This window comes from Echiichthys vipera (genome assembly GCF_963691815.1).
Source record: "Echiichthys vipera genome assembly, chromosome: 11".
NCBI lineage: Eukaryota > Metazoa > Chordata > Actinopteri > Perciformes > Trachinidae > Echiichthys > Echiichthys vipera.
The window spans coordinates 8,954,818-9,012,751 of NC_139836.1; the positions used below are offsets into that span (position 1 = coordinate 8,954,818).

At 39.4% G+C, this 57,934-nt stretch overlaps 1 protein-coding gene across 1 annotated transcript; it reads left to right on the forward strand.

The window, feature by feature from the left end:
* Positions 1-6,516: 6,516 nt before the first annotated feature.
* On the forward strand, positions 6,517-46,850 carry LOC310953695 (gamma-aminobutyric acid receptor subunit pi; the record flags this gene model as incomplete). Its single annotated transcript, XM_083922804.1, has 9 exons — positions 6,517-6,569; positions 31,160-31,272; positions 35,250-35,317; positions 37,682-37,899; positions 40,984-41,066; positions 44,946-45,083; positions 45,256-45,408; positions 46,067-46,257; positions 46,488-46,850. The coding sequence occupies 9 exons, from the start codon at positions 6,517-6,519 to the stop codon at positions 46,848-46,850; spliced, it is 1,380 nt and encodes a 459-aa protein (XP_083778930.1).
* Between the last annotated feature and the right edge of the window lie 11,084 nt (positions 46,851-57,934).

Sequence of the window (57,934 nt, forward strand, 5' to 3'; positions counted from 1 at the left end):
GGAAAGATGAAACTAATGACTAATACATGCAATTGAAGTATTTAAAGTACAAAATAGCACCTCTTGATTAATTTATACTGGAGCAGAAAAAAAAAAAATCTAAATATTTTAAAACTCTGTATATTTACGCTCTTAAAATGCTGAAAATACGTTTCCACTAATTCTGTTTTATCACTGAGTGGGTTTGAGCTTATACAGTACTGTCTCCAGTGCATCAATTCAAAACTAACAGGTCCTTCATTGAGCTTATGTCACTCTGAAGTGGTGCATTCTGGGGTTTTTAATAGAGCACACTCGGTCATTGTCTCAGTCTTCTGTGATTGACAGGTCAGCGAAGAGACGGATGCAGTGGAAATATGATGATTGACCTTTTTATTGCTAATGTACAGCCTTGCAGAAATATTGCTTAAGCAGCAACAGTTTATATAATTGAACCTGGTGGTAAGTCCCTTATTACTCATTCAGATCACTTTACTGGAATACTGCACACAGCACGTACTATTGGACTGTTTGCTCACAATTTTTTTTCAATGTTAAGATCTTAATAGGGAAAATAAAGTCAATTTAAATTCATTGTGTACTAATGCCAAAGAAAGTCAAGGGACTGCTTAATTTTCTAACAGCTGAAGACACATCACCAAGAAACAACTGATTGGACAATATGGTCCTGAGTCTTGTCCATTTCATGGTTTTGCTGCTCATTGACTTTGGCTTTTGTGGTTTCAGTATTTTGTGCTTTATTTTGAAACTTTGGTATAATCTGTATCTTCAGTCAAGTATCTTTCTTGGAACTATATTGGTCTGTGTCCATATAGTATTTTTCTCTGTCAGTAAAGTGCTGAAAGGTTTGATGACACAGATAACAGCAACTTTACAATTCAAATGGTAATAAAAGCCTGTGTTTCTATTATCTGGTAACTACCCTTTCATACTGGTGAAAATTCCCTTTAAAGTGTATGCATGTGACCACTGTTCTGTCTGTCTCCATTGCTTTCTGATTGGTAACACATCATGAGCAATAACCTATCAACACTACGGATTTCTACTGTGCGACAGGCAAATAAAACAGTTCTGGTAAGAGCTGCTGTGTGTTGAACGAAGGCAGCAGATATCTCTGTAGAACTGTCTACTCTGAAGTTGCAAAAATACCCAGTGTTTCTGCTGGTAACATTTTGCGTAATATAATAAAATAAACTATGACAGGAAAATAGTTGTCACTGGATGTTCAGTTCTAGGAGAACGAGCACTGCACGGAGAGGAAGAGGGAGTGAGACCTGGATGCGTGCGAGAGATGTGGTCCTTGACCAGATTATCCAAAGCCGGTTTTCTCCTATGAACTCTGGACAATGTCAGGAGAATTAGGTCTAGAGATAGTCTACAGTTTCTCTTTCACATATGCAGCACATAACTGGAGGCCTGGCCTCTCTCGGAGTAGGGCAATCTTGTATCAGGAGAGACTTCAGAGATTTGGTCCAAAGTATACTGAAGTTCATGGACTTGAGGCAACAAATTAGTCGTCTAATAAAGTTTGCTGCTTCTGGTTTGTGTGCTCCAGCATACAGTACTTTGGACCAAATCTCTGAAGTCTCTCCTGAAAACATTAATGCACTTCTTGAGGGACGCTCATGTCATTAACTGCAGGCTGTAACAAAGTTGGCATCAAGGTAAAAACAGAAAATTGCTCAGTATGTATAACTCCCAATTTCTAGCTGTGTGCAATATTTTTGGTTGATGTGTGCTGCTTGCTTTGCTACCAAAATTGTAGCTTGTGTAGAGCTGTATCACTCACACATGAATTAATATCAGGAAAGCTATTTCTGACTACAACCCAATTTCTGCGTGTAAAATAAAAATAGAAACAGAATGTGATGATTTACAAAAACACAACATTTTCAAATGTTGAAATAGAAATGTTATTGTTTTTTGAAAAGTATATGCCATTTTTTATTTAATGCCAGCAACACATTTCAAAGAAGTTGTGACAGTGGCCAATTGTTGTGAAATTCCTAGAGAAAACAACTGTTGAATAAGTGACATGATTCTGAAGTAAAGATGGGGATGGGTTCACCACTCTGTGAAAGACTTCACTGGCAAATAATGAAACGATTTAACAATAATGTTTTTGAATGTAACATTGCAAATTGGGGATTTTATCATCTACAGTACATATAATAAAAATATCAATATATCATATTATTAAAAATGTATGTATGTATATATGGATTGCTGAAGGAGGTTCACAAACATTTGCATTCACCTTGCCATGTAGCTGTACAAGAGGCCCAACTCCTGCTGCAGAAAACATCCCCCAAACCGTGACAATACTTCCTCTAAATTTAACTGACTTCTTTACACAACTTAGGTTTAGTCTTTCCCCAGTCCTATGCCAAACATAATGTTTCCCACAAGGCACAAATCAATTGACATCTTCTCATCATGGAAATGCACTCTGGACCAGTTCTTCTTTGTCCACACAACATGCTCCTCAGCAAACGCAAGTCTCGCCTTTTTATTATTTCTGCTGATGAGAGGTTTTGTCACTGCATAGTGGGCTTTCAGTCCAAAAAGTCAACGAAAATGACAAGACACTGTATGCCCTGACAGATCCTTGCCCTGTTTAGCATGTTCGCATAATCCTGTCCTCTCGTCTTACGTGGACCGACCTTTTTGAGGGACAATGACTGGGAGGATCACCTGGCTGTCAAGCACTTCTTATTGGAGGGCAAGTTTGAGTTCTTGGCCCTGCTCTTGGTTCCCCATCGTGCACCTATTGACTTTGAAGCAGTGTCCTTCACTCACTCACTCATCACTCATCTTCAACCACTTAGCCGGGGTCGGATCGCGTGGGCAGCAGCTCTAGCAGGGGACCCCAAACTTCCCTTTCCAGGGCCACATTAACCAGCTCTAACTGGGGGATCCCGAGGCATTCCCAGGCCAGTGTGGAGGTTTCTCCACCTAGTCCTGGGTCTTCCCAAGGTCTCCTTCCAGCTGGACATGCCTGAAACACCTCCCTAGGGAGGCGGCCAGGGGGCATCCTTACTAGAACCACCTCAACTGGCTCCTTTCAACGCAAAAACCGCCCCCGCTGCTCCGATTCTCCGGCCAAACTCATGTTCTATCGTCCCCTCAGTGGTAATCAAGATCCCGAGGTACTTGTACTCCTTTACTTGGGGTAAGGACTAATTCCCTACCTGAAATAAGCAATTCACCAGTTTCCTGCTGAGAGCTTTGGTCTCAGATTTAGAGGTGCTGATCCTCATCCCAGCCGTTTCACACTCGGCTGAGAACCGATCCAGTGAGTGCTGAGGGTCACTGACCGACGATGCCATCAGGACCACATCATCTGCAAAAAGCAGAGACGAGATCCTCAGCCCATCGGACTGCAACCCCTCGCCACCACCACTACGCCTCGATATCCTGTCCATGAAAATCACAAACAGGATTGGTGACAAAGCGCACCCATGGCGGAGGCCAACCCCCAACTGTAACAAATTCGACTTACTGCCGAAGAGCTGGACACAGCTCTCGCTTTGGGTGTACAGAGATTGGATGGCCCACAGAAGTGACCCCCTCACCCCATACTCCTGCAGCACCTCCCACAGTATCTCTCGGGGGACCCGGTCATATGCCCTCTCCAGATTCACAAAGCACATGTAGACTGGATGGGCATACTCCCAGGCCCCCTCCTGGATCCTTGCAAGAGTGAAGAGCTGGTCCGTTGTTCTGCGTCCAGGACGGAACCCGCATTGTTCCTCTTTAATCTGAGGTTCAACTATATGACAAACCCACCTTTCCAGCACCTTGGACTACACTTTACCAGGGAGGCTGAGAAGTGAGATACCCCTGTAATTGGCACACACCCTCTAGTCCCCCTTTTTAAATAGGGGAAACACCAACCTCAGTCTGCCACTCCCTTGGCACTGTCCTGGACATCCACGCAATGTTGAAGAGACGTGTCAACCAGGACAGCCCCTCCCAGCGTTTCAGGACGAATCTCATCAATCCCTGGGGCTTTGCGACTGTGGAGTTGTTTGACTACCTTAGTGACTTCCGCCAGAGATATTGACAATGATTCCCCATCAGCCTCTAGCTCTGCCTCTACAAAAGAGGGCGTGTTAGTCGGATTGAGCAGTTCCTCAAAGTGCTCCTTCCACCGCCCGATTACCCTATATCTGGCAGCATAAACAATCCGGGACTAGCACAGAAGTCTAATAACAGACGACCGCTCGGATTTAGATCAGGGAGGTCGTTCCTCCCAATCACGCCTCTCCAGGTGTCTCTATCATTGCCCACAGAACTATGGAGTCCCCTACTGGAGCCCCATGCAGGACTCCATTCAGGGTCTCCAAGAAGCTGAACACTCTGAACTGCTGTTTGTAACCAGGAGAGCTGCCAGATATAGGGTGTGTCCAACAATTAAGTAAATTGTCACCAAGTGCTAGATTAACACCAATAACTGGGAGGGATCTGAAAGAGTTCTAATTTTACTCACTTTATTTTTCACAAGATAAAGGTTTTTGTTGAAGTGCCTTAATTATTTAAAAAAGACTTGCTAGAACAGCAGCGGTATAGCCACAGTAAATACTCTATTAAATTTTGAATAACAAAAGATAACAGTGTTTCCGAATAAAGCAAGAATTAATACTTTGTTCTCTAATTTTGTATTAGTAAAGCAAGCCTCCGTAGTAAAAGAGTCTGGATGCTAAACTGGCCTTCCTGCAGTACCGACTTCTCACCTTGTCAAAATGTTTGGTGCATTAGGTAACGTAAACTATGACAAAGGAGACCTTGAGCGGCTGAAATCCTACATCAAGCAAGAATGGGAAAACATTCCTCTTTAAAAATGGCAGCAGTTGGTCTCCTCAGTACCCTTTGTTGTTCAAAGTAGAGGTGATGAAACAGAGATATAATGACTGAATAATGACAAAGAAAAAAAAACTGTTTTGAAGCATGTTGCTGGCATCAAATTTAAAATGGGCATATCGTTTTCAAAAAACAATTACATATTTCAGTTTTAACATTTGAAATGTTGTGTTTGTGCTGTTTTCAATAAAATATGGGGTTTCAATGTTTTGCAAATCATCACATTCTGTTTCTTTTTACATTTTTCACAGTGTCCCAACTTTAATGAGGTTGTACATATATGTTAAATCAAAATGCATATTTTATTTTGTTACCGTACAGAGCAGCTTAGACTGCTTACACTACCATGATTACATAATGAGATTGTAGGCGTGTTGGTAAAGTCTATTGTCAGTTGTCGACTGAACCGAGTAGTGTCTATGCCATGTCATAACTGCTCCAGAACCACACACTTTGCATTATGCAACCACAGCTGCAGCCAAAGAATAAGAAGGGTTACTGTAGGGTAAGGGTTTTACTGTATTTCAAGCCTACACCACTGTAAAGTTACTTTTAACACCACAGCCACAGAAGTTTTCTTTCAACATTACATTAAATATTTCCTAAGCCCAGCTTGCCATCCACATTAGTCGGGTCTCAGTGGTTAAGTCATTCTGGTCTCTGAAGGTTTTCTGTCTGCTTTCATCTAGAGAGAGAGGGAGAGAGAGAAAAAAAGATAACTCTCTTTGAAGGAAACTCCAATATGCTTTATTACTTTTCACCCAAAGTCTGGAGTTTACAGTGCCAGACTTGAAGCTGGTGTGATGTAAGTCACAAGAAGTGACCAGACCCCGACACTATTCAGTACTTAGGCTTGCAATTGTTTGATTAAGAAATACGTATAGAAAAATTGTTCTACATTTTAGTAGCTGTTTTCTCATAAATAAAAAAATCCAATCAATGTCTGACGAATAAGGTCTGGACAATGTCCAAAGTTGTCTTTCACACATTTAGCACACAGCAGAGTAAGGTCCGTGTCAGATGTGGCTACCCACTGTAAAGTGCCTGGTCAGTACGTGCAGCAGGAAGGACATGATGTGGATTACACTGCCGTCTGGTAGCGGGATGGTAAATTTGTCATAAACAACCGGGTCTTTCATATATATTATTTCTCCCAATTTCATGCATTCCGCATGATAGAAATGTCACAAACACACGCACAATGAATCCTTGGGTAATGTTTAGATAATTTCAGGGTTGCAGTACATGTGTAAACGGAGCTAGTGTCTGGGAAAGAATGTGTGAACGATAAACAAGAGGCACTGAAAAACCATGGTTACCTGGATGATGGGTATCATCTCAGTAAAACAAATATTTGTGGAACTGTGGACTGTTAAGACTGAAAATAGGAATGGGGGCACAGGCCATCTGAGATGTTTGCCAGCTGATTCAGTTTGAAATGTGCTCTAAGAGAAAGGATGTAGGAGTCACTGGATCAGCACAAGTACTATCTAGCTTCCTTGCTGAGATGCATCAAACAATCTTGGTTTCAAAGGGAACAAAATCTGAATCTACTATCATCTCTTGCGAAGCTCTCTAAATTGTGTGTTTTTGTCATTTGTTTGCTTTTATGACAGACAAATTCCACCTGGCATCTCCACTCCTTCGGCAGCCATGGCTCTCTTTGTATCTGGAGGGACCGTGTTCACCATCCTCCTCATTAGCAGGTAAGAGTGCTTACAGAAATATACAACCACTGGGAGCTGCAGCCACAAAGCTATCTTAAAAGGCAGGGAACATAATCAAGTCCTGTCAGATTGTAATTTGTAACAGCAACAATGTTTTGTATATGCTTAGCTGAGGAGATATAGAGATACTCAGTTGTACAATTTTGTTGAAACCATCAATACTCAATAACAACTCCTCATGCATCAGACAAGAAGCGTTGAAATTCCATCGCCATGTCCATGGTCCTGCTGAGCAGAACCGATGAAGCAGGATCCAGCACCACATGTATCAGTAATTCTGTACAATTGGTGTTATAATCCCTGCAGAGGTCATAAACAGAGAATAATGGGATGTTTTGGTGCACATTTGTCTCTAACCGTGAAGAGAAGCCTCTCCTCTTCTTACAGTGTATTTTCAAAGCACAGAATGCACTTTGCACATTTTAGACAAGGCAAACCCTCTGGGTCTCTTTGAATCCTGCAGCACTTCTTTGCACAATCAGCTTTGGGATTAATGTGCTGCAGCAGATTGCCTACCACACTAATATGTCACCAAATGCATGCTTTTAGTGTAAACACCACATGCCAGACTTGCACCATTCCAGCATGAATATATATTCATTTCACAAATCTGTGAGCTTTCAAAGATTTCCTGCAGATTACTTTTGTGACAATCATTGTGTGTTAGAGTGAATTTTCCACTGTATGTGTAAATTAAGTATGTAAAAACAAAAGTGCAATCTTCAAATGATATTCCCTCAACATACCGTATATCCATATTAAAAAGTTGAGTTAGTTTATGCTTGTTATTTTAAATTTAGACAACATGTTTCATGATATGATTTCTGATTTATAAATTATCATATTGAATTATCACCCCTAGTTCCCGTTGTATTACAGTGGGTCTCGGTTCTGTGTATCAATTTCACATATACCAATTCTCACAGACTTGCTATCAGCACTAAAGATATCTCAAGCCAGTGATTATAAATTGGGTCGAGTTAGACTGGTTAGATTAGCGTGCAGCTTTGCCTTGGGGTGCTCAGCTGCTCTGGCTGCAATTGAACAGTGTGGCATTTTGAAATTCAAGTTAAGTCTCATGATAAGTGATCGCTTTGATTTATGGATTGCGGCACATCAGCAGGTTTGTATGCATGAAAAGACTTTGATGCAAATATATTTCCATAAGATCTTTACATTATTACCAGCAATACACCAATTTAATGAATCAAAATCTCTTTTTTTATCTGGTAGGCTTTATTTAGAGCTTGATAAACATAAACTAATCCTGTGTAAATTAATGACTGAAATTCAATTATTGCCAAATGTGACAAAAAAAATGCAGTATTGATATGACCTCCGTGACATAAAGACCTTGGAAAGTTGATTTACCATGGCCTGCAGCCCATCAGCAAACCCTGTCAGCATGAGGTGCTCAGCTCTGAAGCCTTGATAGCTTCGGTGATTTAGTGATTAAGAAACACAGTTGGCCCTCAGCCAGTGGAATACTAATGTGCTACAACCATTTTCACCAACATACATGGCCACATTATTGACTCTTCGGCTTCATGAAGACCACCCTTGACCTTTACAATGCTGAATCTGCCGGGACCCTCACCCCACAGCAAAAGAAAGCTCATAAAGGGTCATGAAAGTCTCAATTTCATCCAACAGAAAAGGCTGACGGGGACATGAATGGCCTGCTTGAACTCTGTAGAAAGATTGATGTTGTGCTTCATGTTGAGAATACAGTATACCACCAATCTAGCTGAATTCAATAATGATATGTCAGGAAATGCTTGAGTGTCAATCCAGCCTCATGTTCCTGTGGAGATCAGTGAAATCTCTGGCAGTACTTGAGTTTTGTTTTTATTCCCTGAGTCAGAAGAACAAAGCAAGAAATTGAGGAGGATTACAGCTGAGCTAATTATTTCAAACAAAGAAATATTTTAAAAACGGAATTTTTTTCATCTGAAGCATTCAGCCTTATACAGTATTTACTGATCAGACCACACAAATGCTTCTTCAACACAGGGTACTGACAACGATTTAGCTTTTCATTTACTTTTTGTTCAAATTAATTATCTATACTCATATGCAAATATCTTTTTACTGACACGCTGTCTCTCAACTCCAGGTTCATTCTTGTTTCTCAGGTTGCTTATCAGACTGTAAATACAACTGCCGCTCGCAAGAGGCCGTCTTGGCCCTAATATCCGCTGGCTACACCGTAAACCCTGAAATATCAGCTGTTGCCCCCAGAGGCTTATCTGCCATCAGGCAAGTAGCCGATGGGTTGGGGGATTGAAGTAAACCTAACCTAATTGTCAGTATAAAATGCAACTACAGTTCAATTCCTGGCAAACATTAGCAGGCTGTTCATTTGATACTGGTGAGTCGACCTTCAAGCTTAATTGCAGTAACTGGCAGATTTTATCAGCAGTAGCTTGCAAGTAAATCAAGCTAATGTTAGCTTCAATAATTAGGTGAATGTGCCCTCTCCAGCTGACTCGTATTAAAACATAAACCTTCAAAAAGGATTCTTAAATGAGCATTTGATGGATACATGTATGGTATAACGGGGATGAGGCAGATGCTTCTCCCAAGCAAAAACTTAAGATCCTCACCAGTTCATAATTTCAAACTATATTTTTTCACTTACAAGAGAAAAGCCTTTTAGGACAAAGAGTAACCAATTTGTTTGGCCCAATTTTTATGAACTTTTCCAACCGGACCATCCAGGACCTGCTTCCATAAAGTGGGGGAAATACCACACAATGGATGTGCTAGTCATGAACAGGGCTTTTTTTACGTAACCTGTAACCTCACAAACTAACGTAGTTAGCTACTCCTTGGCCTTGGATTTGATGCACATTTACTCCTGTAGTTTGGTAGTAAGCTAGTTAGCTGGACATGCTAATGTTGGAGCAAACAAGTGCTCAGAAAGCAAAAAATAATAATAAAATAAATAGACATCCTTTTTCCCCATCCATCAAATTGTTTAAATGCAAGTGTAAATTTTACTAGTGTGTAATGCACACTGCTCCAGGGTGTTGATAAATCCAAAGCTTGACATGCTTGCTGTTATGGTTGCTAAGCTATAATTAATCATTCACTGTTTTTGGAGGAGGGGTTAGGCCTAATTATTATAAGCCATGATGAAGACAAACAAAAAGAAAATATTCCATATAGCCCTCCTTTGATTAACATTGATCTGATTAACTCTAAATGTCTCAATTAAAACAACCACATATAAAGGACATGTAGTAATTTTGTAAGCAAACGTAGATGCGTTCCTCTGCAAGTCATTTAGCAACCCACATTTACAAACCAAGGCAGCAGCATCAAAGCTGTCAAGCTTCATTTAATCTCTCTCAATAGAGGCTTAATAATATAAAGTAACACCATAGTACTGTATATACTGTAAGAAGCGATGGTTTCTCGGCACTGGTTACAGAAAGCATGGATACAATTTTACTGAAGCATATTACAGGCAGATTAAAGGCTTACATATGCTTTTCTTGCCTTTACTGGAGGGGATGACTTACTCCTGTATAGAAATCCCTGAAATTCATGTCTGCTTTTTTATTGATTGTCACTGGAGAGATTAGTGCAGCCCTATATTCTCAGATAATTACATGACTGAATTATCTCAAACCACCACAGAAGGGAACATGAGAAATAATTGGCCTTATAGAATATTGTACTAGTGAACTTTATTAGTGTTTTAGCGTAACTTAAGATTGCTTTATCATGTACATGACGATTTGTTAAGGGTGCTGATTAAAAGGAAATTCTAGTTGAGCTGAGTTTGGGGGAAATTAGTTATTTTCACTATTCAGTATCAGACATTCTATTTTGATGCAGTTTGAAGGTACGATGCGTTGCTAATTAATATATATATATAAAAAAGAGATTGAACTTCAAGTGCTTTGGCACATGTTGGAAGAGTGATCTTGAATTTGACCCATCTGAAAAGTTGATGCTTGAGGCTGCTCGTCACTTGTCAAGGGTTACCAAAATATAATACCACTAATATTTTAGAGCTGATGCCATGGCCCATTTAAAGCTTGAGTGAAGGACAAAAAGCATATGATGTCAGACTTTAGCTTTTATACTCAATGGCTTAAAATGCACCTACAGTTGTTAAGCCTTTTGTCAGAAGGTGGCTTATGTTATTATATCTATCAGTTTGTCAGTGATTTTACTAAAAGCTTACAGGTTTTTTTGTTAGAAGACCTACATCTACTGACAGGGATCTGAGAAGAGAGAATCATATCACAAAGACTTTTTTTTCCTCAAAAGTGTTATTTAACCACATTATAAATGTCCCTTGTAGTGGACATACGGTTATGCCTCAATCACTGTTGTTTCCTGAAGTGTGGAATATGGTTGAAAATGACCAATAAGAAAACTGTCCCCCACAAAGCACATGAGTTAAAATGTGTATTTTCAGAGGCTAACAAATAATATAGTTCTAAAATTTAAGTACAATATGTTTGAGACTCTTAAATAAATAAAAAAACAACACCACTATGAAGAACAGAAAACACCTACATTTGATCTCCCTTACTGCCATAAAACATGTTTGATGCAGTTTCACCCATTAAGAAAATATGTTCTTTTGGTTACACCCCTATGTTTTTGACAACACAAAAAGCCCTTTACAAAATACATCAGGATTCAAATAGACTGCATGTATGGTGATTGAAATAAAGGCCTCAGTGTCATGTCCCCACAAAGGACAATTATGAATTGCTGTATCTTAGAATATTTCAAACAAATCATGGTGCCAATTTTTGTCAGTCAAATAATGAGGCAATTGATATTCTTTTAAATTATCTTTACTACAGCGGCTGATACTACCGTCTCGCCAAGGCCTATTTGAATTCCATCTTTTTTCATCTTCTGCAGTGGAGCGAACTGACAACCAGTTTGTCATGTTCATTAAGTTTAGTTGTAGGTCCCCTATCTGGGAAATATCTTCCCTCTGTTAGGTTTTTCTGCTATTTCCATTTTTTTTATGGTACCACTGTCACTTATATTTCCCTCAGCAAGTCATTTCCTCACCTAGGTATTTTTTTTTTCATGAGATAAACTTGTTTGCTCATAACAAATTACTGGGCAACAATACAAACACCACTATGATTTGTGAAAGAATATGAAAGTGTATATTGTTGGGCATTTCTTGTCAGGGTTAAGCATCCTTCTAAGCTGAGTCTTCTTTAACAAATCAAATTTGCATGAGAGCTAGATTTCACATCCCGCTGCAGATGACAAATGTAACAGATGTTCCAGTTTATGAAGTGTAGCATTTTTGGGCACATCATTTGAAGTCCAAAGTTTTAACCATTGAAGTCCTTTGAAAAATCTGAATTTAATTAGCAAAACTAGAACATGCATGTATTTGCTCTGATATTCCTGTTAATTTCATTTCCTCATGGCCACTGGCACCTTGTCCATCACAATATCCCCAGGAATTATGTTCACAATTCAGCACCTCACAATGCTGGAAATGGAGGATGATAGTGAAATTTGCCAATGAAAATGTTGAAATTTAAAAAGAATAGAATATTGATGTCGGATTGAGCTGTTTTTCACTATATACGTTGGAGATCAAAATTTGAGAACAAGTATTAATTCTTGATTTATTCTGAAATATTTTTATTTTTTTATTGTTGATAATTTGATAAAAATATCCGCTGTGGCTATACCACCGCTGTACTAGCATGTTTTTAAATATCCAAGGCACTTTATTTTGTGAAAAAAGCAGTGAGAAAATTATAGAACACTTTCAGATACCTCCCACTTATTGGTGTTGATCTGGCACTTGACTTACAGTTGACTTAGTTGCTGGACACACCCTATTTATCTGCAGCTCTCCTGGTTACTTTACAGATGGCAAGCGGCTCTAAAGTGACTGAAACCCTGAGACAGCAGTTTGTTCAGATGAAGGCCAAAGAGAAGAGGTGACACTGTCAAATTCCTCATGTGCCTGTATGTCTGTATCGAACACCAAGGCACCCTCCGGGGTTTAAATTTGATTCACTGCGATTTCAGCTAAATCCAATGTAAAGCCATCTGTGGCAGTATTAGATGCTCAGCATAACTGCTTCACTTCAGGTGATGTATTATAAAGTATGTAGGGAGGAGTTTGGGATGGATGGATGGACGATGGTTCCTAAGTTACATAAGAAACTGCTTATTTTAACAAAAAAACATGCTCCATATGTGACAAGTTGAGAATGAGTTGTTGTTATAATTATGTATATACAGTATAACTTGTATGACTGTCTTTCACTAATTGTATTTCATATTGACACAAACATTCATTTTACATATACCTTGATTTATTTCCCCCTTCACTTCCCCTTTGACTCATCTTTCAGCATAACAGAAATGCTAAGTAATTGGAACACAAGGAATTATGAGGTGACCTATCATTTTGCATCCTCCAGCTACACATTTGTGACTGATTCAGCAATACAGGAAAGGGTACAAATCTTCCAAAGTTCAGAAATGATTAGGTTTTCCTGAAAGTCTCAATCCTGTGGTTAGAAACCTTCATCACTGATGCTTAACTGGAAAAGGTCAACACTTCATTTCTTAGCTAGCATTGTCACTTAAAGTCTGCAAGCTACCATGCAAGTGCCTGAATGTGAACTGTTTCTGTAAATGTTTTTAAGTGAATCAGTATCCAAAGTGCAAATTTAATGTAGTAAGTCCATACAGTATGTACAGTATCTGTGCAGGAGCTCCTCCAAAGCTCCAATTTCATATTACATCACTACAAAGCCTGAGCTAGGGAAAAGGCCCGTATTACCATGGTAACGTTTTGTATTGCCATTTTAATTAATACTAACTGAGATCTTGTTTTGGCCTTACTTTGAGTTCTTAAAATCCCAGAGCTTGTGTAAAGGAAAATTTAATAAAGAAAGCACATGCTCGCCTTAAGCAGGATGTTACTTGAAAGCTACTTTCAAACTGGTTATGTGTTTGCTTGTATCATACATCACAGCTTTACTGGCTTCACTTACTGATGATCCCAAGATAAAGTTCAAGAGTAATTGAAGAGAATTGAATCATTATCTGAGAGCACAGAAAGTTCAAGCTGTGGATTTAAAAAAAAAAAAACCTACATGCTCTTGGTCTCCCATGCAAAAGTAAGTTGTTACATTAATTTCAGCTCTAGTACCTGCAGTATTTATCAGGTATATAAATAGAAATCAAGACATAAAAACAAGCAGTCAAACTTCAGTTTAGGATAATTATTGATCATTACCAGCTAGCTTAACATTTTCCCTAGTTTCTGACTGCATACTACAGAAATCTGGACCTCACAGTGAAAACGCAGGCTTTGAACAACACCAGGTAATTCCTGAATATAGACTTAGCCATAGTGAACATTAGCAAGCCAGCTAAGAATGCACATCATGTAAATAAGACAACTTTTACATTTCCAGAGATCCCTCATCTGAAGTAGAGGAAAGCTGCCACCAACACTCCTTCAGCCCCTGATCCATCCCAATTGCCCCATGGTCCTCATGAGAAGGAGAGCAAGAGATTGTTAAGAGCTATCTTGCAGTTCAAATGGTATGTGACTGTAGGGAAATGGCCATTTAAAATACAGTTTGAAAAGAAAATTGTCTTGCTGGCAAATTTGAGGGCATAGGTTTCAAGGAGTATAACATCAATAAGCTATAAGCTGTAAGTGGGTGATTTCAATATAACTGGCCCACAGAAACTTATATTGAACAATTGACCTCTGAGAAAAAAAGCACTAGTGAGAACATAAAACCATTTGGAAAGTCTCTTTAATGTTTCATATTAAGAGGCTGTAGAGCTGGGAAACATATTGGGGGCATACACTTCCGCTCCAAGCAAACAAACCAGTCTGTCCAATGCAAAGAAACCAAACTGACATCAGCCATCCATCCAAGGTAACTCCCATTAAGATTTAGTGAATGTAGAAACTTTTCAATACAATATTTTAATCACATCACTGTGACACATTAGCAAGTAATTATTTACTATCCTACACCATTGAGAATAAACTTTAGTGTGTGTAGACAAAATGTCCTCCAAAAAAACCCACCAAAGAACTCTTGATAAGATCTGAGAAGACTCTATCTGTAAACCGGTGGCGATTGCTATAAGACTGCAAGGGAAGCTCAGCTTCCCATAAAATGTCACCAAAAACAATAAAAAGGTGGTTAAATATGTACTGCTGTCTGTACATTTCATTGACTAAATACGCACTAGAAAAACTTTATTTTTTGTTCAGAATCAGCTACTTATCATAGGTAACCTTTATTCATGCCCACAGCGCCACAACACTTTACACAGTTGGACACTTAGCTTCTACCAACTTCAATGGGGAAGCGTAAAGCGGGTTGTTCCACTGCAGCAAAACTAGACGGTCATTGGATAAATGCTGGGCTTTGTCCCGCCCATCGGATGCTCAGTGTCTCACGGGTCAATGGGGCAGTGGGCTGGCCCGGATGCTCTTCCTCTTCTTCTTCAATCCTTTTTTGATTGACAGCTAAATTAGCAAATCAGTGATCTTGAAGAATACATATCCATCGAAGCATTTACCAAGTTTTTCATTCTGTTGTTCTGAACTGATCCGGAGACTTTACCGATCCCCAGTGACTTTGTCTTTTTGGCAACTATTCTGTCACTTCAAGGTTTCCTGCCTCAATGAGCAGCGGCAGCTGCAAAGTTTCTCCCCCCGTCACTCACACTCACAGGCGGTCACACTTCACAGTAGCCTGTTGCAGCAGCTCCAGCTGGGCCAAGGCCATTTAAGCAGCCTAGCTCTGCCGGCCATTGAGAGGACACTGGTCAAGTCCCTGGAAAAGACGCCTAGTTGGTACGACAAGGTCACAGTTCATTTTCTTGAAAAGGAACGAAGGGTAGAATTTACATATAAATAAACAAACACATTTATGATGTAGGCCGGAAAAATGATCTTCCCCTCCTTGAAAGACCAACATCTGCCACTGCTACAAACGCAGGAGCTTCTCAACAGTAAAATAAACAATGAAGGGTAGACAAAGTTCGAAATTTCTCATCTTTAAAAGGCCAGTATCTTAACAACAAAACATATTGTCTCCACAATATCATTGTACAGTACCTCTGACAACCTTTATTAACTTTCAACCTGATAGCATCACACATTTGAGTCTTCCCTCTAGTTTCTAGGCTGCAGGTTTGTCTTAGAACCAAAACTTATTGTTAACTCATGCATTGGCTTTGGCTCTTTAGTTTCTCTGGCTGATTTTTTGTGAGTAGCTCCATGAAGGAAACCATTGTTTTTCAGATTATTCATCAGTAATAACCTCTAGGTGTGTTGGAAAAGGTTTTGATGAATGCAGTTGCCCTCTAACAGGAAAACAAAAAAGTCAGATCTGACGTTATACTAATGATCCACACTTTCCAGCTCATTTACCAAAATTAAATGTCCCAGGTGTTTTGGTGAGCTCTTGCATTCAGAGTGAAAAATTAATCTTGCAACATTGTCACAGAGCATGTTTCCACTTTCAAGCCAATGTCCTCCCTTCAAGGTTTCTTTTGCAGAATATAAATGCTTCAGCTAGGTTTGTGTGTGTGCTCTATGCGGTGTGGGGACCTAACGCAGCATGTAACTGTGATGATAGCTCTTCCTCTATAATGAATAAATCCAAACTAAAAAAAAAAACAACCTATATTAAACAAAATTATGCATTTCAAATCCCTGCCTTAAAAATGAATCTTCACAATGATAGTAGGTTGGTGGCTTTTTTAAGAATATAATTAGACTTTTAATATACTTGCCCTGCAGATATCTCATTCTCCATACCTACCTTAATGTAAAAAACTCTATTAAGTGCTGCTTGACTATTCCTGGAGTACCCTGGGGCTATGATTTAATGTGCTTTCTAATGGATGTAGCAAAAGCTGCTGCCAACTATTCAGACAGCAGCTCAACTCATTGTTGACAGCTGTTAATTAGATAGCTGTGGCTGATGGAGGTGTTTTAACCTGGGCAGCTGTGAGGATATATAAACTTAAATGTGTAGTTGATCTTCAAATGTTTCTGGATTGCCATAAGTTATTTAAAAACTACCATCCTCCACAAAACGACCCCATAGATCATTGTTACTTGCACCTAACAAAGTCACAAAGTCGGGTGACAAAGAATGAAGACTGACAAAGTCCACATAGAGAGGTCAGGGTGGATGGATGTGAACAAACATGGGAGGGGATGTCATGACAACTGATACTTTACCAAGTCAATGCCAAAATTCAGAAAACTTCACTATAGTAACTCTGACTTTACTGTACATCTACGGCAACGGGTTCATCCGGAACTACCAACCGCAAGTGAGTCCGTTTCTCTCGGCTGTTGTTCTTCAGAGCCTAAGGTTAGCTACGATAACTGACATTAGCTAACATTAGTTTTTATTTACAGGCAACATAACGGACATCAGCATAATGTAAGTTAAATAAACTTTAACAATCTTGGTTCTATATGAAAAACAACAGCAGTGAGAAATAGACTGGCTGTTTGGGAGTTCCAGGGGAAGTCATGGAAGACATTGCCGTATGCTAGCTGTGTAGTTATGCCAGGCTTCACAGTGGGCTGTGGGTCCAAAAGACTGCCATACCCTCAAATCCCTCCCTTCCACACTAAACTTAAAAAAAGTTAGAAAATTATATTTAATTCTGTTTTTGAGAATCATGGAATTTCACTTTTATTTGTATCAACTACTAAATGTCAGTGTTAATGTACAATGTTAACCACATATTTGGGTAAGAGGATGGGGTAGTCTCCTGTTGCCTGTAGGGTTGCTAATCTATGAAACACTGCTGTAGGATGTTGGCAGAGGGTAGAAAGAAACAACCTATATAGTCATGTAGGTTGGAGGACTTGTTAGTGATGTCAGCCCTTTAAAAGCCTCATGAGCTTGGAAATACACTTTTGTTATTGCATGGTTTAGTCCAGCATGCAGTGCTAGCGTGTTGTGCATCAAGCATTTTATGCAGCAGCCTATTATCTTTCTATTTTTTTTTTAAATAATGATCTGTATCGAAACACAAATGCAAATTCAGTCAATAAACATTCAAAGTTTTATTTTCATATGGTTGGACAAGAATGTCACATGGAACCTCACTGTTGTCAGTAGAGTAACATTGTTGTTTACTTCATGATTGCAAAGAATTGAGCTTGAATTTGCATGTTATGTGTTGACACCTTTGGTATAGGCATCCATTAAAAATGCTTGTTACTCTGTTTCATCTGGCGTTGAAAAGAAAACTGTTAATTATGCTGCTGATGGGATTTTTCTGGATGGTTAAATTTTTCTTTATAACTAATGAGTTCTTTCCTCAGTAATGACTTAACTCGGCATGTAATGGGCAGGGGGAAAATGCTAAGATTACTTATAAATTACCCACAGAGGCATAAAATGTTTCTTTCCCTGAAAATCAAACTTGTTGATTGCAGTCTTGGCAGGATAACGTCTACAGATGCTGTCAACCTGACAGTAAGCTTCAGAGTAATATTTCAGTCCAATTAATTTATTTTGCTAATATCAGATTGTGCTCATATTTCAGATTTAGTTGAAAGAATGAAATTTGTTTTAAAGAGCATTAGTTTTGAAAACAACTCCATGACAAACCTTAGATTCAAATCAATGTTGATATATCCTTACAATGTAAGATGATACAGTTGGCATTTAGGCCTAAAAAAACATGATTTTACTGATCATGTTGTTCATGTATTGTATATTGTGCTTTTCATGATTAATACTCATTACTCTTAGTAATCCTGCACTTTTTCTGAAACCAGAACAATTTCTTTGTTTGCTTTGTTGTTTGCTTGTAACCTGTGTAGTGTGTCATCATGGATGACATATAACGCAGCACTTGGGACGCCTCATAACATCCTGAAAAACGGCTGATGGAAATGTCATTAGTTGTGTGGGTATTTGGGCCATAAACCATAGTATTGGGCAAATTAAAGAAAAATAACTTGATGGTAGCGCCTGAGAAAACATTAGGATATCTTCTAAAATGATTACACGTAATCCTGAGGGGAATGGGAATGTGTTCAGTAGTTGAAAAAATCACTCCTGCTGGTGGCACTACAGGAACCAGTCAGGGGTCACAGGAGTAATTAGGAACATACATTTAGAAACATTAAGTTAATTTCACAAATTCCAAAAAATATCTCAAAATATCCCCAAAAAGTTTTTAAGCTTGGCAGGGTTGCCAGAGTTGATGTATTGATGGGAAAAAATGTGACAAAGTGCCATGGAACAAGACTTAGTGAAATAATCATGACGTGCGTGTAACTTAGACGTCACTCAAGCTTCCACTGAAGAGATGAAATCATCAGATCTGTGGAGATTGATGAGGAGACTGTAACCTTCCTCAAATAAATACCTAAAAAACTAAATGTATGCCATATTTTCTTTCTACATTGTTTTGTTCTCTTTTACGGACCTGACTCCGCCATGGATATGCTGAGCAAATACGAATAATGCAAATAAATCCATCTGAGAACTCTCGGTTGGAGGTCTTTTGGGAAGAGGCAGAGATACTGGTTGCTGATTGGATAAATAATCTGTCTATTACCACCTATGTTGGTGATAGACAGGCCAAATCAACCAATCAGATCAACGAAGGATCCCAGAGAAAAAAGCGTTAACAAGTGGCTTGCTCAATTGCTGCTCTCATCTCATCCGTGGAAGCCACTATTGTTTACACTAAACAGAGGCCTCAAAACCAATGCTGATTGGTTCGGTCGCTTGGGCAACCTTCTCCAAATGTTCTCTGTCGCAGGTTACCAGACTGGTCTGCAAGTAAAATACAATGGAGCTCATGAGATCGGGATGGTCTTGCGAGGCTATTCTTTTACATGTAGAACTGACTGGTGCGCCAACAGCTGTTAATCTCAATTAACCAACACCTAATCTTGCATAGCCAGACCTCTCTCCATTGCGCTGTATCAGCGCTGGAGTTTGGTCTGGCTACACTGCTTATGGTTTCTGGTAAGGGGAAAAAAATGCTCTAAACCATTCATAATCGTCTTGTGCAGTGCTTAACCCGATAGAGGAGATATCAGAAGGGGAGGAGAATGCCTCTGGCCTCGGCCTCTGACATTTGGCCCATGACTGATGTGTCGGGTGTTGCAGCACTGTATTTGCTTAACAGTGGGGGATGGAAATGCATTGTAATGAATTGTAGTACTGCAGTGATGTCATGGCCTACAAATCATATTCTACACTTCTTTGTTTGGTACATCGCCATCATCATTTTAATATATTTTTGAATGAAAATGAGAATAATGATGCAAATATCACAATTGTAGGATCACTAAAAATAAATAAAATTGGATACTTGTCTGGACCAAAGATGAAATGACTGAATTAGAATGAAACATTTCTTTACATTAGCTGTGGTTGCACTGGTATCCATTCAAGCATTTCTATAGACTTTCTTAATATTTGCACTAAAGGAGAACGTGGACCATGGATACTTTGCTTGGCTACTCATGAATCCTTTCTCAAACTCTGCCATTCTGTCGGTGTGACACTAATTAAACCAGACAAAATTCACTCTTCCAAACCAGTCAGTAAGGCACAAGCTCAGTCAGTGCTCACACAGTGTTATTACCTATATATTTTATTGCTCTTGGAAGTCTGAGTTACTTATCTGTTAAACCATTTTCCTAAGCGACATTCAAATTTGCATCAGTGTTTTTCAGTCAGAGAAAATTACATTATCTTGCAGCCCTAGCCATTATTTTCTTTAGGATTTATGGAAATTAGTTAAGGACTTCCTGCTTACCTACATGACAACCAGCGATCCACCAGAGATGAGGCACTAAGGAGACTCTGCACACACATTCAGTCAATTACTCATAGCTGATTCTGTGCTGCAAATGCATATAGAGAGGTGAGCAAAAGTTTGGATCTAACATCAGACTGAAAGCAGGCTGGCCACAGCCTGCTGGATTTGTCTCACAGCATGCTCACAAACGCTGTGTTTAATCACTCTGGAAAACCCACTGAAGAACATTTTGTTACATCCTCCTTGTCAAATCATGCACCGCTTGTTGTTTAGACAGCCATATGCGTCTTCTATCTTTGTGCATTTTGATCTTGTAGTTTCTCTTTTGTCAAGTTGCAGTGTATGTGATTTATTCTTACTGTTCACAAAAAATACATTTTCATACACATGAACTTTCAACCCTGTTCTCACTCCTGCTGAGAACATAAGACCCTTTGGAAGATATCCTTTTGTTTCATAATAAGAGGCTATAGAGCTTGGGAACATAGGACCCTGGGGACATAGCGCTCCAAGCTAACGAACCAGTCTGTCCAATGCAAAGAAACGAAACCGATCAGCCATCCATCCAAGGTAACTCCTGTTAAGATAGCAAATGCGATGTAATAGTTACTGAATGTAGAAACTTGTCATTACTAATTTTTAACACATCCCTGTGACACATTATCAAGTAATTATTTACTATCCTACAACATTGGGTATAAACTTTAGTGTGTATAGACAAAATATCCTCCAAAACAAAACACCAAAGAACTCTTGATAAGATCTGAGAAGATTCTATATACCAAACGATATTTATCTCAACGATAAAAGAGGCAATGAAGGGTAGACAAAGTTCAAATTTTCTCATCTTTAAAATTAAAGTATCTTAGCAACAAAACATATTGTCTCCACAATATCTCTGTACAGTACCTCCGGTGAGTTTTATGAACTTTGACCTGATAGCATCACACATTTGAGTCTTTGAGGTTTCTCTTAACTTAACTCATGCACTGGCTTTGGCTAATTAGTTTCTCTGGCTAACATTAGGTTTTTTTGTGAGTAGCTCCATGAAGAAAACCATTGTTTTCCAGATTGTTCAGTAGGAAAAACCTCTAGGTGTATTGGAAACAGTTTTGATAAATGTGCTTGCCCTCTAACAGGAAAGTGAAAAAGTCATATCTGATAAAAGGTATACTAATGATTTACACTTTCCATCTCAACTTTTCCAAACCGTTGTTACTACTAACTAATACAACAGCTTGGCCACTGGCCTTTAATATCCAGCACACAAGTTACTCTTTTAGCGTCCATATCAGATGCACCAGGCTTTCAACTAACTCCAATACAAACCCATCTGTGACTAAATATTAGATGCTCAGAGCGAGTGCTCGACTGCGATGCTGTGAGATGACGTGGTATAAGGATCTACAGAGCCCCTGTAGGGATGTCAAGGTGGATAGATGGGTCAAAAAAACACAGGGCTTTAACCCAGGAGGCCACTGTTTGTGTCCCATGGGAAACCAAACATTACTGTTGACTTATTTTAACTTGCCTACACAAGTCAAGTTACGGATATACCCTATCTAATTAATATCATGTATGTAAATTGCATAATAAACATACTGATTTTAACCCTAACCACAATCTTTTCCTCATTCTAACCAAGTAATTCACACACTGCATAGTTTTATTGCCTACACATCTTGTAGAGAATAGATTGTATAAAAGCAGCAGCTGATGTACCATAACAACACAATTAAGACACAGACATGAATAATCCATCCAATTTACTATATGATTTAGGATAATGGTTAATGTATGATGTGCTGGTGCTATAATTGATTAAATGCTGTATGGATAGAAGAGGGCATGACAAGTTGATAGTGCAAAGTGAGCAATACTTTAGCTTAATTGGCTGCAGGTGATGGAGCAGAGCACTCCATTGACAAATCTCACTTGACTCATTCAATAATCAGCAGAGCAGAGTTTCCAGGTCTGCATGTAATATTAATGAAAATGCAGTGGGAATAATATAATGGAATGAGCAAAGTACTAGACACCCACATCTATAAAGATGAAGAAATGGTTAATCTCTAGATTGTTAGGCATATGAAGCCTTGTAATCCAGATGTTAATACTTTTTTCCTTCCTGCTGGTTAATTACAAGCAGCTTCCCAAGATGATTCTAAAGAAGACATGTTCTTTCTAAGGTTTGAGGATCTAAATGTGACTAGAGTAGCCAGAGACATATAGAAGTGTACCATCTACACCTCACGGTTTGCCTGAAATAACGTCACACGTTTTTTATGTCACAACGCACATTTTCTTTCCCTGAGATTCAGACTTCAGTAGGCTTATGAAGACAGTAAATGTTCTGTATTTGGCAGGTGGGAGTTCTTCTATTCTCCTATGCGAAGGAGCTTAGGGAGCTGCCTGGGATAGCATGAAAGGTAGAAACAGCTGCTTCTATCCACAAAAGCCTGCGACGTGAACTCAGAGGAGGTTTTTTTTGTGGTGCCTGGTTGCCTTCCTCTGCATCTCTGAGCCTGCAGTGGCTGAGGGGTCTGAGGAACGCCTCGCAAGTCCCTGATGAGCGAGAGAATAATCTCTGTATATGAGAGCAGTAGTGACTTTCCTCAAATCCCATTTCACAGTGGCAAAAAAAAAAAAAAAAAAAAATTCTGCAAAAGAAGAAAAGAAGAAATTTAATGCAACTTGACAAGCGAAGCTCCCAATGTGAGGTTCTAGCACACCTTGAGGATTGAGCTAATGCCGTATGTTTTACCTGTTCTCTCCACAAACCCTGTCACTAGGCAATGGATGCCTCCTCTGACGTACTGTATGAAGGAAGTCACGAGGTAACCTTCCATGCGGTGAAGCACTGTCATTTGAGCCCTGAATCAAGAGAAAATTAAGACGCATGTCATTGGCTGTAATTTGAATATAAATAAGCTTGATTCTCTGACCTTAAAGGTCAACTGAGGACTTTCCTTATTTCCTGCTGTGTGTTGAATAACTAATCATCCAAGACCTTATTTAAATCATGGTGAAATAATTGGAACCAATTCCTCAAATCCTACCATTTAGCACATTAAGTGTGAATTAATATTAATAGGTCATTCAATATGCCCTTACAGTAGAGCCTATATAACTGACATGCTTGCGACTCTTTAAGAAACTCTTCTCATGTAACTGTATTTGGGGACATGTGTGTTAGCCACTTTCGGGGAATGTGTAACACACACACACACACACACACACACACACAAACACACACACTGGGATTATTAAATCCCAGTCTGCTCAGTTGATTTGTGCATGCTCCTGAATGGGGAATTGATCAATTAATCAATCATTGTTCCCTGTTCTTATACAGAACACATGCGGTGTGCTATTTTTGTGAGGCACAAGCATCATGGCATGCCAATGGCTGTAGGGAATTCTACAGCAGGGAGGATGCTGGCTTAGGTAGTTTGGGGAACAGGGAATGACATGAATCAATAAGAGAAGAGTAAGAAGCAGGTTGGAGTTGAACGTAATGCTGAGTGGGAGGAAGAAGGGACGGGAGATGGGGGGTCCACTGAGAGTGTTACTCAGTTCTCTTCAGGGGTTATGTTCAACTGAATTAATCTATTGTGAAATGTGCAAGTGCTGCCTGGACTAACGCCTTGAGAGGCTGAAAAGAAGAGTAAGAGTGGGGGGATGGGGGGGTCCAGGGAGGCTATGTCATGAAACATGATCTGAAAAGACGAATTCTCCCACAGGGTTTGAGTGCTTCGTTCCAAGCCTCCCTGTCACCCCCGTATTGCTCTGAACATATTACTCCACCCACGCATCCAACACCAAACATAAGACACATCAGCATAGCCTATAGGCCACAGAACGTAGAGTATGTTGGTGGGGGTCGCACGGCCTTACAGAACCACATCAGCTGGCCAGATATACAATACTATTGCTACTCCGTTTTACAGTAATGAGTTTTCACATCCAACTGTCCTATCGTTAGCTAACACAGTCAGCTACACTAGGTATTAATCAGTTAATTATAGAAACAGCTTAATGCAACCCTGTCTCTTAAAACTGACAGTCTCATACTGACTAAACTACATTCTCAATTACGTTTTGAGGGTGTTTTGTTTTTGTTTTTGACTCATCAAAGATAAGTTACTAATCCAAGTCCATGTTGAAACAAACTTGAGCTTTTCACCCAGGAGACTCCTGTTCACGTTAAGTATGAAACCAGAAGTTAAAGGTTGAATAGGTAGAATGAGCAGAACACTGAACAACAAAAGATAAGTCCAGCACTCAGGTTGCCATGTTGGTCAGACCCAGTAGCCTTCAGGGGACCGGAGTCTGTTTGAGCCTGTTTGAACTCATCCCCTCCGGCAAATCGCACCATAAAAAAAAGTATTGTAGAGGAGTTTGACAGTTACCATTAGCCATTACTGTTAGCCATTACAGCTAAGTAAACATGAAAGTTAGCTTACCGATCAAGAAGAAACATAGCCACTTCGGCGTTCGTTTTAATGCCGTTGAACTCCTTTATCTCAGTCCATTGAGTGAATGCTTGGCTTTTATTTACTCTTGTTTTTGCCCGTCTCTGGTCACTCAACTGCTGGCTCTATTTCACACAGTGCCAGCCTACAGTAGCTGTGCCAAACATCCCCAGGTGTATTATTTAAAAAAAGATATAGCTTTTAATAAAGATTCTGCATAGCCTTTAACACTGATTTATTTTGTCTTAAGTGGGCATCTCAAGTTACCGAACAAACTTAGCACTTTTTTTTAACCCAAACCATGATCTTTTCCTAAACCTAACCCAGCAGTTTTGTTTCAACTCCACCATGTAATTAAAAACTGTTTCAGAACTTCAACCTATCACTGGTATGAAGACGTGTAATCCCTGAGAAAATATATATAAAAGTTCAGAAGCTTTGTAAAATGAAAATAGAAGCAGAATGTGATGATTTGCAAACATTGAAATTCCATTTGTAATTGAAAATAACGCCAACACAACATATCAAATGTTGAAACTGAGAGAGTATATAGTTTTTAGAAAATGATGGGCCCATTTTGAATGTAAAGCCGGGACAGTTGCAACAAAAAAGAGGACAATGTGTGAAATGCTAAAAGAAAACACCTGGTGGAACATCTCAAAATTACAAAATTGACATGCAGCAAATGTTATCATGGCCACCAGTTAATTTACATTCACACATCAGCTTCTGATTTCTTCCTTGCTCTTTCATTGATGACCACGATGATGTGTTTTTATGCTTATTTCTCTAAAGCATAGCCAGCAGTAATATAATCAGTGTAATATTTTGGCCAATTATCTTCATTGTAATGCAGTGAAGCAGCTCAGACAGTTATTGTTGATACTGTGAGAAAGAGGAGGAGAGACAGACGAGAGATGAGGAGGGATATGATGAAAGAACAAGACCCAGACAGGAGAGAAGCAGAGCACAATAAGCAAACAAAAGGGCTCATTACCAAGAATAGTAGAAGACTCTGATTGTTACAAAAAGAGACGGACTGATCATTGTCTCCTGCTGGCACTTCCTTCCCATCAAGTTCCGAAGGGTTAGAAGCAATGACTCGGGACTGGCCAATTAGCACATTAGAGGATGTTGTTTACATCCACAGTGTCATGTGTCTGATCAGATCCATAATGAATCTGTTTCAAGTGCCATGACAAATCAAGCCCTGAGAATTTAGCTAGTGTCTGCCCTCATGTCGGCACACTGTTCAACTAATAGTTGAAGTGCTAATCTGCTAGATGAGTTCTAAAAAAAATCTTTTTGCATCTGTTTCGATTCACTGTAAGTGTCCATTACTTTGGTATTTTTACACTGCACTCACCACAAATCACATCTCAGTCATTGTTTGTACTGGTGTTTAAATCATGTAGTTGATATGCGTGTCAAAAGTAATGTTAAAAATGATGCATCCATCCATCCAAAATTGTCCTGTTCAAGGTTGTGAGGGGGCTTAAGCACATCTCAGCATGCAGTGGGTCAGAGTCAGAGTACACCCTGGACAGACTGTCAGTCCTCATAGATAGAAAAACACACTCACACCTACAGGCAATTCAACTAAAGCCTGCATGTGTTTAGATGGGGGTGGAACCCCGCTGGTGCATTCACAGGATGAAGTCTGAGGTGACAGTGCTACTGAACCTACCACCACTTTATTGCCTCACTATATTGCATACCAGTAGACACAAAGCACAGGTTTTATTCAGCTGTGTGCAAGTGTAAGGGGTTTGATTGATTATTGATAATCAAACCAGGCCATCAGGGTGACAGTCCTCCTGTTTCTTGCCCTCATTGCTAATGGGGAAATGTCAGTCTCATTATTTTCCCAGAAAAATAAAACTCAATTTGCAGCCAGGTGTAAAATACATAAAAAACACTCAACAAACAGACAAAAAAGGTACAAAAAGTTCCAATGTTACGTCTCTGTAGATTAGTATTAGTATTAGTATTGTCTACACCGGCTCTGTATGAAAAATGTCTTTACATAACTTCTGTTATGATTTGACAGTATGAAATGATGCTTGCGCCCATCCCTAATGCCCAATGGGATGGGTGCTGGATCAAAGAACTAACTTGGAAAAGAACAGATGGATCCGCACAGCAAATAGCTCCCATTGGAAGGATTTATTTGTAGCAGTGAGGTCTAGGGCATCTGGCTCTTCCTCCCTATCCTTTCCTATGTAAATAAAATAATCTTGAATTGACTTGCTGTAGGACCTGAATCACCCGGGGTTTAATTTGCAATACTGACATGCTTGCTTGACACTATCCTTCTTATCACACAGCTACTTACTCAAACAAATCTAAAAAAAACTGACAAAAATATTGATTTGAAGAATATTGTATTGATTTAAAAAATAGTCCAGACTCCAGTCTATGATCAGAACCGTCGTCCATAGTAACAATAACTCCGTTATTGACCAATCACAATTGAGTATTCAACGAAGCTTTGTAATAATCTCCAATAATTACGAGGCACGCATAAAGCACAAAGTCATTTTAAAATGTATTTTTTTGCAACTGTTTTGGAACCTGGCAATATCTTGTGACTTAGTATGGCAGAGGCTCTCTTCAGCTTGGTTCAATGTGTCATCTTGTTATTCTTGATAGGCAGCCTGGTGGGCAGGTGTGTCAGGTCTGTCAGCGTGCATTCGGGGATATTGTGCACTCTGCAGAGTGTGCTTTCATCTTGGGAGACAGGGACCCTACAGTACATAATTATGCGTGATGTTTGTTCATGTGTGTGCATGTAGAGTGTGAGTTTATGTGTGCTTCCCACTGCAGCACACAGCTTAAATATCCTCATGTCTTCATGATCATGCACATAAGAACGAAGAATACTTGCTAATATTAATAGCTTGTGTGATTCTGCAAGGATTCTAAGGATCTATCCTTTTTCTTTCATTGTCAGGGCTCAGTGAATAGTGACTGTTGGCAGGTTGGAGAGCGGAGGTCTCATCCTCATCTGCAGGTGAAGGTTTAGACAGCCAAAAGTTAGAGAGTCTGGGGATTTACAGAGAAGGATGGCGTGAGAGGAGCTCAAAACAAAGAAGCTCTCTTTCATTATCAGATTTAAAAACACTGACAAACATAAAAGGTGACTAGCTCTGTCGCTATCAGTAAGTGCAAGGAAATCAATTTGATGATATATGGATCATTAAGTTGTATGTTTTCTGTATTTGTCTTGAATTCAAGATCTTTTTTAAATCAGTACAATTGTTTTATTGACATTTTATCATATTCGCCATGTCACATGTTTATTATGGTTGATTTCTTGCTTGCTCATCTGTGCCACTGCAGAGACATACTGTATTTTGAAAGACACACATGAACCCACTTTATAGTTCCACAGATGCAAAACCATTTGTGAATGTAATGAGGGTCACAGAGCGTGACCCAGATTGATAATGGAGTATGCCGGAGGCAGAGAGCTGCCACTACCGTCACTAACATGGCTTTCCCATCCGAGTCTGTTGCCTGCTGAAACAACAGGCTGCGAGCCATGTGAGTGAGACTTTATGCAGCATAGCAACAGTGTACTGGGAGCGAGTTACCCCACTGTCTAAGCTGATTTGACACAGTCAGGTGAGACAAGTACTGAGTTCAGATTTTTTTTTCTGCTTTTCGTTTTTTGAAGTCTGTCTGGTTTAGAAGTTCGTCTCTCACCCTGTGGGGTGGATTCACTAGTAGAATAGCCTGCCCTCATCTCAGAGGGAAGAAATAAAAAAGGAGTAGTTATTCCTTCATGGATAGATTTGATAGTAATCTGATTGATACGCCCTTGTGCCTTTCTTGATTTCATTCTTTCTTAGTCAATCATGAGCTCTCAATCAAATTATGAACACAAAAAATCTATTTGTGATTTTAGGAAGGAAATAACATCCCTCATGTTAAAACAAAATGGGTTGAGGGAATATTGACAAGACTTGAATGTAAGTAAAACATGATAATTGATGTCTTTGCTATATTTGTTTTACGCTTCCAGCCATGCTAACATTAGGACTCTAGGGATGGCAGTGTTGTTCAGTCGGTACAGACCATCTATGGTACAGACAGCTATATGTCCACACATCAGATGGATTGGAATGAATTTTGGTACAGACATTCATGATCCCAAGAGGAAGCCTGCTAATGACCTGAGATCCACTGACTTTTCCTCTAGCTCCACTATGAGGTTCACATTCTTGTTTTTGTGTAAAATGCCTCAACAAATACTGAATGGATTTATATGGAATTTGGCAGAGATAATCAAGAGAATGATTCCTAATGAGTGGTCCCCTGACTTTTCATATAGTGCTACTACTGTAGCAGGTTGACATTTTTGGATCAGAGTAAAATTCTTCAAATACTGAAAGGATTGCCATGTTCCCTCAGGCCACCATGAGACAAAATTATCACTTTGTCCGATACTTTGGTTCATGATTTAAGACATTCCCATCATCTTCAGCTGTACTTTGCATTTTGTCCTAATTTTCAAATGTTAGTATGTTTCCAAAGCACTGCAGGTACAGCCACACCGATCTGTTAGTATGGCTGTGGACTGTATTTAACTTTTGTTCCATAAAGTGCAACTACTGTATCTTCTTACAGAAAACAGAACTTACATGCAGCTTGTTATCATTAATAAGTCATTACATTCATCTTGAGTCATTTCTATAATTAACATATACAAACAAGGTCATTGCAAAAGAGGGTCAGATACAGCAGATGTTGCTTTTCTAGCACCTTATGACAAGAAGCAGCAGGGTTTATAGAACAGTAGAGACTGAAAGAACCAATTATCTTGACTCAAATCGATTAACTTTGTAGTGTTCTTTTGTCTTAAGAAAGCAAAACTACTTCAAGTGTATAAAAACTCAGAAAAACAGCAAAGGATTTTTCCGCTTGGCAAAGGCCTCTCGCTGGCTTCAGATATCAGCCTGGCCATTAGCCAAGCTGTTATCTAGCTGATAGCCGGGAATAGCCCCAAACTCCTCCCGCACAAACAATTTATACAGCAATAAAGTTCACTGGCTAGTTGTGATTGGTTAAGAATAGTGCTGAGGCGGTCTGTGGTCCAGGCTTTGGACCACCCATCACTCCCAGACAGGCTCTCATTCGTTCACTGCTGCTGCACGAGTTGAGTCCTGGTCACACGGTCCATCCAATAAACAGCCAGCTCCTGTTGAAAGAACCCTCCCTATTCTGTAGGTTTCCACTTTCGGGGGATGATCCCCTCCCCTCTTACTGCACCTACTTCTAACTTGGGACTTATCTGCAACATCGTTTAATTATGTGTCCTCTGTGTTAAATTGATAATAATGTAAAAGCATGCTAGACCATTTCTATATGTGCACAATGAGTAACAATAAAACTAAAATTATGACAAAAATAAACACTTCATGTTTAAATATCTCCACAACTTATTAACAATTAAGGTACCAAAGTTGACTTTCAATACCAAACTGATGCTTTAAAACACATATAGCATCTTCAACGTGATGATGAATGAATGGATGAATGTGTGGGTATTTTATGCTGTGTGATAACAACAGCATCAAATACTCCCGCTCTCCTTGTCACTCATTTGACTACAGCAGCGTACAAGCAACAGAGGGGACTCAGAAATGCCAGCATATGGAGATTAATGTTTTCTGTTTCTGCACATGGCCTGATCTGTCTTGCCTCAGCCCCTCTTACATCATGGCACGTGCCCCCAGGCTTTCTATACAGAGCAGGCGTTCTGTATTTAGAGCCCGAATTTATACACAAACAAACATACCACTGGGGAAGGTGCAACGAGTGCTCTTTTCCCTTCCGCAATTGCCAGTAATATAATCATCTTCCCACACTTCAATGTGCCTTTAAGGATAGCAATCAGAAACAATGAGGAAAAAATATTGTGAAAGCAAATGGTAATTTTTTAGGCACAAGAAATGGATGGTTTAAAATATTCTGAACCCAGTTGATTCAGGGTAATCAAACAATTGACAGAAGCATTTTTTTTGGTTGTTTTATTCATCTTCCTCTCGTTTTTCAGTTGTCATATAATCTCCTGTCTATTCTCCCACTCAGCATGGTTTCTACGATTTGCTGTAAAACTCAATCGACACCCTGCAGATTCTGTGAATAGTGAGGTGGTTATGAAGAGGGATCTTGCTGGTAAATGTGCAACGGGAGAAGAAACAAAAACTAATTCTTGTTTCTATTTTTCTCTACCTCTTTCTTTCTTCCTTTCTCTGTGTTTGTTCTCAGATTGTTAGAGAGCTCCATGCTCAACGCAGAAGTGAAGGAAGGAGAGATTCTGCCTCCTACCATTCAGAGGCTGATGAAAGGATACAACAAGTACCTCCGGCCTTTCTTTGACAGTAAGGAAATTGCAGACAATTGCATCCATGGAAATGGCAGAGCACTCAGGGGAAATGTGTGTTTGACAGGCCCAACTATTAAGTTCCCTATTGCAATTTGTGCTTAAATGTCCCTTCTGAGTAACATATGCTGACATAGATACATTTAGGTTTTCTGCATATGTATTAAATTATATGACATTTGAAATTGTCCCAAAATGACTTTGGGTGTAATGAAACGATAAAAAGGAAATATATCCAGAATATATATATATATATACATATATATATACATATATATATATATGTATATATATACAGTTTTTATCTGGGGTAGCATGACATAATTATCGATAGTCAGTGTATTAAATGGTGGTCTGCACGTCCCTGAGTTTGGAGAACAAATCAGTTTAGATGGGTCAGCAGCTAAAAGTATTCTATTTTATCCACCTAAATAGGCCCACCTTAAACTCTCAAGATCAGTTTTGAATGTACTTTATATTGAGACTATTTACACAGCTTAACCTTGCTAACCGACAGCTCCGTTTGGATTTTAATTCATTTTAGTTTAAGTTTAGTTTGATCAGATAGTTTGTTATCTTAATATTTTTTTTATTCCTGTTCTTATAAAACACCAAACACACTAACCCATCAAGTCAGCAGTACACCAGCAACTGCCATGTTCTGCGAGGTAAGGCTATGAAGAGAACATGGAATGACTTAAGCTCCATGTAAACCTAAACCGGCTGTCTGACAGTAGGGTTACGTGGTGAAAATATTCTAAACTATGTTTAGCTACTGCCCCCATCCACAGCAGTACATAGCTTTGCTTCTGTGTCGGTTCTCCTGCCTGCTTCTCCAAACTTGGGTGTGCAGAACGCCATCTACTGTAGGTAATACACTGACTATGGATAACAGAACAATCCCTTTTAAATACTAATATCTATATAAATCTGGAAATGTAATGTTCTTAGTAGCTTATCCAAGATCAGAGCTGCTAATACACGAGGCGATTTAAATTCCAATTTTCTGCAGGCAACTAATTTACTTCCAATAGAGAAGCAAAGTCTATCTCACTGTGTGCTTTCAGAGGAATGATGTTATGTCATTCCCTGCAAATCCCTCGCTGTCACTATTGTTCTAGGCTCTGGATATCCGTCACAATGTGATTATGGTTTGTTTACATGTTGTTTGATCTGTAATAACACCTCGGACTTTACCAAGGCGAATGCTTTTCAGCGCAATCACTAGTCCTCCTGCTTGGAGGCACACCCACATATATGTATTTGCATTACACTGTAAGAGCTTCCATTGATTTTAATTATTTTCCTAACCCTCGAGGAAAAACATCACCCAGAAATGCTTCACTTGAAATATCTCAGCTGTAATGCCGTCATCATGCATGATTCTCCAATGCTCTGTGTTTTCATGGCATTTTAAGCCACACATACAGTGCAAGTTAAAATATTTCCAACATTTTGGTGTAAGGTTTCACTGCTTGTCATTGCCACCTTCTGGCCAGACAGACCTGAGCAAAGCCAGCTGGTTTGCTCAGTGCAGTCCGACTAGACATGTCTGAAACCAATTTACCCATTCCTCAAAACTTAAAGTCCCACTCCAGACACATTTTAAAGTATTTAAAAACTACTCTGCTTTAATTCAAATTTCGTTTATTTTGGTTTTCCTACATAGATAGTAAAAAAAACTGGAAGCACATCTACTTCTCCCTCATTGAGAAATATTGTGTTTGACCTCGCCCCAGCCCCTGCTGCTCATGCTCACACTCCTGTGCGTACTCGTGGTAGGTTGAGACACTTCGGTAACCGAGGGTTGGTGAACAGGTCCAAGGTGAAAGAGTAGCGCAAGTAGCGCAGCTACTCAAGATTACTAAATACATCGGAGAGAATCAGCCACAGGTCTCAGACAGGAGGCGGTGGGACAGTGGAGCCCCTTGGGCGGATTGAGAAAGGCACAGACATTTCCTCCTTCAGGAGAGGAATGTGAGAACACCTCTCTAGTGACAAACTTTGGACAGATACAAGTCAGTACAGTCAACGTCAGACATTTCAGAGGACAGAAACAGAAGAAAAACACTTTTTTGAGTGGAGGGGGACTTTAATCATTATTTATAATGCTTAACTAATGTCTAAGGATTAGTTCAATGTTTTGAGTTAGACACTTTCTTGCAGAAAAGGCTGTTCATAAAGCTACTGCCAGCAGATGGTTAGTGTTGCTATACCGATGTTGCCAACTTGGCGACTTTCTCGCTAGATTTAGTGACTTTTGTACTTTTCAGACCCTCTAAGAAACTTTATTTCTAAAAGACGACCAGTGACACATTTAGTGACTTATTCAGACTATCAGGGGAAAAGCGAGAATATATATTCAAATGTATTATATTCTAATCCATTCCAATGCATGCTGTCCAAGGTCTTTGGTCCTTCCCCCCCCTGTCCTCTTGTGCAGCAGCACTGCGCAGACACTAAGCAGGGGTTGGGGCTGGGCTGGGCCTGCCCAGTGCTGCGGGGAGATAAGTCTGTCTCTTTTTCTTCTTCTTTTTAGAATTGTATAATATTGATCTTCCTCCTGTGTTCTCTGAGGTAAAATAACTGTTTCTGTCAAAGAAGTCTGGTGACTTTGACCACTGTGTGATTATTTGGGGAAATATTTCTTTATCTACCTTTTTGTGACAACTACTGTCACCAAATGAGTGTTAGCTACTTTCATTAGGAAAAGCCTTGGCAACACTGAGCTTGACATAACGACTCAACCTGGACATTCATCCCAACTCGTCACATAAGGACGCTTTGTCATGACCCCTTGGCGGCACTTTTGGTTAGGCCTGTGCGTCAAGCTGTGAGGCTCCACTACAGTTGCTGTTTTGGGGAATACGTGGTTAGCATTGTGAATTTACACAAAACTTGCTTATTTTTAGGTAATAAAACCACTTCCTTAAGGTTAGGAAACGATCATTGTTGGGGTTAAAATAAATATATTTCTTGCATACACACTTAAGATACGTGCTGGACACGGATGGCACATAAATCGCAGTGAAAGTTTTTGTGTGAACCATCAACCATCCTGACCTCCTCCCTATGCAGACTTCATCACTCTTACTTTTGGAGCAGCTCTGCACATCTAATTATGCTAGTTGGACAATTGAAAGCCCGTTGCCTCTTCTACAGATGCTAAAGGATGCCTTGTACGTTGGTATCAGATGCTGAGGGGTGTGACAATGGGTTGGTATTTGACTAACCTGACTCTGCCAGATGGATGGATTTGCATGGATTTGCATGGATTGCATGGATTGGGGCGGCAGTAGCTCAGTCCAAAGGTGACTTGGCTGGGAACCGTAGGGTCGCTGGTTCAAGTCCCGGTGTGGACCACGTATGGAGTGTGGACTGGTGGCTGGAGAGGTGCCAGTTCATCTCCTGGGCACTGCCGAGGTGCTATTGAGCAAGGCACCGAACCCCCAACTGCTCGGTGCGCCGGTCACTGGCAGCCCCCTCACTCTAACATCTACAGTCGGCACACACAAAGACACATACAGTATCTGTAGAATGACAGCAGGCTCATTAGTCTCTCTCACACCGATGAAGATTGATACGTGAGAGAGAGGGAGAACGGAAAGTTGAAACATAATAGAGCAGCAAAGTTACCCCTCTTTGATGGTGAATCAGGGAGAACTAATCCCCTCTAGGGGGTTCACACTCGACAGACTGCAGCTGTTGATGTGCCAGCAATGTGGGGTCTTTAGCGTTCTGAAATATGCTGTCCTCCAAAAACCTTTGATTATACAACACTATGCTTTATTATACAACCATATGCCTCCACAATATACCCTATTATTTCTCAGTCAGCTGTATGGTGACTGATGCTAGCCATCTGTATGCATGCATGAAAACATTCAAACATAGGCATATATTCAAATGGTGTAGTGTGTGAACATACGATAGATGACACATCCAGCAGTTTATCATTGGTTTCTTTGTTTCTAGATGGTCCTGTAACTGTGGGTATGAGCCTGGACATTGCCAGCATAGACACCATCTCAGAGATCAACATGGTAAGAAAATCTTTTATATTGATTGATTTTTAAAATAATATTGTTATGCTCAACAACAAGCTCAAAACTACATAAATAATTAAATCTAGCATCCAATTGTTAATTTTTACTATTGTCTCCTTATGTCCTGTTTACCTCCCTCAAGATTTCAACCCCAGGCCTGAAATTGATAAATATATAAGAATAAGTTCCATTGATGTAGTCTTGTTTCAAATATGGGTGTATTTCGACAGATTTATAACACTTTTTCACAACAACCATGGCTTTTTAAAAATGAAAATGAAGTATGGTGCAAGTAATTGCAGTCACTTTGTCTTGAAAATGTAATTTACTAAAAGCATCTGTTAGAATTCTCAAGGTGTCAAATATGAAAGATCATTACAGATTTTTGGTGTAGATGACACTGGAATCCAGGTCCGCATGCACCAGCAGCCTCTGAATGCTAGAACACAAGAGAACTAGCCTATACACGCGTTGCACACACATCACCAAGCTAATATCCTTAACAATAAGGCTACTCATATAACTACACAATGACTCAACAACTATGCCCTGCAACAGAACCCACACAGCACTCACCTCTCCAAACATGCAGACACTCAATTCCGACATATGCAAATTTATGTGTCACAATAGAACTTTTCAGTTTACGCGTGCTGGTCTATCACATTTCCGTTGCAGCAAATAGAGCCTAGAATATGAAACATTTCAGATTATTCCAGAGACCCCGACATTTTGCTGTTAAAGTTTTAAGGGGGTCTCAAGTGTCAATCAATGCCCCCCAGTCCCCCATATTTTTCACCCTGATAGGCTTCTTTTTTTTTGTACAACATTTGCTTTCCTCTCACATCAGTGATTTATTGCCTCCATTTTATAGATGTTGTTTGTCTGCTTTCATATGGTTAGTTGTAGTGTGGTTTCAGACAGTGTTTTGTTATCTGCTTGAGTGCCGTGCTCCTAAAATCCTTTAAAGTTCTGTTTATTGGGATAGTGCCTGTGGTGTTTTGCCAAATAATAATTGCTTGGGTCCCAAAAGGCGTGTAAACTGAAAACCGACAGCTATAGCTTCACCTATTTCAATACAATATTACTACAGAACAAAAAAGTAATATTCAGTATGTATTGTTCTTCCCTACATTTACTTCACATTTAGTTGGTGGCCAACGTTTTCTGATTCAAATTTACATTGGTGATACTATTTGCTTCACTTTTCACCTTGTCCAAATGTGACCCCCTGTACCACTCAGCTCTGAGGTATGTCACCAACTCTAGTTGTCGGACCCATCATTGTATCTTTCACAACCTGGTAAGATGGCCATCCCTTAATTTGCGTAGGTTACAGCATAGGCACATTTAAGTTTATACGATTATTTAGGCAAATTTCTTACCTATTTAAGCCAGAAGTTTTTATTATTTTATTATTTTTGCAAATCAGTCATAATCTTTGGTCAAATAAGTAGCTCCATTTCAAATAACCTCTTATCAGTAGAGAGGCTGGCACAAAGGTCCTTGGTCCAGGAATGATCTGCAGGCTGAGCTTAAACTTGAGACCCTTATCTCTCTAAGTGATAAAATTCTAAATTTAGATAAAAGGAAATGGTCACTGCTGGCTGCAATTGCTTCAAGTAGCTAACACTTGACTAAAGTGCTGCCTTGTTAATGCACTGTTTGATATAATGCATTCTTTTGTATCTATTGTAGATGTTGCGACTTGTTGTTTTTTGCCAGCAGCTCAGTTTTATAAAGAAAAGTCTAATTATCCAAGAGTACTCCCTCAAAATAAAAAAACTCCCAGCATTTTCTGATATTTTACAAACCAAACAATTAATGGAGAATATAATTGAAATTCATTGATAAGGAGAATAATTATGTTTTGCAGCCCTATAATCAACTAATGGCACAGGCAAAAAAGTGAAGTGTTCAGTGCCTTCTCCCCGAATTGAGGAGAGTGTGAGTGAGACTCAACCAAACCCGATATGCACATGTTGCCTGGTTCTCAATAGCGGCACATCAGGATAGACAAAGCATAGTAGCTCATTTTGCTTATCACTCATAGCTTGCTGCCACACAATACGAGGAATTCTTTACATAGCTGCACAAGCTGTAACATCAGGACTGGATGTCCAGCACAAAAATATTTCCAGTTAAAACCCAGAACAGACTTGCTGACGTGGATCAATGCTGTGAATTACTTTTGCTTCAGGGACCTGAAGCCATCAATACCCAACAATGCAAAAAAAAAAAAAAAAACTTTCTAATGAACACCGGTACACAGGTATGTCATTTGTATGTCAGCATGTCATTGACATGCTTGTTAAAATAGTCCATTAGCTCTGTTGTGACCCTTGTGCCCCAATCCTGCAGGACTACACCGCCACCATATTCCTCCGCCAGCGCTGGACGGATGAACGCTTGGTGTTTGACGGCAACAAGAGCCTGAGCCTCGACGGGCGGCTTGTGGAGCTGCTTTGGGTCCCTGACACCTTTATTGTGGACTCCAAGAAGTCCTTCCTCCATGACATCACCGTCGAGAACAGGCTGATACGCATATTTCCCAACGGCACTGTCCTTTACGCACTGAGGTGGGCTAACGAACATGCTTGTTGGTTTATTGGATACTGTGTTTGTTTTTTCTGCTCCAACAGACAATAAAAAGTAGGCCAGGGAATGCAGAAGAAATTGGCTTAGCGAGGACGCGTGGGTTGCAATTGAGATAATGTGATTGCAAAGCAGAGAGCAGTGTCAATTCTCTTACTTGGGTATTGGATGGTATGAATACAGGAGGATGTGATCTGTCAATACAAAGAGGTGCGGGCAAGTCCTGTTTGCATCTTTCCAGCATGGATTGCTCTGAATGCAGGAGGCTTAACATCTGACAAGCTCTTGGCATGCTTCTGAAACATACATTACCTTGACTTTCTGATTAGACATTGGGTCAAGCAGACAGTGGATAGAAAGCTTATAGATGATCCAGCGTCAAATGAATTCATTCAGCTTTTTTAAGCCTGTGATGATGGGATTTACACACCCTACTGCTTGTACGCCATCACCTCAGCTCGTCTGGTATTGTATAAGAGCTGTCCATGGTGCTGATTTGACTCCTCACAATTTTCTTTTCATGCATAGAGATTTGCAGTAGTTACACATGTTGTAGTTACACAATGAAAGAGAAAAAAGCACATGGGAGACACTCACTGTTCTAATGGCAATTTTGTAACTATCATGGGGGGAACAATGTACGTGGGTGTCATATTTTAGTAAAGTGGACTGGGTGTTCAGGCTCAGTTCAGTCTGGCCTCACACTTAATCATGTCTTCATATTCTTTAAACATCAAAAGGGCACTGCAGTGCTCTGGTGTGTAAGCTTGTTGTGAGTTTTTATTTATGCTTTTGCTTTTAACAAGTGCATGACATTGTTACGTGCAGTGTGACTCTGTTTGTTAATTTATGTTGTTCTGTGTGTGTATGTGTGTGTGTGTGTGTGTGTGTGTGTGTGTGTGTGTGTGCACACGTCCGATTTTGAACTCCATAGAGAGAACTGCACAGTTTCTGTGTTTTACCCGGACAGGAAATATGCGGAGGAGGGTAGCGCTTCACAGTGACAACGCAGGACTGGTGGGAGTAAAACAAGCCAAAAAAAAGATAGTCAGGAGAGGGATAGCCACCTCAGGGAATTGGAGATGTGAAAAGGGACAGTGAGAAATATGGAGTGCTGTGGAAAGGAGAGCATTGGTTAATGTTTCAGCACTGTGCCACTGCCAGGGGGAATACATGAGAAAGCACTGAGGTGATCGGAGCTAAAGGATGAGCAATTAAAAGGGCAGGTTCAGTTTAATGACTGTATTCTGTTTTAAGGGTGTATGAGGGTCCAGTTTGTATCTCTCATGCATTTCAGTGCATTAAAGACTTTGGCTTTAACAGTCAAGGTGCAAAGCAGACAGATTTTCTGATGGTCATACACAAAATTAATGTCCCTTTCAGTGATTATGAATCTTGAGTATGTAGGACATTTCTGAGAAATTATAATTTTCGACTTTGAAGCTCTGTCACTTTTAGCATATAATTATTGTTATTTGTATGAAACCTTTAATAACCAGGTACATCCTATTTTCCATGGGAGTCCCCTGACCAAGATAGCAGAAGTTAAAAATTGATTCAAACATACACAAAAACATAAATAAAAACACATAAAACAAACATGCAGCATCAACTCACATTGGATTGTTTTAAGCATGCATAAAACATTAAATGAATAAAACAAACATACTGCATATATTACTGTAGGAAACCTTTGGAGCTGTCTTAAATAAGCTGTGACCAAGTCTTAAAGCTATACTCCATAATATTTCCACCTATAATTGTCTGTTAAGGTCCTATCTATCAAAGAGTGAGTTAAAACATTGGTGATTGATAATAGGACCCACTAATGAAAGCACTTGTTGCCTATTGCTGAGTATTCCAATATATGTGTCTGTGGCGTCATTCACGGGCTGGATGTAAATACGCCGCCATGTTAGTGACGCTGCTGACAGTAATTGGTATGCCGGCTTAACCATACAATCTACGGGCCACACTAGCCACTAATGATTATGCTGCATTCAATTCTAATCGGAAATCAGGAACTTCTAACTTGAGTCAGGCTTGTAGTAAGGGCAGAAGTGTAATAGGAACGTGTGTGTATGTATTTAAAAGAGTAACATACAGGGTACAGAACGAAAGTAGAAAGGTGAGTGTGTTAATAAAGTCACAAAAGTTTACAAAAGTCATCACATATATTTCCAAAGCAATTTCAGTCAAAAGCAACTGGACTGGTTGTTTGTCCAGGAAGACGTTTCACCTCTCATCCAAGAGGCTTCATCAGTTCATGTACGCATCTGACCAGGCTGGGACTGGTCCAACTAACTGGTGTGGAGATCCAGGTATTTAACCTCTCACAAGGCCGATGATGTCACTGGAACTATTTGTGCTCCAAGTGCCAGCGACCGTCGCTAGAGTGACAGTAGTTGGTGGGAAGTAGGTTTGGACTTCGTTAGTGCTCTATTGAGTCATAACGACAGTCGTTGGAGTCACAGGAGGCCAATTGTGAACTGATCCTGGTCAGTTGCGTACATGAACTGATGAAGCCTCTTGGATGAGAGGTGAAACGTCTTCTAGACAAATAACCAAGTTTAGTTGCTTGTGACTGAAATTGCCTGGACAAATGGGAACATTCACAGGCTTATTGTCACCACACATAGTGACTGTGAACTTGACAAGATGGAGGCTCTGAAAGAACAGGCTCACCTGCAATTACATCTGACTGCCAAAGAGGCCGCTAGAAACAAGGTATCCAATGTCTTATAGAGTACAACTTTAATTTAACACCAGGGAAAAACAATAAACATACATTGTTAATCCTAAAACCAAAATTGCACTATTTTCATGAACTTAAGACCAAAATGAAAATACCAGCATCAAAAATTTCAACATGACAGCAATGCAAAGCAAAGCCTTCATTCTCCTTAAAAGTGATACTCATTCATGTGCCATAGAGGGCACTATTAATGCATATTTCAGGTATACTGAAAACCAGCTGATGTGCTAGATCTACTGCAAAATAATATGTAATATAGGTAAACTCTTCCATTGAATTTACCTTTTTAATAACAACATTCTTGTTTTTTTAGGATTACCACCACCGTGGCTTGCAACATGGATTTGACCAAGTATCCCATGGACAAGCAGACCTGCACGCTACAACTGGAGAGCTGTAAGGACACTTCGTACTTAATAAAGAAAATCCAAACTGTGCAGCCTCAAGCTGTGGCAGGGACTTGGTGGGTGGGCGTGATGTCAAATGGGTCTGATCAAACCAAAGGATCAAACAAATCACTTGCTCTCATCTTCTTGTGTGTGTGTGGGGGTGTGTGTGTGTGTGTACGTGTGTGTGTGTGTGTGTGTGTGTGTGTGTGTGTGTGTGTGTGTGTGTGTGTGTGTGTCTGTCTGTCTGTCTGTCTGTCTGTCTGTCTGTCTGTCTGTGAGAGACTGCATGCTTATGTCACACAGCAGACAGAAGCTGCAGGGGCAATTCCAGTCATGATGGAGTATGCTCCTGTGCATGTTTGTCATAAATATGTGACAGTCATGAAAATTAAGATGGTAACAGTTTTGGAAATATGTCTAGTTTCCTTCTTGCCCAGGGTTAAGATTGATACCACTTTTCTGTCTTTGTCTTGATCAAACATTTTTGATTGAAATTTTAAAGGAAAAGTTCAGATTTTTTTTAAAGTGGATTTGTAAAAGGTATTTATCTATAGTCAGTATGTTACCTACAGTAATACACAGTCAGAAAACCCCAAATTTGGAGAAACAGACAGGAGTACTGACACAAAGGCTAAGAGATATAGTGCTGTGGACGGGGGGAGCAGCTTGTGTAACATAGTATGTCTTATCTAACTCTTTAAACCACCAAACATGATCCAAACATGCTTTTCCTATCAGCTAAGCTAAGTGATATTTTAGGGTGGTCTTGTCTTTCACCAACCTGGCATCACCAGACTAATCACAAACACGTATTATCCTGGGCCCTCTGTGTTCGTTTACTATGTACAAGGGGTGCTATCAACAGGAGAGCAAAATGCTTATTGACACAATTGGATAGACAACCAATCAAAGACATGGAACATGACCTACAACCAATTACAGCAATGGAACAGTGGTGCTTGTTCCGTGAAAAACAATGGCTGCCAGGTCACAAACAGGCAATACAGTAACAGATAAGACTGTCTAACGAGACAGTGCTGATCAAATCTGACTCGATATTCTGAGTTTTGGGAGCCTGAAAAACTGTGCTGTGGCCAGACATATCTGCCATAACAAATGAAACATGAGTTTGGCAGATTTGTCTGGTTTTCCAGCTGGTCTCTGTCAACAAGCCCACCTAATTTCACAAATCCTTTAAACTCATTTTCAGAATGCAAAACTCTGCCAGTAGGCTAAGAAAAGTGTCCACTTGTTAAGAATTTTGAAATTTCTTGACATTTTCCTGAAATGAGAGCAGTGGTTTTAGCCTCCTTCGCTCATCTGCCAAATTTGATTTACAGCTTGCTCTTGCTCCATGCTTTTAAATGACAGCCAGCCAGCCAGCCAACCTAAGCTAAGTCTTATCCCTGCCCAAAGCCCACCAGGACTTCAGTGCCAAATAAAACATTTAACAGCAGTTCCAGTCCCACTTAGCAGACAAAAAGACATCCGGAGGTTAAAGTTAGGTAACTTAGAGGATGATGGATCCTTCCTCCACTGCTTCAATAAATCCAGGCTAAATATCTCCACCTTTCTCTCTCTCTTTCCACCCTCTCTTACAATCTCTCTCTCATCTTGCTGCTCTATATCTGCTGTTTTCTCTCTGTTCCCCCTCTCCTTCAATCTCAACCTCCCTCTTGCTCTGTCTCTTTATGAAGATGTATATTCAAGGATTTATTTCCTTTAAAGCTGTGCCAAAAAAGGATCGTCTGCACAGGAGGAAGGTTTAAAGCGAGCGTTGTTGTGGGAGGGTGCGGGGCGTTTTGATCGGGTTTGCGGTGAAATATTTAGTACTTTCTGACAGCAGAAAGAGTGAGAAGATAGTTGCAGTCCTTTGTGATCTTTGCTTTAATTTAACTTTTCAGGGTGGCTCTGAAAAACTCTTTGATTGTGGATATGGTGACTTGTTGTCAAGGGGCTTCAGGGCACGGAAAGGTTGAATGTACCCCCATGCAACTCTTTCCATGCTATTGCACAGCATGTCACTGCCCATTTGTGTCTGTAATTTGAGCAGTAATGTCAGGGCTTTAGGTCAGGGAAATAATGAGTTCTTCTAGTAAGAGAAATACAATGAGAGAAAACACAGTGAATTTACAGGACCTTTCAGCATCAAAGTCAACTCTGCCCTTCATTAGGGGACTTTGCTGCCAGCACCATGGCTCACCATGGTCAATAATATATGACTCCATATGGGTCTAAATGGGGTGAACAACAGCACATTAATGAGCTTTTCATGAAGATGTATTATTGAGGTGTATTCCAGCTTCAGACAACTGCACTTCATCTTCTTATTCTCTTGCTCCCTCTGCAGATACATGAGAAAAGTACACCAAAGAGGTTGTTAATCACACCTTCTTTTTCTCAACAAATTTCATCAGAAGAACCACACCACTTCTTATTAATCTCTATCATTATGGTTAAATTCTACTTTTATCAAAAGCACTGCCACGCTTAGCGGTGGCATCTTTGACCATTTTCATTTTGCATGCCTTCTTATTCCAAGTTTCATTTGGGTTATCAGGGCTCTCTAGGGCCCAGTGCAATATGCATGATTAGTCTGTTATGGTATGAGGCAAGAGCTAAGCTCTTCAGCAGGGCTCTGTGCTACCCCCTTTGAAGAAGTGAACATGAAAACCACAAATGCATTTCCATTAGAAAATCCTGTTGGATCTCTGTGTCAAACTGTGTCAGAGTGGATAATGGGAGAATATTCTGTTTCCTCTGTGACTGTAACTAAGTACTTGAAACATTAGCATTGTATTTTAGAGTAGAAACGGCAAATATACAGTACTTTAGTGTCATCGTAGACCTCACCCATTTGCTTCTCAGGGGTAACATAACGGCTTAGATTTTCAGAGGTTGCCAAATGTTTCTCTTGTGCTGATATTTAGCATTGGAGGGAATTTACCACCCACTATGGGTTGCAATCCCAAACAACTTAACCAAAAGAGCAACTGACTTTAGTAGTGCTTAGGCAATTAACGTTTCCAGCTGTCCCTGCCATAGCTACTGTACTTTGGGATTTAGTGCAAATTATTAATGCTTTTTCTATATCATCATCATCATCATCACCATCTCCACCACAGTAATTTTGAATTATAGCCCATTTCGAGGCGTATGTGTTGTGTGCTCATTGTGTTTCCGCCTCCGTGTAAAGAAATAGTGTTTTCTATTGTACAACATTCACATATCATCACTTTCTAAAGTTACATAGTGAACGTATTGGCAAACAGTTCCCTTTACATGCATCCAGCAGACATAGAGCAACATTAGCATTTATTTGAAGTTGCATTTGTGGCCACTTGACGAATGTAAGTCAGATCTGCACCCTATTTTTTAGCAGACCTGGTCTACAGCTAGTCACTAACTTTGCCCAGCCACTGTTAGGTTCTTGGTAGGTAACGGACAGTGGGTTCATCACCCCTTCTTTTGCCGAAAACAGTATAGTTACAGACCATCTAACTAAAATTGAGGAAGTCTTTGTCTGTCTGTCTGTCCTTCAATTTTTCTCAACAACGTTCATCCGAACTTCACACTTGGTTGGTGTATTGCTATATCTATTAGAACGCTGCTGAAAGCAGCAGTACCGGAGGCCCGTTCCAAAACATTTACATTTTGAACAGGCACTGCACTGGTAAAACCAATGCCAGTGAGTTGAAATCCAGTCATAGACTTTCTTTGTGTATGAGCTGAGGGGAGCTAAAGAATCAGGTGATAATTGTGTTTCTTTACTGTGAGTAACACATTTCAGATTAAACATACTATTGTTAAGTGATAAGTGCAACTTTATGTTATTTTCTGTTATCTTCTTAAGAAAGTAATTTCCATTGTTTTTTCTCTCCTACAGGGGGTTACAACATTAATGATGTCATGTTCTATTGGACCAGAGGAAATGAGTCTGTGAGTGGTTTAGACACTCTACAGCTGGCTCAGTACACAGTAGAGGACCACTACACATCTGTCTCAGAGGCTGTTTATGAAACTGGTAACAATGACCTTCAACATCATTGCAAAATTTTACTCTATGGATTATATTAATGTTTAAAAAAAAAAGAAAAAAAGAATTAGAGCCCTTATGGGTAGGATTCTGATTCGCACCACATGTTTTCTGTTATCAAATACTGTACATTGACAGACTTTTGTCCCTATTCTCAAAGGCAATTACCCGAAGCTGGTCTTCCACTTTGAGCTGAAGAGGAGCATTCTGTACTTCATTTTAGAGACTTATGTCCCCTCCAGCCTGCTTGTTGTCCTCTCATGGGTTTCCTTTTGGATTTCCCTGTCCTCTGTACCAGCACGTATTTGTATAGGTAGGATTCAAATACATAATTTTTACATTCAAATATGAAAATGTGCCTTCCTGTGCTAATGTCATACACCTTTACATTGCATCAAACTATATGTAGGTATTGGGTGTCACAAGAATACACTTGTTCACCCTTAAAAAAAAATATGAGAGACATTTAGGGGTTGAAGAGAGCAGCTGTGACAATGCTGTTATCTAGTGGGAGCACCCACACATAGATGTTACATTGGATTAAATTCAACACTACTGCAGGGGGCGTTAAGAACACAAACTTCTCAAAACAAACAAAACCCCAAGATATAATATTGAAATTAAAATTAAAATATTGGCACAATGAAACACTGAATGAATGAATGTTATAACGAACAATATTATTATTTTTAATCTCAGTCCAACATGTTGGTTATAGAGTTTGATGGCCACATCCTGTGGTGTTCTGTGGTGCTCTTTGGTGGTCTCAGTCTACGGCTGGAGGTGCTCTTATTGACCTTTTCGAAGATGTAAACATAAACATTCCAAAACAGTCCTCGTTTATTTCCTGTTGCAGTGTATGTGAATGACATCAGTCATTGTGTGTTCGTGTAGCACTCCATCACTTATATAGTAGGTCTGATTGAGAATATAAGTGTTAAGTGTCTCAATGGGTTTTTTTCCTGGGCCAGGAGTGACCACAGTACTGACCATGACTACTCTGATGATGGGAGCCCGGACGTCACTGCCTAATGCCAACTGCTTCATTAAGGCCATTGATGTTTACTTGGGAATCTGCTTCAGCTTCATCTTTGGAGCGCTCATTGAGTACGCCGTGGCCCACTTCTGCTCCCTCAGTCACTTCGACTCACACATGCTCATGGTGAGACCCTTCTGGAGTTACTGTTACTGTTATTGTTAATTGTTGTGGTCACGGTCATTGTCTTCATAATGGTCATCATCATCATCATTATCATCATCATCATCATCATCGTCAAGTCATCATGAGCACTTTAGGGTGAGTTGAAGAATTCCTACACACATGAACTTTAGATGTTGTGTTTTTGTTCCTATTCAAAACTCATTCTTTGCCTGGCTCTTACTCTCCAACAGTACAGCCACCACATGCACGACTTTGATGACGAAATGAACGGCATCATCACCACCATCTCCAATCACAACAGGGCCAAGAGACGCAAGGAGGCTGCAACAACTCCTACTCCAGCCCCCGCTTCCCTAGAACTCACTGTCAGCCCGTCCAGCCCCTCTGGCAGTGAGCCTAAGCCCGAGGTGCCACCCCCGCAGCCCACCAACTGGTGCCTGACTGCTCTGGCCACCGTCCGCAAAGTGCTCCGCTCCATAACTTGCTGTCACGTGGAGAACCCCCACCACATAGACAACTACTCCAGAGTTACCTTCCCCCTCTCTTTTGTCATGGTTAACCTGCTCTACTGGATATATTATCTGTACTTTTAGCATAGACTTGAGTGCAGCATGTGTCCCAGAGATCGTGATACAGAGAGACAGGGTGTATTTTACTGTATGTATGTACAGTAAGTGTTGTTTAGGTGTGTTTTGAGAAGCGTGAATTTTTTTTTGCATTTGGATTCATGAGCAAAGAAGCTCACATAGGGTTGCTATCGGGAAAAGTAATTCTAATGATTACAGCTCCATTTTTAAATGTTACTGAGTATTGGGATTGAGTCATTGCTTTAAATTTAAAAATATAGGCCCATCTGACACTGAGATGAGATTTGATCAATGCTGATGCACCTTGAGATGAAAAGAACATTGCTTATAAATAATATTAAGTATATCAACCTGCAGGTTGTTACTGCTGGACACCGAGAACATGGAGCTGTAATTTAAGGCTTTATGACAGAATATGCAAGCATTACTGAGGGAGAGCATAAGCCCGTTCAACTTTGATTCTCTGTTGTGATGGAATGATCATTGATACTTTACAACTTCATCTTCCATTCCTGCCTGCAGGTACCTACAACATTTAGAAGAAATAGCAAAAATAATGGATGAGAGAAGAGAGATAAAGAGAGAGAGCTGGAAAAACTCAGCAAGGAGAGTGTGTTAAAAGCTATAAAGCAGCCTCCCAAATATGTTTTTGCTCGCTGTTGGACTCTCTTTATTCTGTGTCCTTCTGAGTTATTTTTAATTCACTGAGCAGGTGGCACTCTCAATTGCCTGCATTTTTTCATTGACACTATAAATGTAGTGGCCTTACAGTTGTATTCTGAAAATCTGGCCACCATGAACAGTGTTATGACACATCTCACAAATCAATACTTTCACAAGGAGGGAAATGAAATTACAACATGATGAATAATAAGTTGTGTGGTGTAGTTATATTATACAATTATTAATCATATGAATGCAAATATTTTAATGTAGACTATATACAAGTTCTGATCAAATTATTAAAACTTACATTTTTTTAATTAAGTAATTTTTGTTAATTTCATTTGGCTCGAATTTTCATTTCACTTTTATAATTTTTACCCGATGACACTTTTTCATAATTTCATAATGCTAAGTCTTAGTTAGCAGGACTCAACTCCAGCTAACTCAGAGGATGCCTATTCACAGCAGGCCCCGACAAAATGCACCAGGCTTTGAGGCCAATTTGACATAGTGACCAAATGGTGGAGTTAAAACTGCCATGCGCCCACAAAAATACGTTTTCCCAGGGCCTTGTGTGTGGAAAACACGTCTGTAATTCAATGGATACATTTTTTCGAGCGTCTCAACCTCTGTGAATTTACTCAGAATTTGATCCATTCTGTCTTTAAAATAACATTTGGAAAGTCTAGAAAAGATACACGATTAAATAATTTAATCTCTATTTAAATTAGCAGAGCGCTATATCAGAAGTAGCCAGCTCAGTTGGCAGAAGTCTCTAGTGCTCTATGGGCCCCATAATGCAGAAGCAGTGCCGATCATATACTGTAGTTGATTTCATAGGCTATGCAGCAGTTTAACTTTTTTGGCTTCCTGCACTAGTGAGCAATTTAGGATAACAGGGCTTTGTCTTGAACAATGTATCTGGTTCACTTTATACAGGTATGATGTACAGGAAGAGACAGTTCAAATTTCAGATGGTGTAATTCATAGTAATTTCCTGTATCTGTGCCACATGTTTCACCACTGCCCTATTTCTTTAAGAAACTAGCGTCAGGTCCTGAGTGAATTTATTCCAATGTGAGAGGTTAAAGTTGACACAGATTATGATCAATTCTGACCAGTAGGGCTTATCACCAAAATAATATTGGACCCATTTTGACAAGCAACATAACTCCTGAACATTCATTTTTCAGAACCAGAATCAGAATCAGAAATACTTTAATAATCCACGGAGGGAAATTATTTAATTTTAAGATAGGACAAATCATGAAAAAATGTACTTGACCTGTCTGTCACAGCGACACAAAATTGTGCGATCTGGCAACACAGATAGGCCTAAGTGAATGTCAACAAACATTCACAAATGCCCTACATTCATAGGTAATTCTAAATATTGCTGTTAGCCGTGTAAATATCTAATGCCAGGAAAATAAAGCAGACATAACTTTTCATCCATTCACACGATGTTCACAACACTTCCAAATAAAGCATTGCTCACTTAGGAGACAGGAAGTGTATACTGTTTGTAGCCTAATGCACTACTTGTATGTTGAGTACAGGGTCCAGAATTGTGTGCTATGCCCCTAGCTAACATTATCAAATTTTGCCCAGCTAGCTCCTGGTAGCTTAAGCAATGGCCATGCTATTTTCGAAATCAACCAAGTAGCTGCGGCAAATAAACAGTGCACAGAAGCTCTTCTTTTAAATGATAAAAAAAGGCTATATTATGCTACCTTACCAGCCAGAGAGCTAGCTAGCTAGGTAGCAAGGTTGTATGCTTAAACTATTTACTTGGCAACAGATTAACCTTGGCAGTGTTAAGATTCTAACAATATTCCTGAGAAAAACACAGTGAAGGATTAAAACAGCACAGCTTTGGTTGGCGGTGGGTGAGTGTGCCATTATCAAAAAGTAATATTTTGAAATAAAATGAAAATAAGTTGTTTAACAACAATAATAAGCTATTCCATGGTAATGGAGATGAGTTTGAATAATTCATTTTAAAAATGCACAATTTATTTGTTTATTCATTTAATTTTCTTGATTCATATTCTTGTGTATTTCATTATGGTTTATTTATTTAACATTGAACACCTTGTATCTCATTATAACTGGGCAGTTGTAATGGATATACAGGGCAGCAACACCTAGACAGACAGGTACCACGTAATGGTGATATGCAGCCCTCTTTATTAGCTGATGGTTGTGTTTCTCACTGTGCTTTTATAATACAAAAAGCAGTAGTAAGCTTTTGATGTGTTAGATTGTAGAGTGATTTGAATATGAATGAAAGGGCAAAAATATTTCAACTGGATGTCATCATCTGTGCATTAAAAAAAAGGACTGGATGCTTCACTTGAGGTATCATTTCACTCCGTGTGTAAGGTTTATCTTTCGTCGTATGAGTATTGAGTATTTAACTTTAGGTGATACGGTATGTTTGCTACCAGTGATGTGAACCAAAAAGCCAAAGATTCCAATTTCTTCAATTTCAATTCAATGTCCTCTTCTTTTCTCTTTAGTACTTCAACTAGAAGATTTAAAGTGCATTTCCAAATGTTAATATCAAGTTTGTTATTGATATGATAACTATGAAATAGCATGCAGTAAATGAGCAAATCAACATGACACTTTACATTTCAGAGAGAAAACAGGATTGAGTTTAACAACAGAGATGCATGTTTATTTATTGCTGTATTCAATATTACTGCGACATACACTCACTCATTTCCAGTTTTAAGAACTACCATATGATGTATATTGATAAGCTGCATTAGTAATTTCTCTTTCTATTTCATTGGATTTCAAACTGTTTAAGTTCATATTTTATCTGAATTGTTTCTCATGTTTTAATCTACTTTTTAATATGCCATCAACTTACAAACAGTTTGATTGCTCCTTGCCTGATGATAATTGAAAAGTAGGATTTCATTTTGTTTCTGTTCTTCCTGCATGGTTATCAAGTGCAAGTTTTCTTTCTGCTGCTTTGCTTGATTTTGCTTTAGTTTAATATGATGGAAATATTCGTCAGAAAATGCTCAATGCTCTAAATGATTAGATCTGTTATTGACAATGATGCAACCTTGTGTTGGGCTCTCATCTGGGTCCAAAAGTGCAGGTCAAACTTCTGTTCTCATTTTCACTTCTTATTGAAAGGATGAGTGATCAGTGACAGTGTTCATTTGCCTCTGAGCTGTGTCTGCTCTGTGGCAGGCAGTGACCAATTTAAAAGGTTAATATATATAATAAAACAGACTGTCAGGTTTTATACAATGTAGCACACAGTCACAGTTTTGATAATCATCTCCTCAGTAACCAATAAATGAATGCCAATATGGAGCCAAAGAACCACAAGAGCAACCACACAGAACGTTATTCACATGGCTCAAGAGTGTTAATTCTCCTATGTCTCCATGGTTCCATCTCCATTATCAGTGCTGGGTTGCTCCAAATGAACAGCATCAGGAAGGTGAGAATATGTCGCAGAAACAAAGGTATGAAACATAATGGGCAACATTGCCAGAACCTATATGGAGCAACTTTTAAGCTACTTTGGACAACAGAAAATGGCTTCTGCTGGACTGCTCTTTCTTTCCTGTTGTGATTCGTGTCTAATCATGCCTCAAGAGAATGTTGGCTACCAACCTTACAGTTCCTGGGACATCTTCATGTGAAATGTATTTATACATTGTAGTACCATGCTAATATCGGCATTGGTTTGCCTAACCTGTTGTAAATAAATAGTTACACTGTGCATGTTTATTTGATGTATGAATATGAATGATAGCAATAAAAAAGGTTTAACATGTGAATTGTATATTATACATTTTATTTAATAGTGCAGTATGACCTGATTAGAGGTTAAGCCCGATCAGATTGGGCCAATTGCTTGGCTGCTGCTTGCATGTGTCTGTGTGTGTGTGTGTGTGTGTGTGTGCCGGCGGGTGGAGTGCGTGCATGTTTGGATTCTGTGGCCATTCACAATGCATGCCCGATTGATTGAAGAGTTTCTTGCAGCGTTCTAGTGGAATGCTCATCCATTCGATCGAACACTCGATACTACACTCTGTCCTAAGCAATACACTGTCGAACTGTCAATTTGATCGGACTACCATTTCTTGAGCTATACAAAGGACAGTCATACATGCATGCATACTGTATCCTGAGAGTCATTCCTTTAGTTCAATGATGCTTCTACAGTGCCACCTATTGGCAAAATTACCCTTATTAGCCATGGCCTCTCAGACGTCATATCGACACATGTCAATAGTGTTCAGGAGATTTGACATTTTTTGTAATGTAAGCTCTGCCCGCAGCATTTGAGCAAACATTTTTCCACAGATTTTCTGTACCAAATTAATTAAATTGCTCAAAATGTGTAGAAGAAATTGGCCTGTGAATGTTTTCATTTGTCCAGGTCATCGTTATTCCCAAAGCAATTTCAGTCAAAAGCAACTGGACTTGGTTATTTGTCTAGGAAGACGTTTCACCTCTCATCCAAGAGGCTATATCAGTTCATGTACGCAACTGAGGCTGGGACTGGTCCAACTATCTGGTGTGGAGATCCAGGTATTTAACCTTTCAAGGCCGATGATATCACTGGAACCCTTTGTGCACCAAGTGTTCCAGCCCCCCATCTGTCCAGTGTTCCAGAAATTGTGAAAAACAGATTTGTACACAATTCAAAATGGGGGAAAAACAATCTACGCAGATACAGTATGTGTGGATTTCATGAATACATTATTCATTTTTAATAATTTCTCAGCACGATATTGCCACTATCTGGCCAAATTGACCTACATTTGACACAGGGTTCCATCGGTTCACTAGCATTATGCCTGCTAAGTGTGATATAGATTGGATGAACAGTTCTTGAGATATGCGAAGGACAGACACAAGCAGGAAGAGATCCTTAGTTATATTGTATTATTGTGTATTATGTGGTATGAGTCGGTAAAGACAGCATCATGATTTACCAAAGCACTTCGGAAATATGCTAACTGTCCATTCAATGAATTAGAAGTACAGTGGGTAAGACTAGCCAGCCTGCACACAATGTATGTGTTTGTGTGTTCCAGATGATAGGGCAGCAATGTCCCAGTGGGAGTGGTGGAGAATATATTAATTCCCTGCAGATCCATTAGCTCTGAGTAAGCAGTGATAGGATGATCTGAGATTATCATACAGTACATACTCACGCACAATTACTTAAGAGTGAATTCTGTAAGATGCTTTTGTTTAAGATGTAACAGGCCACTTTGCTCTTTGGCGGCTCCAAGTGGAAGCAAAGTGGAATTTTTCATTACATTGAAATACAGTATGTAATTTGAGTAAACCATGAACATATTTTCTTCAAGATGAATGGGGAAATGCAGATGATTCCAGCTTTGACAGGACTTTTTCCATGTAGCTGTTTGGGTTTTTGGTCAGTCTGACTATAAACAGGCCATGTTCCTTTCATTCATTAAGCTGTGCTGTATGGACCAACGCAACAAAGCATATGAACATTTAAATAATTAATCTTGTCTCCAGACAACAGTATTCCACCAAATGTCAACATCACAAGTAATATAGTGCATATATATTTTTATCCGTATGAACACCCGACTTAATTATAAAGACCAGACAGTCTGGCAATGTAACCTCAATTCATTACCTTTGTTGCCTCAAGGTTGTAAAGAGGAATGGAAATACTGGTGCCCCTACTGTAAATCCTGATCACTGGATCAATCTCTGTAAATTCAGTAATCCTTTTAAAAAGAGCTCATTAGTTGGACGTGGCAAATATCAAAGGTGCTGCTTTTCACCTTGTCAAGTATTCACTGCAAATATTATATGCTCAGCTTTGATCATAAATGGACTCTCCTATGGTCAGTCAGGGTTCAAACTTTCAATCATACCCTCTCATGCAGTTGTTACGTTCTCCTATAAATTGTAACACCTGATAGTATCCACTGTAAATTCCTCGCAGTTTTCTGGGATAATGTGCAATAGAAAGCTCCCCAACATTTCATCATACAATAATAACACTTGGAGCCGCTATCAGGATTAAGCTCCACAATAGAGACTCTTCTGTTTCCAACCCTTCACCCACATATGAAAGCTCAGTCCAACCAAATGTTTACAAGGTGAACTTTTGCACAAGGATATCGTAGCCAGAGTCAATACTGTAAAATTTAAATGGATTTGAGTGTCAAATCATTTTCATGTATGTGAAAGTGAATAACTTCAAATCATACATTCTTGCACCTGTAAGGAAAGACACTACAAAAAAACAAATCAAATGACCAGTTGTCTTGGGAGTGACTGCAGAAACAATGCTTTTAACATTTGCAGTATCCCAGATAACTTTTCTTCCAGTCACAGTGTATTGTTATTGTGGCTGTATATAGAACTGAAATATCAGTTACATCAGTGTAAAAACTGATAAGTCAGTCATATTTCGGCTCCTGTTACTCTCCCTGCAGGACAGTGTGGATGTGGTGTGAAGTAGCATGGCAGAGAGAGTTATCACAGCATCAAAACAGATCTCTGGGTAGCAGATTCAGCATGACTGAGGCAGATTCAGCGTTGGCCTTGTCAGAAAAGTCACGCAGGAATGTGAAATCACACATGCAATCATTTTTACTCCATCCGTGGAATACCAATAGTGGTCCAATCAAACAGACAGTGGCAGAAGGTCGAGGCCACGAGAGAGAGAGGCCTGAGAAGATAAATGTCTAAAGTCATTGAGATTATTGACACAGAATTGACGAGACCTTTTGAAAGCATGCAAGTAATTGATTGTAGCACAAGTGCGTCTGTGTTTTTTTATGATGGATTCTGGAGAGATTTCTATATAGCAATTCATAAATATACGTGTGTGCAGTGGTGTTGTAAATGTAGCTTAGTACATTTACTCAAACACTGTATTGAAGTACAATTTTATATACTGTCCTCAAATGTAGTACATTGCATTGGTAATTATAATTACATAATAATTATGTAATTTATACTTTTACTCCACTACATCTGCAGTACGGCTAGTTACTTTGCAGTGTTAACATGGCTGTACTAAGAACAATATATAAATTACCAAATAAATTCTGATATTTTATTATAGATTAAGATATCTGGCAGTGTATAAAGCCATTGGAATCAGCTCTACCTTTATCAGCAGTAATAATAAAGTGAAGAACACAATAATGTATCAATAATTACAATCAAGTAATATGTTGTATATATTTTATGCGTAACGAGTACTTTTACCTTACTTTTAATGCATTTTTGCATTGTAGTTTTGCTACTTTGGCTAAAGTAGGCTAAATGATCTGAGTACTTGTGCCACTACTTCTTGTGTACCTTGTCTTTAGGCCTTACATATAACCTACTTGTTTTGTCTGTTTCTACATTGTTGCACACCTGGCCCATAATTAAGCTCCACATGGCTGATTTAAGCATTAGAGATGAAATGTGTGACATGTCCATAGCCAGCTAATTCTAAAAACAGTCACACTGCAAATTAAAATCAGTAAACCATTTAACCTTGTATTACCATAACATGTTGCCCTGACACAGCCAGCAGAGCAAAGTGTGTTGCTCTGAGTCACCACAAGATGGTAGTATGGAATCACATTCCATCATCAAATCCTCTGCATAGCAACGGAGCTACACTGTGCGACAAAGCATGAGAGCAATGAGATTCACTTACATGTTGATGTGCTGAGGAAGTATCAGCTGTAGTCAGAATTTATTGACAATCCACCTAAAATGTTTAAGAGGATTACATGTGTCAGTGTGTGCTTCTTGTTCAGCTGTTGTTTAATTTCCAGTGTTGCTCTCCTAAGGGAGCTGCAGGTTACAGAAACATGGGGAAATGGAAATGATGCTCATTAAATGAGGCTCGGTTTGGGTGATGGATGGGATCGTTTAAGTAGATTATAAAGCAGCAGTGTTGACAAGAATTTTAATGAGCTGATGAGACTAAAGGATTGATCAACGGATCGATTGATTGATTGCCTGATTGATTGATTTGCCACCATTTTCAAATGTTATCACTTCATTGAATGGGCATTATCAATGGTTATCGGCTTCATACCTATGGGTTAAAAGGAGCCTGCTACACCTACCAGTCGGTTCAGAAGCCCATTGTCATCCGACACTGATGATGGCTTATAGCACGTCCAACAAAAATCATATAATAAATGAGGACTTTCTATCTGTGGGTGCCCAGAGTTTTGTTTTGTTTCTTCATTATCATCTGTTCACATGGCAACGGTCGCCGTTAGCTTAAGCAGGTCCCCTTGGCATCACATTTTTAAACTCTAAGAGTCCCCTTGTGAATTCAAACAAATAAAGTCAGGTTTAGGAAAAGATCATGGTTTGGGTTTAAAGACTCATGTTTGTAGTGTTAGCTAATAATGTTATGTAAGAAATGTAACGTGGCCTACATCATTTTTAAAAAGTCAACATTGACTTTTCACACAAGACACAAACACCGGTCTCTCAGGTGCTAAACGATGAAACCTACTATGGTGAATGGCAAATTCATGCTAGTCAGCATCGGTGCCCTTCAGAAAATGCTTCTTTAGATATTTTTTATAATTGCCTTTTTCGGTTTAAATTGCCATTATGAAATGTTTATGGTTGGTATGATAATCTTAATAATTCCTCTATTTACGTTTGAAATGACATACAATTCAATAAATATGCTTTTGTAGTACTGTGATTAAGTGACAGTATGAGACCAAACTGGTGGAAAATGAGCTGAAGCTGGCATTTTAGAAAACATGTGGTGCTTAAATACAACTGACTAAAATTAGTCACACAATAGATTAAAAACATAAATTAGTAAAACTGTAGAGAAGTCAAGAACGGAACTTCTCAAGTGCAAATGCCTGCAAGCATGCTCTCAGCTTCAGCAATCCAGCTAAATATAACATTACCCACTTCTTATGGCCCATTCCAAGGCAATCAGAATTCCATGTAATTTGCAAATTTGGACCATTGGGACCATTATCCTGCAAACTGAATTTCAATCAAACCTTTTCACAACAGAGTTACTTAGCCAAGGTTTGAGGATCTCCATGGGATTCTTGACAGGCTTCAACAAAGTTAGAAATATAAATTAATGTTCCAGTTTGGTAAGAATAGAACCTCATCTGCAATGATCTACTAATGTATTGATTGTAAGAATCTTATAGTGTCTTTTACTTTAAGAAATGTACTGTTTCAAATATCCACTATATATATTTCACCACAGCTTTACAATTGGAGGAACTAACCCAGGATATACAAATGGCCCTGATAAGAACAAACAAATGAGAACCATGTGGGGCTATGGCACACATAAACTGTGCAGACCTTTTGGCTTGTTGACGGAAAAGCATGTGTTACTAATCAATCATTAACGATGGCTCCTTTCTATTCAAGTGTGCCATAAGCTGTGATGGCTGATAATCAATTTTGTATTAGTATTGTAGCCTACTGGTTCTTGATTCAGCTCTGGAAGTTTTAATGTTGCAGTGTGCTGTTAGGATTAGATCTTCTTCTTAGTGTCTGATTCAGTTGTCAGATTCATTTTCAGAAGTTAGAAATTCAGTAGGTAAAAAAACAACTATTTGTATAATCTGTATGTTGAAACATTCCACTACCATCCTACTTCAGCTTGCAGTCCATTGGGTTACACTGGTCATTTACTATCACTAGATAACTCGCCAACACCTCTCTGCTCTCAATACATCCACTGTCACTCTCTACATTCAGACTTTGCCCTGAGCTTCTCCTTGAAAGGAACCACGCTACTCTTATAACACCATGTTTCCATCCAAACATCTGTATGTGAATAATCTAATTAGAAAAGCTGGATGGCAGCGTAACGTTCCCCAAAGCTATCAAACGAACCGCTGCACCCTTGGGGGAGACTCTCAGCTAAGAGACCCATTACCGTCACCTCTCTCATTATCTCACTTTGGACAGCAACAAATATGATCTCATATAAGCTGAAACAGAAGAACCTGTCCAACAGCAGTAAGACCTAGACAGTCAATGTCCCTTTTTCTATATGTATTTTCCCTCGACATTACCTTCTGCTCAGGTAGAAACTTTATTTATCCACTTAAATTAAATGAGCACCTTAAATTCCCTTGATTGTAGAATCCTATGATTATGCTAAGTGATCACAGTCAGCTCAAATAATTGCATTCAGGCAATTATGTAATAACTGTGACTGGCCTGTGTGGCCATGAGGTAAGCAACCAGCCTTGGATAATTTCTACAGTAAGTCAGTGTAGGCTGGATCAACATCCTGGATGGCAAAATTACCTTTGATGCCAACTCCATCGGCAAAAAGGCCAAGTTGAGGAGCTTAACATTGACAGATCACTCATGGAAATGTTAAATCCAGCTTTTATTGAGTCACTTTTAACTTTTGCAATGATTTGTAG